Source organism: Solanum lycopersicum, chromosome 12 (genome assembly GCF_036512215.1).
Source record: "Solanum lycopersicum chromosome 12, SLM_r2.1".
In the NCBI taxonomy this organism is placed as follows: Eukaryota; Viridiplantae; Streptophyta; class Magnoliopsida; order Solanales; family Solanaceae; genus Solanum; species Solanum lycopersicum.
The window spans coordinates 25,118,174-25,190,262 of NC_090811.1; the positions used below are offsets into that span (position 1 = coordinate 25,118,174).

Sequence of the window (72,089 nt, forward strand, 5' to 3'; positions counted from 1 at the left end):
TCCGCCCTTCCCGAATGAAGGCATCGCCGCTCATAGATAGCCTATCGGTGATCAGTATAAAGTTCAATAACATTCAACTCATACATCATGGAAGTGGTATTGTAGCATGAGGACATCATATCTCATTAGATGATTTCTCATCTCATCATTAGTATTAATTATGCATTAACTTCAATAATTTCATGAAAGTGTTCATAGATACTGGTCTTTTCATTAGCTTTATACTCTCATTGGTGAGTATGTTTTGGTAACATTTACTTATACTCATTTGAGATTGCTCTCATCTTTCACATTAGTCTTTTATTATATTGTAACATCATTCATTAACTTCAACACATTTGCTTTTCATAATTACTGACCCCTTCACGTGAATGTTCATTTCATCATATGTCAATGCACTTTTTCATTTAGTGTGTTTCACACTTTTACATAACCCTTCTACGGTTACATCATTTTATCACATACATCTAATGCTCACCTACTTTTAAACGTATGCTAGACTTATGAGTCCACACATACAAGCAATGAGGCTTCATTCATAGTTTGTCTAAGTGATTCATGTTTACCGAAAATAATGTTGTACAAGACTTATGAATCTTGTACATATGCGAAGAAATTGATTTCGATCTTTAGAGGCAATATTCATTAAATATTTACTTACGTATGACTTATGTGTCAAAAAGGAATTGGGCAAGGGAACCCGATTTTGAATCCCTTGGACAACACTTAATTTTTTTTTTAATTTGATAGTTTCTTTTTTTAGATTTGGGGGACCCTAGTTTGATCCCCATCAACACCATAATATTTCCTTTGTTTTTCTCCTCTCTTTTTTCATTTAAGTCAAGGAGATTGTGGTTTCAATCCCCCACAAGCTCATTATTTTTATTTTTATTTTAACTTTTAACTTTATCACCTGTAAAAAAAGTTGTGGGTTCAATCCCCACTCTCCACATTTATTTTCGTCTTTATTTTTCTCGTAACTCTCTCATCCATTCAAGAGGTTGTTGGTTCAATCCCTACTCACCATATCTATTTTTTTCCTCGCATTTTTCTCACAAAATTTTTATGAAATTTTCATTCGGAGAGGTCATGCTTTCAATCCTCAATTACCTCACATTTTAGTAAAACAACTTTAAATTAAACTCATTCTTTTAAAAGGTGGCCGAGACAACAATTTCCTACATGCTAGAAATTTAGTCTCTTCCAATCAATTTTTGTCTTAATCTTTTGTTGATTTATTTTTATAGTTTTGATGTAATGATCTCTTGGGTTCAATACTTAGGGATTTTACTTATTTTACATTCATTTTTCATTTCATTTTCTAACAATTTGTTTGGCCGAACCCGACTTACCAAATGCTGGAAATTTGATCACTATTTTTACCTTCTTTTTATCATCATTCGTACGTCAATTATTAAGGCATTTCGTGGATCATTTGGTGCATCTTCAAGTGTATTATTTTTATGATTATATTAATCCAATAATTACCATTACATCAAGCAACATTACACAACTTCTACACTTCATTATTTACACAAGCATTCGCACATAAAATTCAACCATAAAAACATATCAATTTTTACATACTTTCAGTTGACATAATTTAACATGCTTAAAATTCCAAACACATAATCATGAAAACATTAACACGAAAATGACACTTCATACTTAAACTACCACCAAACACACTTAAAATGCACAGTTTTTCACTAATAGTTGGTGTTTTCGTCATCATCATACACTTAAAATCTATGGTGATATAAATATATTTTTGAGCATCTTAATTTATAGCAAAAGAAAGACCAAAGGAGAACTGTAACGACCTGTTTAGTCGTTTTGAGCAGAAGATTTTATTTCTGGAAAAACAGGCTAAGAAGACAGAACCCAAGACGGAACGTCATGGGCTCGACGGACCGTCGAGGGTGTCTCGTCCCAAAACACTTAGAAATTCTGAAATTTGGGTGCTGAAATCGACTCTCTGAACTTTGTAACGAAATGGCAGGACGGACCGTCACAGGTGTGACGGACCGTCACAGGCCCTTGGTGGAAATTTGGGTCTCTGAACTTTGCGACGACCTGTAGGACGGACCGTCACAGGCACGACGGCCCGTCACAGGTTGCGCAATCCCAGTCTGGGTCGGATTTCTTGATACGTTTTAAGGGACGTTTTTGAATATTCTTGCCTTAATAAGTCTAATTACTTGGGGGTTAAAAGAGGTAACCTTAAGTTAAGTAGTGGGGCATTATTGCCATCTTTTATTCTTAATTATATACTAATTAGGGTAAAAGAGTGGTTTTCATGCTTTCATAGTAAACTCTTAATAGAGAATGATATGTATTGGTAGTATTGTAAACCCTGCTATGTGCTTAATTGTATGCATACATGAACGTGATTATATAATTGTGATTATATTAAGCATGATAAAGTTATTGAATCCCAAATTTGATAAAAACCTAATCTCTTTTTAATGATGATGCCTTGGTAAGGGAGAAGGCTTGATGAACTAAAGTAATGAGATTGATGATGCCTTGGTGAGAAAGAAGGCTTGATGAATTGATGGAAGGAGATTAGGGGATCGGGTGTTACGAACCAACACGTAGCATTAGGGGATCGGGTGTCACGAACCGACAGGTAGTATTAGGGGATCGGGTGTCACGAACCGACACATAGAATTAGGGGATCGGGTGTCACGAACCGACACGTAGAATTAGGGGATCGGGTGTCACGAACCGACACGTAGAATTTGGGGATCGAGTGTCACGAACCGACACGTAGTATTAGGGGATCGGGTGTCACGAACCGACACATAGAATTAGGGGATCGGGTGTCACGAACCGACACGTAGAATTAGGGGATCGGGTGTCACAAACCGACACGTAGATTTAGGGGATCGGAGTGTCACGTACCGACATAAGAGGATTAATGAATATGAGGGATCAGAGTGTCACGTACCTACACAAGAGGATTAATGAATATGAGGGAGCGGAGTGTCACGTACCGACACAAGAGAAATAAAGATAATGAATCTCGAAAGATGTTAATATACTCAATCTAATGAACATAATTCCCAAAAGAGTATGGTATTGAGGCTTGAGTCCTCATGCGTGAACTTGACGGTAATTGTTAATGATATAGTACTTGTTGTTGCTACATGTTGAGTATCATGGATGATTTTATGATATTACTTGGTATATATTGATTTCTATTTTGAGTTGGCCGATGATATCTACTCCGTACCCGTGTTTTTTACTGACCCCTACTTTTATGTTCTCTTCTTGTTTATTTGTGGAGTGCAGCAAACGTGCCATCGTCTTCAACTCAACAATAATTCAAGCCAGTCTCACTACATCGGAAATTCAGGGTGAGCTAATGCTTCTAGCTTGGACTGGATCTTCTTCTTCAAGCCTCGATGCCTTGAACTTCTGGCATGGACTAGCTTCTTATGTAATTTTAGCTTTTAGAACACTCTTAGTTTAGTACTTTGATCATAGATGTTCTTGTGGTGATGACTTCCAGATTTTGGGGAATAATAGATGTTGAATTTTAGAAGTTAATGAATTGGTCTTTATTTAATGAGTTTAAGTCTTCCGCATTACTTTCTGTTGATATTATATTGATATGTTAAGGTTAGATTGGTTGGTTCGCTCACATAAGAGGGTAAGTGTGGGTGCCAGTCGCGGCCCGAGTTTGGGTCGTGAAAAACTTGGTATCAGAGCATTAGGTTCGTTGGTCTCATCACACAAGAACGAGTCTAGTAGAGTCTTAAGGAACAGTAGGGGGACGCCTTTACTTTTCTTTTAGAGGCTATAAGACTTTAGGAAAATTCCATTCTTTCTTTCTTTCATTCGTGATACTACTTGAATCCAATTGGTATCTAGGTGATACAAATTGGTATCTGACCATCTTCACTCTCTTTCGCAGATGGTTAGAACTAGAGCAATGACTACGCCAACACCAACACTAGCACCGGCGGGACACGGTGAGTCTGAGCAAGCCACTGGGGCTGTTGCTCGAGGAAGAGCAGCGGCAAGAGGCCGTTGTAGAGGTCGTGGGAGGACGTCCTATAGGGGAAGAGGACGAGCACCTAGCCCATCTGATACTAGGTCAGTGACTCCTCCACCGACTGAGGAAGTAATAATAGAAGGGGAGGATGGGGAAACTGAACAATTGCAGAATGAGGGATTGCCACCCCAACCTACCCCAGAGATGATCAATCAGGTTCTCGCCTATCTCAGTTGGTTGTCTGATCAAGGTCTGGCACCTCCAGTGTTTTCTGCGCCAACACCTCCGGTTTCAGAAGTGCAACATGCAGCCACTATGGCTCCTCGTATGGATGCCTCATTGGACATAGGCACATTTCCACGTCTGGCTATTTGGCCTATAATGACAAATGATCAGCATGAACTTTTCAGTAAGTTCTTGAAATTGAAACCTCCGGTCTTCAAGGGTGCTGAATCGGAGGATGCTTATGATTTTCTGGTTGACTGTCACGAGCTACTACACAAGATGGTATAGTAGAACGGTTTGGTGTGGAGTTTGTGACTTATCAGTTTCAAGGGAACGCCAAAATGTGGTGGCGATCACATATTGAGTGTCAACCAACAGAGGCACCACCTATGACTTGGGCCTCTTTCTCTAGCTTGTTTATGGAGAAGTATATCCCCCGAACTTTGAGGAATAGGAAAAAGGATGAGTTCTTGAGCCTAGAGCAAGGTAGGATGTCGGTCAATGCATATGAGGCTAAGTTTCGTGCATTATCCCGGTATGCCACCCAACTATGTTTCAGTCCACAAGAGCGGATTCGCCGTTTTGTGAAGGGGTTGAGGTCAGAGTTGCGAATTTCAACCTTACAGGTAGCGGCTACGGCAAAATCCTTCCAAGAGGTGGTAGACTTCGTGATAGAGGTGGAAGGAGTGAAGCCAGAAGACTTCACCTCGACATAGACATCAAAAAGGTTTCGAAAGGGAGGTGAGTTTAATGGTTCTTACTCTAGAGGACAAGGTTCCGGAGGTTACGCTGTTCGACCCATTCAGTCTTCACTACAGACTGTAGTTGGGGGTCCACCTCAGACCGGTGAACACTTCTCTGAGAGACCTATGCTTGACTCCAGAGAGTGTTATGGGTTTGGGGAGACTGGGAATATTAGGAGAAATTGTCCAAAACAGAGTTATAGACCCCCAATGGCTAGAGGTAGTGGTAGTCATGGTAAAGGCCGTCATTCTGGAGGACGTGGTGGTCGAGGTAGTTGTGGTCACCAAAACGGCCGAGGTGATGGGCAAACTGGAGTCACTACCTCACAACATGGTAGGGGCAACGGACAGATGAACGATAGGGCCCATTGTTACGCTTTCCCTGGGCGGTCTGAAGCGGAGGCATTTGATGCTGTCATCACAGGTAATCTTCTGGTTTGTGATTGCATGACCTCTGTATTGTTTGATCCTGGATCCACATTTTCTTATGTATCTTCCTCATTTGCTAATGGTTTAAATTTACATTGTGAATTACTTGATATGACTATTCGTGTTTCTACTCTGGTGGGTGAGTCTGTGATAGTTGAAAAGGTATATAGGTCTATTTTGGTGAAATTTGTGGGGAGCAACACTTATGTAGATTTGGTTATCTTGGAAATGGATGATTTTGATGTAATTCTGGGTATGACTTGGCTTTCTCCAAATTTTGCAATCTTGGATTGTAATGCCAAAAACCGTGACGTTAGCCAAGCCCGGGACAGATCTGTTAGTGTGGGAGGGTGACTACACTTCCGATCCGGTGCGTATCATCTCCTTTCTTCGTGGTAAGAAAATGGTTAGTAAAGGGTGTTTAGCTTTCTTGGAACATCTCAAGAATGACACTACCCAAGTACCCTCGATTGAGTCGGTTTCGGTGGTTCGTGAGTTTCTGGATGTGTTCCCTGCAGATCTTCCTGGTATGCCACCAGATAGGGATATTGATTTTTGTATTGACCATGAACCAGGTACTCGCCCCATTTCGATACCCCCTTATAGAATGGCTCCCGCGGAGTTAAGAGAGTTAAAAGCCCAACTTCAAGAGTTGTTAAACAAAGGCTTTATTAGACCAAGTGCATCTCCATGGGGTGCTCCGGTTTTGTTTGTAAAGAAGAAGGATGGGAGTTTTCGAATGTGTATTGACTACAGACAACTAAACAAGGTAACCATAAAGAACAAGTATCCTCTTCCCCGCATTGATGACTTGTTCGATCAGTTACAAGGTGCTTGTGTCTTCTCTAAGATTTACTTGAGATCCGGTTATCATCAATTAAAAATACGGGCAACGGATGTGCCAAAGACTGCTTTTCGAACGAGGTATGGGCATTACGAATTTGTAGTGATGTCTTTTGGTCTTACGAATGCCCCTGCTGCGTTCATGAGCTTGATGAACGGGATTTTTAAGCCATATTTGGACCTTTTCGTGATTGTATTTATTGATGATATATTGGTATACTCAAAGACCAAGAAGGAACATGAAGAGCATTTGAGAATGGTATTGGAAATGTTGAGGGAGAAAAAGCTTTATGCCAAGTTCTCTAAGTGTGAGTTTTTGCTAGATGCAGTGTCCTTCTTGGGGCACGTGGTTTCTAAGGATGAAGTGATGGTGGATCCTTCTAAGATTGAGACAGTGAAGAATTGGGTAAGACCAACTAACGTGTCAGAAATAAGGAGCTTTGTTGGGTTAGCTAGCTACTACCGCCGATTTGTCAAGGGATTCTCTTCTATTGCTTCCCAATTAACGAACTTGACTAAGCAGAATGTTCCATTTGTATGGTTGGATGAATGTGAGGAAAGCTTTCAGAAGCTCAAGACTTTGTTGACTACCGCACCTATCCTTACCTTACTAGTAGAGGGTAAGAACTTCATTGTTTATTGTGATGCATCCTATTCTTGTTTGGGTGCAGTACTAATGCAAGAGAAGAGTGTGATTGCTTATGCTTCAAGGCAACTAAAGGTGCATGAACATAACTATCCGACCCACGATTTGGAATTGGCTGCGGTGGTGTTTGCATTAATGCAATGGAGACACTATTTATATGGGGTTAAGTGTGAGATCTATACGGATCATCGTAGCCTACAGTATGTCTTTACTCAGAAAGATTTGAACTTGAGACAGAGGATATGGATGGAACTACTGAAGGACTACGACATCACTATTTTGTATCATCCGGGGAAGGCGAATGTTGTAGCGGATGCTTTAAGTAGAAAGGTGGGAAGCATGGGAAGTCTAGCTCACTTGCAAGCTTCTAAACGCCCTTTGGCTAGAGAGGTTCAGACTCTAGCTAATGACTTGATGAGATTAGAAGTAAATGAGAAGGGAGGATTGTTGGCTAGTGTGGAGTCAAGATCTTCTTCTCTTGACAAAATTAAGGGAAAACAGCTTGATGATGAGAAACTAAGGCGAATCCAAGATAATGTATTGCGAGGGGAGGCTAAGGAAGCACAAATCGATGAGGAAGGTGTTTGGAGAATCAATGGAAGGGTATGTGTACCCCGCGTCAATGATTTGATCAACACTATTCTGACAGAGGCTCATAGTTCAAGGTATTCTATACATCCGGGTGCAACCAAGATGTATCGTGACCTAAAACAACACTTTTGGTGGATTAGAATGAAGCGTGATATTGTTGACTTTATTGCCAAGTGTCCAAACTGTCAACAAATAAAGTATGAACACCAAAGGCTCGGAAGAACAGTTCACAGAATGCCCATTCCGGAATGGAAGTGGGAAAGAATTGCAATGGACTTTGTGGTTGGTCTTCCAAGGACAATGGGTAAGTATGACTCCATTTGGGTGATTGTTGATAGGTTATTTAAATCTGCTCATTTTATTCCGGTCAAGGTGACTTACAATGCAGAGAAGTTAGCCAAGATCTATATCTCAGAAATCGTTCGATTGCATGGGGTTCCACTATCAATCATATAAGATAGAGGTACGCAGTTTACTTCTATGTTTTGGAAAAAATTGCATGCAGAATTGGGTACTAGGTTTGACCTTAGTATTGCGTTTAATCCTTAGACCGATGGTTAGTCTGAAAGGACGATTCAAGTGTTTGAGGATATGCTTCGTGCATGTATAATAGAGTTCGGTGGCCATTGGGATAGCTTCCTACCCTTAGCGGAGTTTTCATACAATAATAGCTATCACTCAAGTATTGATATGGTCTTATTTGAAGCATTGTATGGGAGGAGATGTAGGTCTCCCATTGGTTGGTTTGATGCATTCGAGGTTAGACCTTGGGGTACTGACCTTTTGAGGGATTCGATAGAAAAAGTGAAGTCTATTCAAGAAAAGCTTCTAGCGGCGCAAAGTAGACAAAAAGAATATGCAGATCGAAAGGTTAGAGACTTAGAGTTCATAGAAGGTGAACAAGTCTTGTTGAAGGTTTCGCCAATGAAAGGGGTCATGCGATTTGGTAAGCGAGGTAAACTTAGTTCAAGGTATATTGGTCCATTTGAAGTACTTAAGCGAGTAGGGGAGGTGGCTTATGAGTTAGCCTTGCCTCCAGGGCTGTCCGGAGTGCATCCGGTATTCCATGTGTCTATGTTGAAAAGATATCATGGGGATGGAAATTACATTATCCATTGGGATTCAGTTTTGCTTGATGAGAATTTGTCTTACGAAGAGAATCCTGTTGCTATTTTAGATAGAGAAGTTCGCAAGTTGAGGTCAAGAGAGATTGCATCCATCAAGGTGCAATGGAAGAATCGACCGGTTGAAGAAGCCACTTGGGAGAAGGAGGCGGATATGCGAGAAAAATACCCATATCTGTTTACAGATTCAGGTACTCCTTTTCGCCCTTGTTTTCCTTCTTGTGATCGTTCGGGGACAAACGATGTGTAAATTGGTATCTAATGTAACGACCTGTTTAGTCGTTTTGAGCAGCAGATTTTATTTCTGGAAAAACAGGCTGAAACGACGGAACCCACGATGGAACGTCATGGGCACGACGGACCGTCGAGGGTGTCTCGTCCCAAAACACTTAGAAATTCTGAAATTTGGGTGCTGAAATTGACTCTTTGAACTTTGTAACGAAATGGCAGGACGGACCGTCACAGGTGTGACGGACCGTCACAGGCCCTTGGTGGAAATTTGGGTCTCTGAACTTTGCGACGACCTGCAGGACGGACCATCGCAGGCACGATTACCCGTCACAGGTTGCGCAATCCCAGTCTGGGTCGGATTTCATGATACGTTTTAAGGGACGTTTTTGACTATTCTTGCCTTAATTATAAAGTTAGTGGATTAATGTTAATAAGTCTAATTACTTGGGGGTTAAAAGAGGTAACCTTAAGTTAATTAGTGGGGCATTATTGCCATATTTTATTCTTAATTATATACTAATTAGGGTAAAAGAAAGAGGGTTGGAATAAGAAAAATAAGAAAAGACAAAAAGAGACAGAAAAAGAAAGTTGAACGAGAAAGAGGAGAAACGAAGAGGACACAAAGCTTTGGGAATTTGCTTGCTTGATTTCTAATCTTCGGTGGAGGTAGGTTATGGTATTCATGCTTTCATAGTAAACACTTAATAGTGAATGATATGTATTGGTAGTATTGTAAACCCTACTATGTGCTTATTTGTATGCATGCATGAACGTGATTATATAATTGTGATTATATTAAGCATGATGAAGTTATTGAATCCCAAATTTGATAAAAACCTAATCTCATTTTAATGATGATGCCTTGGTAAGGAAGAAGGCTTGATGAACTAAAGTAATGAGATTGATGATGCCTTGGTGAGAAAGAAGGCTTGATGAATTGATGGAAGGAGATTAGGGGATCGGGTGTCACGAACCGATACGTAGTATTAGGGGATCGGGTGTCACGAACCGACACGTAGTATTAGGGGATTGGGTGTCACGAACCGACACGTAGAATTAGGGGATCGGGTGTCACGAACCGACACGTTGAATTAGGGGATCGGGTGTCACGAACCGACACATAGAATCAGGGGATCGGGTGTCACGAACCGACACGTAGTATTAGGGGATCGGGTGTCACGAACCGACACGTAGAATTAGGGGATCGGGTGTCACGAACCGACACGTAGAATTAGGGGATCGGGTATCACGAACCGACACATAGATTTAGAGGATCGGAGTGTCACGTACCGACACAATAGGATTAATGAATATGAGGGATCGGAGTGTCACGTACCAACACAAGAGGATTAATGAATATGAGGGAGCAGATTGTCACGTACCGACACAAGAGAAATAAAGATAATGAATCTCGAAAGATGTTAATATACTCAATCTAATGAACATAATTCCCAAATGAGTATGGTATTGAGGCTTGAGTCCTCATGCGTGAACTTCACGGTAATTGTTAATGATATAGTACTTGTTGTTGCTACATGTTGAGTATCATGGCTGATTTTATGATATTACTTGGCATATATTGATTTCTATTTTGAGTTGGCCGATGATATCTACTCAGTACCCGTGTTTTGTACTGACCCCTACTTTTATGTTCTCTTCTTGTTTATTTGTGGAGTGCAGCAAACGTGCCATCGTCTTCAACTCAACAATAATTCAAACTAGTCTTACTACATCGGAAATTCAGGGTGAGCTAATGCTTCTAGCTTGGACTGGATCTTCTTCTTCAAGCCTCGATGCCTTGAACATCCGGCATGGACTAGCTTCTTATGTATTTTTAGCTTTTAGAATACTCTTAGTTTAGTACTTTGATCATAGATGTTCTTGTGGTGATGACTTCTAGATTTTGGGGAATAATAGATGTTGAATTTTAGAAGTTAATGAATTGGTCTTTATTTAATGAGTTTATGTCTTCCGCATTACTTTCTGTTGATATTATATTGAAATGTTAAGGTTAGATTGGTTGGTTCGCTCACATAGAAGGGTAAGTGTGGGTGCCAGTCGCGGCCCGGGTTTGGGTCGTGACAAGAACTTGTATATTTATACTAATTTATTGGAGAAGACCATCAAACAAAATGATTAGAGATGTTCTCCTTTAGTCCTTCTCCAATCAAGTATTATAATTAGAGATGTTTTCCCTTTGTCCAAAGGACAACTTCTCTATTTATACTAGTTTATTGGAGAAGACATTCAAACAATTGATAGTCATACCCTTGGTTTTTGATGATGTAGATTTTTCATGGGATGGATTTTTCGGGTAGTATAAAAATATGAGTGTGAAAAGTGTGACATTTCATCACATAGGTAAAGCTAAATTTATTCTAAATACATTTTATCCATGTGGATTCACATGCATATGTAATAGACCAATGATTGAATATATAAAATCAAAGGTATGACCATCATTTTGTTTGAATGTCTTCTCCAATCAACTAGTATAAATAGACAAGTTCTCCTATGGTCATTCCTCTGCATAAAATTAAGCCTCTAAAGAAGATATTTATATGACGAAAGATTTTGAAGTGAATGATGATGACGAAAACACAAATGATTAGCAAAAACTGCAGCAAGCATGGTGTCGATGGGAAGTTGAAAGTGAGAAATGAGGTTCTTCCATTGGGTAGATGGCTTGATATTGCTCGGTTAATATATTAGAGTCACCACAATTTCAAAGAGAGTGAGAATTTGTTGAATTTCAAGATTTGTATGAGTGGATCATTGATGGATTTCGAGAAACATGTGATGTATGTGCTCATTTGAACTTTTGTTAGTGGAAAATCGATGATTGAGATGAAATGGAAGGATTTAAATTAAATGTTTATTTTTATCGCACATTTGGGATTGTTATGTACACTGGGAATGAACTGCCAAACTCTTGGATTGATGTCGATGGAAACTATTTTATCCCCAAAATATTCATTTAGGATTCAAAATAAATGTTAGACATTCATGAGATCGAAAAAGGAAAGAGGAAGAAGGGAAGAACGGAAAATCAATTGCGCAATTCATCACGGATTTTTTTTGTCTTCGACAACTGAATTACTTCAACCAAAGTTGCATAGGATATGACAAATGAGGGAAGAGGAGAATACTATCCAAAGGTAAAGGGTTGTGTGATGTCGTCTTGTATGACTATTAGAATCACGACTACTCACTAGTGTATAATAATCGGTCCAAGGGAACAATCGTAAATGCAGATTTTTAAAGACGACATGGAGATTGTAACAAGGACAAGAGGGGAATATAAAATTGTACCTGCTTTGGATGGGACATCGTCCAAGAAACATAAATAATATGCTAACTTTTTCAAACTTGTATTTTACTATTATTAGTGAGTCATTTTAGTTTTTCTGTAAAACTTTTGTAGAAAGGTAATAATTTAGCATCATAAGACAACATAAAAACTATTTCATGTTTTATTACTTTTGCCTTTTGTTATCGTCTTTTTACACCATCTCAAAGATCTAATGCAATTATTTCTTTTTAAAATAGGTACAGGTTCAATCTGATCTCGTTGGTCACCTGGTCATTACCGGTTTGCCATGAAAGTCACGAGGGGGGAGGGGTAAATTAAATTTCCCTTTAGTCGACTTCCTACTCTGTTCAGTTTACGCACCTGAATGTTAATAAGAAAGATAAATAGTAATGATAACTTGTAGTTAGTAAATAGCACAGAGTTTTTATACTGGTTCGTATCACTGATATGGTGCCTAGTCCAGTACCCTATGGTTACAAGGGTTTTCTTAAGAGCTTTTTGAGAACATGGGTGTTACAAAATGTTACGATTTAGAGCCTGTTTGATGTGCAAACAAGAACTTCTTCTCTGACACAACATCTACCTGTCTAACCTACACTGAAATCTTTCTTTCTCTTTTCTTTACAATTGTTCACTAAAAGGTGTTCAGAGTTTTATTAAATATAAAATAATATTACAATAAAAGTTTAAGTGAAGTGCGTGTCTCATATTTAGGACTAAGACAGGTTTAAATATTTGTGAAAGATGATGCCCTGTTTCAGAAACCCAAGGGAGTTGCAAATCAAGAATCCTTAGATGATTCCATGATTTATTTGAATTGATTTTCTGAATCATTTCCATATCAGATATGTGCATGATTAAATCAATTTATTCCTTTGTTAGATGAACTCCTTGAATCTTGGATAATCTTCAATATCTCTCTTGAATCTTTGGCTGATCTTTTATCTTTGATCATCAATATCTTCCTTGAATCTTGGCTGATTAATTTACAAATATTAATTTTCCTTAATCTTAGTTGATTGATTTACAACAATATCTTTCTTGAATCTTTGGCTGATCTTTTAATCTTCTGATCTTCACTCTCTTTCTTGAATCATAACTGATTGATTTACAAATATTTATTTTCCTTAGTCTTGGGTGATTGATTTACAAATATTTATTTTGCTTCTTTAGCCTTTTGCCTTTCCTTTATGGCTTCGTTAATCCATATACTACGATTCTATTTCAGCTTTGTGTTGTTTTTCGTAATGTCGCCATGAATTACAAGCTTCTCATATTATTCCTTGTTAATTCTTGTGAGTTGTCATTAGTAATAACATCATAAGTTAATAATTTCCCCCTTTTTGATAATGACAACTACAACTAATACAAGTTTGTGTTTAACTTCCCTATTTGATGTATCATGGATTTAACGACATCCTTGTGCTCCCTGTTTCTATATGCTCACCCTTTCTATATTGTCGTGTCTATATTTCTCCCCTTTGGTATAATCAAAAAGGAAAAAAGACAAAAACAATAAACACGATAAGCCAACTCCAAAATCACCAAGAAAGTATTTCGGAGAGGTCAACATATCCCTCATGCTTGTGAAATTATGAATGTCATAAGCAATAATAAAATCAATAAGCTTAATACATAAGTACAGTAATACCAACATATTCTCGAGGGAAACAAAACCTTTTCTCAAGAAAAGATTTTGTAAAAAGAATAACTAATTGCTTTCCAGAATTAACAAATTCAAGCTGAAAATCACCGTTTTCAACAAGATCTCAGTATATTTAGATAGATTAATAATATTGGTATTATCTCAAAAATAGGTACTCCTTCAAAGTATAAATCACTGTCGACGAGTTGATGCATCATCCAAAGTAGATAAGTGCCACAACTTCCAGCCGCCAAATACTCATGAAATAAGATATTTTCTCAAAAACTAGCATGTTTCGCTGGTGCTTTTTCTGTCATTTTTATCACCTACAAAATCAACATCAGAATATCAAATTAAATCAAAATTTTCAGAAAAAAAAGGATACCATAACCCCATTTCAGAGGTTCCACTAAGATATGAGAGATAATTAAGTTTGTTTCTTGAAAGAGAATGTCTTGTGGATTTTGTAATCTGGTTTTTCCAGAATGAAGTTTTCAAGATAGATGGCGTTGTCTCTCCATTCCCTGGGAATGTTTACTTTAGATTAAATTACTCAACTCTACTTCTGCAATAGCTAACTCTTCAGTGAAATTTTTGTGGACACTTTTGGAACCTCATCTGCTGGTTTGGATGTATCAATTTGACCTTCACCTACTTCACTGTCCTTTATTACTTCTTTTACTGAACTTCCCAAGATTTTTCTTACCACAATACTCCTTCCCAAAAAAAGATCAGGAAGACTTTGATTGAGTAGCATTGTTCTTGATGTAATGATCAACTTCTCTTTTCTGCCACTCAATTTTGCTGATGTGATCTGCTCTTTTGTATGTGTAAACCATATCCATGGATAGCTTGAGATTCTATTAGATCACATGATGGTGATAGTCCCAACTCCAATTATTTCTCATTTGGCATTATTACCAAATATTATATATCATCAAGCAATCTTTTTGGTTGTTTGAAATTTCTCTCTTTCCATAGATGTGTCTGCAGCATCCACTGTCAATTACCCGCATTCCTTTCTTGTAGGTTTTTCTGGTATGCTCCTGCAAAATAAGTAGATTAATTTCTTTTTGGTACACAATTATTTTTGCGTCCTTGAGGATTAGAATTAGCAACTTAGTCTCGAAATGCATTTTCCTGAAAAAAATTCCTAAAGTTAAAAGATTTATGGCCAATGTCAGTAGAAGTATAACAAGAGAAATTAATAGCAGATTCAATAGTATGAGAAGAGGAATTAGATAAAAATCTTTTGGATCTTTTGGAACATTGATTTGAAGATTTTCTCCCATTTAAAGTAGTTCTATTATATTTGACAAAGTTATAGCTAAGAGATTTTCTGATATTGTTCAGATGCACATTTACTTTTTCTAATTCTTGTGATAGCAAATTGACTTCAATTTGACTTGCTTCGAGAAGAATCTACAATTCTTTCTGTTCTTGAGCAACTTATTGTACGCACCAATTACTTGTTGTAATTCATCATTAACTATGTCCAAAGAGCTCTGTAAGTCATTACAGTTTGAACACTTAAAAGATCATACCACACTTGTTTAACCTAGTTCCATGAAACATATGTTGGCACTTTCATCATGATCATCTTAAGATATTTCTCCTTGAATCCATGCTTCGTTATTTCTTTGATTATTTCTCCTTCTTCGTTTTGGGAAATTTTGTTTTATATGTCCTTGTTTTCCACAATAGTAGAAGCGATCATTTTTTTTAATTCATAGTTGTTGAATTATTGTTGAGGTCTCTGTCTTTTTGTCTAAGCATATTTTTACTCCTTTATTTATGAAAGTCATTCCTTCATTTTGATATTCATCGACTTCCTGTTCATTGTCAGATGTCTCATTCTTTAATGCATCAGTCTTCTTCTTGTCATCCTTATTGTACTTGTTAATCTGATTCTGCTCATAAGTCATTAAATTACCTCGAAGCTCATCATATTTCATGTTCTTTATATGTTCATCTTCATGAATAGTCGTTTTAGTTTCCCATGCTTTGGGAAGTTTTTGAACAAGCTTACTTACTTATAACGAGTTTGACTATACCCTTCCAAGAGATTTAGTTCACAAGAAAATTTTACTGAATCTTGAAAACATGGATTCAACATTTTTATTATTGGACAATTTGAACAACTCGTGTTCATTTACGAGTGAGCTAATTCGAGCTTCAATTAATTTAGTGGTTCTTTTATAGGTTACCTCTAGTTTGTCCCACATCTCATTTGAAGTTTCGCCAGATGATATTTTGTCATATTCTGCTCCGCTTACTACACAATACAACAATGTTATAGTCTAGAATTAGTTTTAATTACCTCTTGTTGTTCCTTAGTAATATCGAATGATTCCGGATCAAAAGTGTTTTAAGTGCCATCTTTTTTTGTTAATCGTCGAACAGGCTTCGGGCCTTTCTTAATTACTATCCATGCTTGATGATAAGTTTTAAAGTCAAAGATTCTAAATCTTTCTTTCTAGTAAGAATAAGGTTGTCCATTAAAAAATAATGGTCGGTGTGAAGAGTGTCCGTCATAAAGTAACGCACCAGGAACTAGATAGTGTGTCATTGAATCTTTTCTCACATGTGGTTAAACACTGAATCTGTGAGACTTGCTCTGATACCAATTGAAAGTCAAAAAGGGGGGGTGAATTAAAAATTCCCTTTAGTCGACTTTCTACTCTAGTCAGTCCACTCACCTACATGTTAGTAAAAAAGAAAACAGTAATGATAACATGCATTAAGTAAATACCATAGAGTATTTTTATACTGGTTCGGATAACCGATATAGTGCATAGTTCAGTCCCCTTGGATTAAAAGGGTTTCCTTAATATCTTATTGAGAACATGGGTGTTACAGAAAGTTATGATTTAGAGCCTGTATGATGTGAAAATAAGACCTTCTTTGACACAACCTCTACCTGCATAGCCTACACTTAGAGATTTCTTTCTCTTATCTATACAATTGTTCACTCATAGGTGTGCACAGTTTTATGAAAGATAAAAGCATATGACAATATAACTGCAAGTGAAGTGCGTGCTTCACATATAAGACTTAGACATGTTTAAATATCTATGAAAGATGATGCCCTGTTTCAAAAACCTAAGGGAGTTGTAAATCAAGAATCCTTAGATGATTCCATGATTTATTTGAATTGATTTTGTAAATCTTATCAATATCAGATATGTGCATGATTAAATCAATTTCTTCCTCCGTTAGATGAAATCCTTGAATCTTGGCTGATCATTAATATCTCTCTTGAATCTTTGGCTAATCTTTAATCTTCTGATCTTCAATCTCTTCCTTGATTATTAGCTTATTAATTTACAAATATTTCTGTTCCTTATTATTGGTTGATTGGCTTACAACAATATCTCTCTTGAATCTTTGATTTATTCGCCCTCTTTCTTGAATCTTAGCTTATTAATCTGCAGATAATTCTTTTCCTTCATGTTGGGTGATTAATATACAAATATTTCTTTCCCTTTCACAGAATTCTCTCTTTCCTATTTTTTCTTCGTTAATACGGACTACGATTCTGTTTCAACTTTTTGGTGTTTTCTATAATGTTTCCATGACTTGGATCGTCGTAGGCACGATGGGCCGTCGCAAGTTGCTTAATCCCAGTCTGGGTCGGATTTCATTATACGTTTTAAGGGACGTTTTTGACTATTCCTGCTTTAATTATAAAGTTAGTGGGTTAATGTTAATAAGTCTAATTACTTGGGGGTTAAAAGAGGTAACCTTAAGTTAATTAGTGGGTTATTATTGCCACCTTTTATTCTTAATAATATACTAATTAGGGTAAAAGAAAAAGGGTTTGAATAAAGAAAATAGAAAGAACAAGAGAAAGAGAGAGAAAAGTTGAACGAGAGAGAGGATCGAACGAGAGGAAAAAGACAAAGCTTGGGAAATTGCTTGCTTGATCACGAATCTTCGGTGGAGGTAGGTTATGGTTTTCATGCTATTCGTAGTAAACTCTTAATAGCGAATGATATGTGTTTAGTAGTATTGTAAACCCTTCTATATGCTTAATTGTATGCTTGCATGAATGATGTGATTATGTAATTATGAATAAATAAGCATGATGAAGCTATTGAATCTCAAATCTTAAACAGAAACCCTAATCTACTTTGTTAATGATGATGCCTTGGTATAAAAGAAGGCTTGATGAACGAATGTAGTGAGATTAGGGGATCGGGTGCCACGTTCCGGTACCAGGATAGTATATGAGGATTGGAGTGTCACGTTCTGACACTAGGATAGAATATGGATCGGGTCCCACGTTCCGGTACCAGGATAGTATATGAGGATAGGAGTGTCACGTTCCGACACCAGGATAGTATATGGATCGGGTGCCACGTTCAGGTACCAGGATAGAATATATGGATCGGGTGTCACGTTCCGACACCAGGATAGAATGAGGATCAGCGTGTCACATTCCGACACCAGGATAGTATATTGAGGAGCGGAGTGTCACATACCGACATGAGGGGAATAAAGATAATGAATCTTGAAAAATGTTAATATATTCAATCTAATGAACTGAATTCCCAAATGAGTATGATGAGGAGGCGTGAGTCCTCATTGATGTGCTTGGTGTTGTAACCAAGGATTATCGTAACTGTAAATGCTGCATGCTAAGGATATTAGTTGATTTTATGATATTGCTTAATATATACTATTTTCTATTTTGAGTTGGCCGATGATATCTACTCAGTACCCGTGTTCGTACTGACCCCCTACTTTTATGTTTTCTTCTTTGTTATTTGTGGAGTGCAGCAAACGTGCCATCGTCTTCAACTAAACCGCAACTCTAGCCAGACTTCGTCACACCGGATCTTCAGGGTGAGCTAATGCTTCTAGCTTGGACTGGACCTTCTCCTTCATGTCTTAATGCGTTGAATTTCCGGCATGGACTATATTTTATTTGTTTTAGCTTCTTAGAATACTCTTAGTTTAGTAATTTGATCATAGATGTTCTTGTGGTGATGACTTCCAGATTTTGGGGATAATAATAGTTATTGATTTTATTAATGAGTTTAAGTCTTCCGCATTACTTTCTGTTGATATTATATTGAAATGTTAAGGTTTAGATTGATTGGTTCGCTCACATTGGAGGGTAAGTGTGGGTGCCAGTCGCGGCCCGGATTTGGGTCGTGACAAACATGGTATCAGAGCACTAGGTTCGTTGGTCTCATCACACAAGAACGAGTCTAGTAGAGTCTTAAGGAACGGTAGAGGGACGCCTTTACTTTTCTTTGAGAGTCTATAAGACTTTAGGAAAATTCCATACTTTCATTATTTCTTTCGTGCTACTACTTGAATCCAATTGGTATCTAGGTGATACAAATTGGTTTCTGACCATCTTCACTCTCTTTCGTAGATGGTTAGAACTAGAGCAACGACTAGTGTTTTCTGCACCAGCACCAGCAGGACAGGGTGCGTCTTAGCCAGCCACTGGGGCTGTGGCTCGCGGAAGAGCAACGACAAGAGGCCGTGGTAGAGGTCGTGGGAGGACGTCCTCTAGAGGAAGAGGACGAGCACCTAACCCATCTGATACTAGGGAGGTGACTCCTCCACCGACTGAAGAAGTAGTAAGAGAAGGGGAGGATGGGGAGAATGAACAAGTGCAGAATGAGGAAATGCCACCCCAACCTACCCCAGAGATGATCAATTAGGTTCTGGCTTATCTTAGCGGGTTATATGATCAGGGCCAGACACCCCCAGTGTTTTCTGCACCAGCACCTCAGGCTCCGGAGGTACAACATGCTGCTACTATGGCTCCCCGCATGGATGTTCCATTGGAAATAAGCACATTTCCTCGTCTTACTACAGGGCCTGTAATGACAAATGATCAGCATGAACTTTTCAGTAAGTTCTTAAAATTGAAACCTCCAGTCTTCAACTGTGCTGAATCAGAGGATGCTTATGATTTTCTGGTTGACTGTCACGAGCTACTACACAAGATGGGTATAGTAGAACGGTTTGGCGTTGAGTTCGTGAGGCATCAGTTTCAAGGGAATGCCAAAATGTGGTGGCGATCACATGTTGAGTGTCAACTGACAAAGGCACCACCTATGACTTGGGCCTCATTCTCTAGCTTGTTTATGGAGAAGTATATCCCTCGGACTTTGAGGGATAGGAAAAGGGATGAGTTCTTGAGCCTAGAGCAAGGTAGGATGTCAGTTAATGCTTACGAGGCTAGGTTTCGCGCACTATCCAGATATTCCACGCAACTTTGTTTCAGTCCACAAGAGAGGATTTGCCGGTTTGTGAAGGGGTTGAGATCAGAGTTGCGGATTTCGGCCTTACAGGTAACGGCTACAGCAAAATCCTTCCAAGAAGTGGTAGACTTCGTGAAAGAGGTGGAAGGAGTGAAGCCCGATAACTTCACCTCGACATCGACATCAAAAAGGTTTTGAAAGGGAGGTGAGTTTAATGGTTCTTACTCTAGAGGACAAGGTTCCGGAGGTTACTCAGTCCGACCAATTCAGTCTTCACTACAGACTGTAGTTGGGGGTCCACCTCAGACCGGTCAACACTTCTCTGAGAGACCTATGCATGAACCCACAGAGTTCTATGGATGTGGGGAGATTGGACATATTAAGAGATATTGTCCAGAACAGCGTTAGAGACCTCCAAATGTTAGAAGTAGAGGTGGTCATGGTAGAGGCCGTTATTCTGGAGGACGTGGTGGTCGAGGTAATGGTGGTCACCAGAACGGCCGAGGTGATGGGCAACCTGGAGCCACTACATCACAACATGGTAGGGGCAACGGACAGACGAGTGAGAGGGCCCATTGCTACGCTTTCCCTGGGCGGTCTGAAGCGGAGGCATCTGATGCTGTCATCACAGGTAATCTTCTGGCTTGTGATTGCATGGCTTCTGTATTGTTTGATCCTGGATCCACATTTTCTTATGTATCTTCCTCATTTGCTAATGGTCTAAATTTACATTGTGAATTACTTGATATGCCTATTCGTGTTTCTACTCCGGTGGGTGAGTCTGTGGTAGTTGAAAAGGTATATAGGTCTTGTTTGGTGAACTTTGTGGGGAGCAATACTTATGTAGATTTGATTATCATAGAAAAGGATGATTTTGATGTAATTCAGGGTATGACTTGGCTTTCTCCACAATTTCCGATCTTGGATTGTAACGCTAAAACGGTGACGTTAGCCAAGCCTGGGACAGATCCGTTAGTTTGGGAGGGTGATTACACTTCCAATCCGGTGCGTATAATCTCCTTTCTTCGTGCTAAGAAAATGGTTAGTAAAGGGTGTTTAGCTTTCTTGGCACATCTCAAGGATGACACTACCCAAGTACCTTCGATTGAGTGAGTTTCGGTGGTCCGTGAGTTTCTAGATGTGTTCCCTGCAGATCTTCCTGGTATGCCACCAGATAGGGATATTGATTTCTGTATTGACCATGAACCGGGTACTCGCCCCATTTCTATACCCCCTTATAGAACGGCTCCCGCGGAGTTAAGAGAGTTAAAAGCCCAACTTCAAGAGTTGTTAAACAAACGCTTTATTAGACCATGTGCATCTCCTTAGGGTGCTCCAGTTTTGCTTGTAAAGAAGAAGGATGGGAGTTTTCGAATGTGTATAGACTACAGACAACTAAACAAGGTAACCATAAAGAACAAGTATCCTCTTCCCCGCATTGATGACTTGTTCGATCAGTTACAAGGTGCTTGTGTCTTCTCTAAGATTGACTTGAGATCCGGGTATCATCAATTGAAAATACGGGCAACGGATGTGCCAAAGACTACTTTTCGAACGAGGTATGGGCATTACGAATTTGTAGTGATGTCTTTTGGTCTTACGAATGCCCCTGCTGCGTTCATGAGCTTGATGAACGGGATTTTTAAGCCATATTTGGACCTCTTCGTGATCGTATTTATTGATGATATATTGGTATACTCAAAGAGCAAGAAGGAACATGAAGAGCATTTGAGAATGGTATTGAAAATGTTGAGGGAGAAAAAGCTTTATGCCAAGTTCTCTAAGTGTGAGTTTTGGCTAGATGCAATGTCCTTCTTGGGGCACGTGGTTTCTAAAGAAAGAGTGATGGTGGATCCTTCTAAGATTGAGACAGTAAAGAATTAGGTAAGACCTACTAATATGTCAGAAATAAGGAGCTTTATTGGGTTAGCTAGCTACTACCGCCAATTTGTCAAGGGATTCTCTTCTATTGCTTCCATACTGACGAACTTGACTAAGCAAAATGTTCCATTTGTATGGTCAGATGAGTGTGAGGAAAGCTTTCAGAAGCTCAAGACTTTGTTGACTACCGCACCCATTCTCACCTTGCCAGTGGAAGGTAAGAATTTCATTGTCTATTGTGATGCATCTTATTCGGGTTTGGGTGCAGTGCTAATGCAAGAGAAGAATGTGATTGCTTATGTTTCAAGACAATTAAAAGTGCATGAACGTAACTATCCCACTCATGATTTGGAATTGGCCGCGGCAGTGTTTGCATTAAAGCAATGGAGACACTATTTATATAGGGTTAAGTGTGAGATTTATACGGATCATCGTAGCCTACAGTATGTCTTTACTCAGAAAGATTTGAACTTGAGACAGAGGAGATTGATGGAACTATTGAAGGACTACGACATCACTATTTTGTATCATCCGGGGAAGGCGAATGTTGTAGCGGATGCTTTAAGTAGAAAGGCGGGAAGCATGGGAAGTCTAGCTCACTTGCAAGCTTCTAGACGCCCATTGGCTAGAGAGGTTCAGAGTCTGGATAACGACCTTATGAGATTAGAAGTAATTTAGAAGGGAGGATTGTTGGCTAGTGTGGAGTCAAGATCTTCTTTTCTTGACAAAATTAAGGGAAAATAGTTTGATGATGAGAAACTAAGGCGAATCCAAGATAAAGTTTTGCGAGGGGAGGCTAAGGAAGCACAAATCGATGAGGAAGGTGTTTTGAGAATCAAGGGAAGGGTATGTGTACCCCGCGTCGATGATTTGATCAATACTATTCTGACAGAGGCTCATAGTTCAAGGTATTCTATACATCCGGGTGCAACAAAGATGTATCCTGACCTAAAGAAACATATTTGGTGGAGTAGAATGAAGCGTGATAATGTTGACTTTATTGCCAAGTGTCCGAACTGTCAACAAGTAAAGTATGAACACCAAAGGCCCGGAGGAACACTTCAGAGAATGCCCATTCCGGAATGGAAGTGGGAAAGAATTGCAATGGACTTTGTGGTTGGTCTTCCTAGGACAATGGGTAAGTATGACTCTATTTGGGTGATTGTTGATAGGTTAACTAAATTTGCTCATTTCATTCCGGTAAAGGTGACTTACAATGCAAAGAAGTTAGCCAAGATCTATATCTCAGAAATCGTTTGATTGCATGGGGTTCCACTATCCATCATATCAGATATAGGTACGCAGTTTACTTCTAAGTTTTGGAAAACATTGCATGCGCAATTGGGTACTAGGTTGGACCTTAGTACTGCGTTCCATCCTCAGACCGATGGTCAGTCCGAAAGGACGATTCAAGTGTTGGAGAATATGCTTCGTGCATGTGTGATAGAGTTTGGTGGTCATTGGGATAGCTTCCTACCCTTAGCGGAGTTTTCATACAATAATAGCTATCACCAATGTATTGATATGGCCCCATTTGAAGCATTGTATGGGAGAAGATGTAGGTCTCCCATTGGTTGGTTTGATGCATTCGAGGTTAGACCTAGGGGTACTGACCTTTTGAGGGATTCGATAGAGAAAGTGAAGTCTATTCAAGAAAAGCTTCTAGCGGCGCAAAGTAGACAAAAAGAATATGCAGATCAAAAGGTTAGAGACTTAGAGTTCATGGAAGGTGAACAAGTCTTGTTGAAGGTTTCGCCAATAAAAGGGGTGATGCGATTTGGTAAGCGAGGTAAACTTAGCCCAAGGTATATTGGTCCATTTCAAGTACTTAAGCGAGTAGGGGATGTGGCTTATGAGTTAGCCTTGCCTCCAGGGCTGTCCGATGTGCATCCGGTATTCCATGTGTCTATGTTGAAAAGATATCATGGGGATGGAAATTACATTATCCGTTGGGATTCAGTTGTGCTTGATGAGAACTTGTCTTATGAGGAGGAGCCTGTTGCTATTTTAGATAGAGAAGTTCGCAAGTTGAGGTCAAGAGAGATTGCATCCATCAAGGTGCAATGGAAGAATCGACCGGTTGAAGAAGCCACTTGGGAGAAGGAGGCAGATATGCAAAAAAGATACCCACATCTGTTTACAGATTAAGGTACTCCTTTTTGCTCTTGTTTTTCCTTCTTGTGATCGTTCGGGGACGAACGATGGGTAAATTGGTATCTATTGTAACGACCTGTGTAGTCGTTTTGAGTAGCAGACTTCAATTCTGGAAAAACTGGCAGAAGCGACGGACCCCACGACGGACCGTTGTAGGGTCTCATTTCAAAACACTTAGAAAATCTGAAATTGAGTACTGAAAATCGACTCTCTGAACTTCGTAACGGAATGGCAGGACGGACCGTCACAGATTCTTCAGTGGAAATTGAGTCTCTGACCCTTGCGACGACCTACAGGACGGACCGTCGCAGGCACGATGGGCCGTCGCAGGTTGCGCAATCCCAGTCTGGGTCGGATTTCTTTATACATTTTAAGGGACATTTTTGACTATTCCTGCTTTAATTATAAAGTTAGTGGGTTAATGTTAATAAGTCTAATTACTTGGGGTTAAAAGAGGTAACCTTAAGTTAATTAGTGGGTTATTATTGCCACCTTTTATTCTTAATTATATACTAATTAGGGTAAAAGAAAAAGGGTTTGAATAAAGAAAATAGAAAGAAAAAGAGAAAGAGAGAGAAAAGTTGAACGAGAGAGAGGATCGAATGAGAGGAAAAACACAAAGCTTGGGAAATTGCTTGCTTGATCACGAATCTTTGGTGGAGGTAGGTTATGGTTTTCATGCTATTCGTAGTAAACTCTTAATAGCGAATGATATGTATTAGTAGTATTGTAAACCCTTCTATATGCTTAATTGTATGCTTGCATGAATGATGTGATTATGTAATTATGAATAAATAAGCATGATGAAGCTATTGAATCTCAAATCCTGAACAGAAACCCTAATCTACTTTGTTAATGATGATGCCTTGGTATAAAAGAAGGCTCGATGAACGAAAGTAGTGAGATTAGGGGATCGGGTGCCACGTTCCGGTACCAGGATAGTATATGAGGATCGGAGTGTCACGTTCCGACACCAGGATAGAATATGGATCGGGTGCCATGTTCCGGTAACAGGATAGTATATGAGGATCGGAGTGTCACGTTCCGACACCAGGATAGTATATGGATCGGGTGCCACGTTCTGGTACCAGGATAGAATATATGGATCGGGTGTCACGTTCCGACACCAAGATAGAATGAGGATCAGTGTGTCACGTTCCGACACCAGGATAGTTTATTGAGGAGCGGAGTGTCACGTACCGACACGAGGGGAATAAAGATAATGAATCTTGAAAAATGTTAATATATTCAATCTAATGAACTGAATTCCCAAATGAGTATGATGAGGAGGCATGAGTCCTCATTGATGTGCTTGGTGTTGTAACCAAGAATTATGGTAACTATAAATGCTGCGTGCTAAGGATATTAGTTGATTTTATGATATTGCTTAATATATACTGTTTTCTATTTTTAGTTGGCCGATGATATCTACTCAGTACCCGTGTTCGTACTGACCCCCTACTTTTATGTTTTCTTCTTTGTTATTTGTGGAGTGCAGCAAACGTGCCATCGTCTTAAACTCAACCACAACTCTAGCCAGTCTTCGTCACACCAGATCTTTAGGGTGAGCTAATACTTCTAGCTTGGACTGGATCTTCTCCTTCATGTCTTGATGCCTTGAATTTCCGGCATGGACTAGCTTTTATTTGTTTTAGCTTCTTAGAATACTCTTAGTTTAGTAATTTGATCATAGATGTTCTTGTGGTGATGACTTCCAGATTATGGGGATAATAATAGTTATTGATTTTATTAATGAGTTTAAGTCTTCCGCATTACTTTCTATTGAAATTATATTGAAATGTTAAGGTTTAGATTGATTGGTTCGCTCACATTGGAGGGTAAGTGTGGGTGCCAGTCGCGGCCCGAATTTGGGTCGTGACAGTTAGGGTATTTATAGTAATTTTACTTTTCAAGTTAGGGAATTCATGTTCTTAAAGTAGTACTAGTTTTGACGCACGTGTGTTGCACGTGACTATCGAACTATGTACTACACTTTTTTTTAAAAAAATAGTGTGAATGTTATTATGTAAATAAATAAATTAAACAATTATAAGATGAATGATAAAGCAAAAGTTCTAATGAATTGTAAATGTAAACTTTATTATTTATACTGAATGTTACCCATAGTGCATTACTTAGTTATTATTGTTTGACTAGAGTTCTTATGTAAATATAATATAATCTAATATAATATAAATATTAAAGATATACTAAATTTATGTTTTTATTTGTAGTATTATATTAATTTAGCATTTATCTTATAAGGGATTGTTTCGATCCTTGAGAAATATCACAACTCATAGAAAAAAACACAACATTTTGGAAAAATCGCAACCATTCAATGTCAAATGGTGTCTTCTCACAACATAATATATTAAATAACTTCCAACTGATTGGAATATTTATAACTCTATGGAAATTTAACAACCCTTCAATGTTAAAATGTGTATGCTTTTAATATAATATTAGTTCTCCGTACGTTCTTTACACGTTAGTTCCACGAATATACATAAATATATATATATATATATATATATTGCTCCAGTTTTTTGACTAATTACAGAAATACTTTAAAGGGAACGAACTTTAATAATGAACAAAACACTTTACAGGAAATCTTCCCAACCTTTATTAATTATAAAATCGATACAGGAAAAGGCTTCAAAAATTTTACTAAGGCCAAAATCAATCTCCTAACCCTTAGACGAAATCTCCGTGCAAATAAAATTTCAGCACAAGGTAGTTACATCGAGCAGTTACATACGGCAATTACAAATGACAATTGTCCAACACATGTCACTCTACAATTCAACCTAAGTTTCCAACAACCATAATTTCTAACAGATGGAATTTATTTTGAATTATATTCTATTCTAACCAAAAATACTAAAATACTTAGAATATTTCAAGATAATTTCAAAACACAGAATATTTAAACTAGTTTTGAACACTTAGTTTTATTTAAGAAACTCATGTAAATGTATTTACCTTTCCATCGTCAAGTCCCACAACCTTGCCTTGTCAAGAAAACACAATGCCTTGCCTTGACGATGATTTCTGTCAACACGTAAGCCTTGCACGTCCAATTTTCCTTGCAAAGACCCATGCACCTTGAAACTTTGTTGCACTAGTTTTCCCAATGCATGCCAAGAATAATGACTGAATCCTTGTCATGCATGCACGTAGTTAGATCAAGTATTTTACGGGTCTAACAGACCACTTGTACCAATTGAACTCGATTTCTTCATCAAGACTGTTTTGGGATAGTCATCAATTTGAGGATCGAACTTTCATAAGTCCTTTGCTTTCACCCAAACTGCATTAGATGCACTCTTGCCTTTCCAATTAATCAAGAATTTTATATTTGTATTCTTCTTACTTTTGACTTGAACCCGATGATCAAGGATCTTCTTAGTTTAAGCATCAAAATTATGTAGGTACTAATGGAGGATCCCTCTTAGATTTGTACCTGTTCGGATCATCTGCATCTGAGGGTTTTAAGAAACTCACATGGAATCTTTAACCTTTCTGGCTATTTGAATCTATAAGCAACTTAGCCCACCCGTTTAACCACTTTGAATGGACCATCATAATTAGGAATCAAACCCCAATATCTAGTATTAGTTGCAATATGTTTCCAGATATGGGGAGTAATTTTTAAGCAACACTTTGTCACCAACATTAAACTCAGCTGAGGGATGATGTTGGTCAGCGTACTTCTTCATGCGGCGCTAAGACTTGCGCAGACTGTTGTGCCTCAGATAACATTTCAAGTCTGTCCCTCGCAACCTTGCGCAATGTTGGACACTTTCTGTGAGTTTTAAACTTAGAAAAATCCAATGGTGTCATAGATTGTTTGCTAAGAACAATTTTAAATAGTCTTATTTCTTTTGTAGATGACTTATGAAGATTGTTACAATAATGCACAGTGTCTAACAATGTAGGCCAATTTCGTTGACTTGTTGTCACATAGTGCCTCGAGTACTCTTCTAATAAATTATTAGTTCTTTTTTTTTGTCCGTACGTTTGTGGATTATTTGCAATAGAGAATATTAACTCAGTCCCCATCATATTGAACAAAGTTGTTCAATACATGCAAGTGAACCTTGCATCCCATTCATTCACAATGTCAGTCGGAACACCAAAGTTAAACATATTTATAAAACAAATCAGCAACAATCTCATATGAACATCATTAGGGTGAAACAATGAAAACATAATAATTTCAAAACATGTATACCACTACCATTATGGATGATTTGTCATCTACTTTAGGTAATCCATAAACGAAATACCATACTTACCGAAAACCAAGACCTTTCTGGAATAGGCAAGGGCTACAATAACTCAGCTTCCTTCTAAAGTTCAATCTTGTCTACTTGACAAACATGACAAGTTTTTACATATGTCTCTATGTCATCTTCCATCTTTGGCAATAAATAAACATGAAACATTAAAGCTAACATCCTTACAACAACCGGATGTCCAGCCTAGTAGAATCATGCGCTTCCTTCATAAAGTCTTTGCGCAGTCTACCCTGATTTATGATGACGATTCTCCCCTCTTTAAGTTAGAGTAGATCGTTCTTGATGCAATACTGTGTCATTGGGCCATCTTGCACTGAATCATTTGAAACACACAACCTCATTCTATCAAAGTAATCAATTTAAAATTTCAAAATTGAATAGGCCTTCAACAAGTACCTCTTTGTGACTCAATGCATTAGCAAGTTTGTTATGTTTCTCGGACTTCTGTTCCACATAAAGTCGTATCCCGCAATAAATTGCTACCATTGTGCCTGTGTAGGACTCAAATTTTTGCGCATTTTAAAAAATTTATTAGCAACATTGTTAGTTCGTAAAAAAATCAAGTTCCGAACAAATAGACTCTCCAGTTTCGTAGGCAATTTTAAACATCAACCATTTCTTTCTTGTGAGTTGAATACATTTGTAAGATCCCCAAAATGAGTTACGGTGTCTAGAGACTAACATGGTTGTCTTAAGATTCTGATATCCTAAAATGGGTTCTAAGGTTTTAAGGAGGCACTAAAGTTTGAGGTTAATTGGAAGACAAACGTCAAGGAATGACCAAGACGTATGACTACTAGTCACCTATGTGTCTCATGTGTCCAGACATGCTTATATTTGTATTTCATGATCTTATGATGTCTTAAAATGATTTATAATTATGGTAACAGGCATTTTATCGTGTTTTATTAAGTTTGGAGTTCAAACGTCCAAGACGTTCAAAACATAGCCCCTGAGGCATGCGTGTATGTGTCTTTAATGTGCCTAGCCTATTTGAAGGTGTTGCTTGTGTTTATTATGGCTCAAACTGACGTGAAAGCTCTTCAACATGTTACGGTTCATATTTACGTGGGATAAGACCGGGTACGACTTCCCAAGGGCCCCGCAAAAGGGCCCACAAGAAGGACCCAAGACTTGTCGAGACACTGCCTTGTCAATCGACTGAACCAAACGACACCTCGTTTGTTGACAAACGACCCGTAAATGGGGGTGTCTTCTATGTTAACTTAGCTTAAATTAGGCTCAACCAAAGAAAAGCCAAAGTACCCAATCAACGAAGCCACAGATGGTCCGCTAGTGGACCTACTGGGTGTCGATTGTGTTCGTTGGTGCAGGTTGTTAAAAGCTCTTGGCGACTGTTTCATTGAAGGGGTGAATGGGAATTTCACCCCACATCCTAAACTTATCCTAAAAGGTTTATTTGGTTTTTTTGTGGGTGCATTGAATGGTTAAAAAACGTGATCAACCCCACTCCCAATACAATTCAGCAGACTAGACTTTTTCCCTCCAAATATTCTCTCTATAACCTCTATTGAAGGTAAATCTCAAAAACAGCTTGGAGCTTTGATTACTATGATTTTTAATTTGTTTTAGCCGTTTTCTTCTATATTAAGTTATGGTTATACTTTATCTCTTAGTAACCTTTCACTTGGAGAGTGAATCTGAAAGTTTTCAAAGAAAAAATATGATCAAATCTTCTTCTTCAATCTAGACACGGGTTCTTTCTCAAAACATTTTCAAAGTCTTAATCATGATGAATTTATGTTGATGTATTGGTTTTAATGTAAATTTCAATCCAGTTGTAGTATGAACCCATGTCCCTTCCCAAAATTGATTAGACCTTGCATGGACATGTGATCATGACTTTTTAACGGTTAAATTGTGATTCTATTACGTTGAATTGCTGATGTCTACTGTTATTTAAGTATATTGATGATGAATTGTATATGAATGATCCAATTGTATCAATGTATGAATATTTGAACATGACTAGATTAGATATCTATATGTTTACTGTAATGTTGCCATTATAATGTATAAAATTAGAATTTATTTATGATAGGATGCTTCTAGATACTGACTTATATTGAGGTTATTAATGAATTTTCTATATGAACCCAAGGTGGATTAATTCATCATTGTTTGAATAGGATAAACCTATGTAAATTTATCGTCCATGAATTCCTAATATGATGAATACTTACAATGATTTTAAGTTTATTACTAGTTTTAGTAGGATCTCGTTTAGGCTATGATTTCTTTAGATACTGCCCTATATGTACATTATTGACGTTTTTCGATTAATAGTCAAGACTAGGGAAATTGGTTAATGATCTATGCCCATCTATTCTCTAGAACAATAGTAATTTTTTGCACTAGTTGTATTATGATCTTGTAATAACTTGTACATGGTTTCTTTCACGATTCATATACATTTAGATACTTTTATATACATGTACTTTTGATAATAAGATTTTCTTAATAAATGTTGATCAAAAGGGTTTGAATTCGTAAGGTCTACTCTTCCTCTCTACTTTATTGTTTTATTGTAATTGATGAAGCCTTATAATACATTGTGTGGTATGGTACACTTATGATGGCAGTGTTTACTTTATTGTCATTATATATGTCATGTGTCCTTGAAGGAAAATTGATGAATATATGAATGTGCGGTTATGAGGATCACCTTATGTGTACTTTGTGCCTAGTCTTCTACTCTAGTTGTGAATCTAGGTTATGTTACTATTGTTATGATCATGAGAATGATTACGTTAGGGTTATGTGCAGGTGCTGCCATTAATTAAATATTAAGGAATGCTGACCTATACCTATGTACCCCTATGTTAATGCATGAATAGAAAATGTTAGGAGACTTAAGTGTAATAGGAAGCTTGGCTTGTCTCCTATGCTATTGTGTGTTGTGTCGTGTATGATTGAAAGTTTAATGTGGTCTCTAGATCTTGGCTGCCTTAATATGTTGTTAATAGACATTATGTGATCATATTGACCAATGTACACACACCCTCACTCTACATGCATGCTTAAATGTAGTATAGGATCATAGTGTCTAATGAAAGGTTGTTCTCATATTCACTAGTGTCTACTACTATGCATATTAAGCTTATGTCTATGAAAGTATGTTATGTATTTCCTTAACTAGGATTACTTGATAGGTGTACTAGTATGGATAAGGGTATGGGACCTTATCTATGCATTGTACATGTGTATCTTGAAAGAATAGTTCCTAGGTTTGGTCCGTTATGTACATGGATATGAATGCATGAGTATGTTATGAACTTGTCTTATATGTTGTAATGTGAAGTATGTGGTATGATGAAGTATTATTATACCTATTGTCTAAATGTGTTTATATGAAAGCAAGTCTCATATATTTACATTTGTACACTTATGAATGAACGAAGTAAACTATCAATATGTGTGGTCTAAGGTGTTATGTGAATGTTTTGCTCACATTAATGTACACATACACATGTATGATGATCTAGTCAATAGAGGTGCTCTTGAAAGTTGTTCTCATGTGTATCCTAAACTAGATAGATGCTTACATATGCTATGTTCATGTGAAAGCTTTTCACACATGATATAGGTTGATGAAGGGACTTGTCATCTATAACCTATGAGCTAATCATATGGGGAGTGAATATCTTAAATCCTATGTTTATAAAGTAATGTAATTAAAGGCTTTTAATAAAGGGTAGTTATCTTAGCAACGAGGGAACTTGAAGAAGAGAGGTGTCCTCTCCTATTGTAGGAATGTAGGTCACCATATAACTCATGGGGTTGATAGCCTCATGACCCAAAAAGGGTGTTAGAATGATGTTTCCATGATGACTCCAAGTTCTGTAACTATGTTTCCCCATAGTATCTAGCAAGTGTTATCACCTAATATGCTAGCATGATACTTATATATTACCTTGGCAAGTAACATACCCTCTTTTGGTGTGAGGGGATGATACAAAATTACATGTTTGGCTCACAAGGTCTTACTGTCGGTTAAGGGTGTAGTTTCCCTAAAGTAAAATGGACATTGGAAGTAAAGTAAGGGTGAAAATTTTGTCTAGATCTTAGGAGATTTATTCCAGACTTACATAAATTCGTGAAACCTTTTCCTGTTTTTATTTTATAATTAATAAAGGTTGGGAAGAGTTCTTTTAAAGTATTTGTTCATTGTTAATGTTTGTTGCGTTTAAAGTATTTCGGTTGTTAGTAAGTTGGAATCATACCTCAGCATTCTTGTCCCATACTGGGAGCACCTCCTACAAGTAACATGGCGTACTTGACCTATTGGATGTGTTATACAAGACCATAGTTATCCTTCATCGCATTGTCATAGGTAATTTAGCGGAAAATTTAAAACTTTCTTAGAACATCATATGCTAGAACATTACTTCATATATATAAATATATTTATATATATATATATATATATATATATATTTATATATAATATCATCATACATAATTAAAGGCTCTTGTCTCTTTTACCATCCTAGACTCAAAATCATAAGAGTACATTAAGGACACGACCCTTAAAACATAAAACATAAGTACATATTGAATAGACTTTATAGTAAAGACATGACTTATGAATCCATGGACTTAAGGATTCCTTTCCTTGACCTTGGGAATTATATAACAAGCTCTTCACCATTAAAGACATCCTTTAAGCATCCATAACCTACATTTTGTGTAAAAGATATAGAACAAAGGATTTAGTACAAGAATGCACTATGTATGGCAACCACGCAGAAATTTGCATTAAAAGGGACTTTTTTCTTAAAATCATACTTCATGCCTTTTTATGAAATCTTCATAAAACCTTTATACAATAGAACTTATATCATTCACGTACATCATATATACATATTCAAAAAACAAACGTCATATAAAATCACACATAGTATTTTAGCCACATTTGTAAGCATCTTACAAGAAGCTTCTCACACTTTATAGTAAGCTTTTACTCTTCACAGTGAACTTATTCTTTTAACTCTTCAACCTCCCAAGTAACCCTCTAGTAATCCTTGGTGTGATGCATCACAAAAGGTAACAAGTAAAACCATACCTACAACCTACAATGTGAATATACACCTTAACATTTTGAAGACCTTCGATTCATGTTTCAGCAAAAACGAACTCATAAAACAAATCTAAACATGCAAGACACACTTAAGACACATGAACGTCTCAAATGCTAACTTTTGAACCTCTTAGACGTTCTTGGACATTTTACCTATAAACCTCATAAAACTCAACAAACACACTAAAAACATCAATATTACTCATTTTAAGACATCATAGGCTCATTACACACACATAAGTACATAAAAACCCATAATGCCCCTTAAGTGACTAGTCGTCGAACGTCTTGGTCTCCCTTTGACGTTGGACTTTCAAATGATTTCAAATCATCCAAGCATACTTTAAAACACTTAATTAACATTTAAAAAATATTATTGGAACAAGATAGTCTCTATAAACCCTAACACGTTTTGGGGGTCATAAAATTCTTACCTCAAGCATTTAGGTCAGTGAGACTATTACAACAAGCAGTAAATAGATCAACAATACACATGTTCTTTAATCTATATTATATCAAAATCATCACATGAGAGAAATTTTGAGCGAAAACATTTATGTGATAAGAGCGTAGCTTTATTTAATTCATCAAAAATATACACCAAGAATGTACAATATATTGATGTTTCCGAAATGAGACACATCCACCTTGAAGTGACTTGAGAGAGAGGATGTTTTGCAACCTTCTTGGTCATGTGTTTTGAGAATCTATTGTTTATGAACAAACACTGATTATTTTTTCTCTTTTGCAGAAGAACTACTTGTTATACTTTGGAACCCACTTTAAACATAATTCCTAGTAGTTGTCAAAAGGAATAACAAGAAACCTTCCTGACAAAGGAGGAAAAGTGGTCTTGCTAAAGGAATAGCGAGGACCAGGTCCCTTGCACACCATTTCCATTTTACTTTCGGATCTGACAGATTTAGCATGAGAACCAAGTCTCCATTCTTTCTCTTCTTGATTATTTTCAGATTGAAACTTCATATGCCCTTCTTTATCTCTTTTACGTTTCTTGCAATTCCCTTTTAGATGACCATTATGCTCAAAATGAGTGCACAAAAGATTATTTGCTACAGACACATATTTATTGTGAAAATTATGAGGGGGTTCTATCGGTTTGCATCTCAGCCCCTTCTTTTCATTGAAACACTGACTAGATAAGTTAGAGTTAATTTTAGAGGAATCCATCCACTTTAAAGAGTGATTTAACTATTCCCTTACCTTGGTCAGATCTCTTCTTAATTGACTATTTATTTCAAGAAAGGCGACCAACTTAGACTCGGAAGTCTTAAGTTTTTGTTCCAGTTCCTCCTCAAAGACACTAAGCTTTCGCTTTTCACCCTTACAAGTACCAGGTTTCTCATTGGGTTCCAAACTACTAGTCTCTAGGATAACTATCTTAACATTCAATTTAGATTTTTCATTTATAAGAGTTGAATTATCATCGTCATACAAACTAAATTATTCATTCAACTTTATGTTTTCAGTTGTTCGTTCATCAATAGAGTCAATAAGAAGGGAAGCAAGTTTCCTCAAATTTATAATGGGAAGAGTATCTAGATCGTCTTTAGGTAAAAAGAGTTACCTCATTTAGATCATCTTCATTATAAGATTCGATAATTAATGAAAAATTTGAGTTGAAGACATTTTCATCATCTTCAACGGCAACTCATTAATACATCCTCATGGTTTTCATCATCTTCTTCTGACTCCCTTGAGAAATCGCCTAGATAGCAAATGCTTTCTTCTCAACATAGTCATCTACAACTTTTGTTACTTTCCACTCAAGTACCAGGTCCCTCAATCTATTTTTTTCACCTCCAAGTCTTGGAAACTCATTGGTTTCAACCTCATGCATGGGGCAATCTCATATGAAATGCCTTGACTTTCCACAATTATGACATAGGTAGTTAGCATTTGCCGCCTTGTTTCAGTTTAATGCCTTCTAAAAACTTCTATGTTTCCTCACAAATTTTTGAAATCTTCTTAAGAGGTATGTCATTTCATAATATTCATTAGAAGTTCTACCTAATGTTGGCTTGGAAGCTAGAGAGTTGTTCTTCACCTCCTTCTTTGATGCTTCTTTATTTCTGTTCAGTGGAGCATTCATTCTTCTAGTGGAATCTCTCTTGGTGTAAGCAAACTAGAGAGTACCCGCTCTGATACCACTTGTTCGAATGTATTCATCCACTAATATAGATTGTACCAGTTCCTGAATACAGTGCAATAAGGTAGTAAAGAACAAATGTAGAAACGTAAAGATTGACAAGCAACTTTACCTGGAAACCTCCTTGCTCAAGGGAAGAAAACCACGACCTGTTCTCAACAGAATTTTTCGAACCATTTTCACTAATATTCTAAAAGCAAAAGTAAATACACCCTATTACTTAGATGAGCAAGAACAGATGCAACACTGCCTACTAAGCTATCACCCCTAGATAACTTAGACTTCAACTAGCCAGATGCCACACTGCTCACTATACTAACCCAACTAATTTATATAGACTTTTACAGCAAGACACGAAGTTACTCCTAACTATATTCTTACAATATTCAAACCAGGTTTGTAATGTTTTTAACAAACAATGAAACAAATCCTACAAGTTAAGATCAATACAAACATTCAAGAACAACAGGTACGAAAAGCACTTCTTCTCTTGATGAGATCCTTGTTGTATGTATTGTGCTTGAGTTCATCCTTGAAGATGGACTTCTCTTTTAAGCTCTTGGATTTTTAGTTTGCTAAATCTTAAATTTGAGTTTGTTTGAATGAGATAATATAAATCACCACAAATTCGTTAAGACAATCCCATGGCTGAACACGGCAATACAAAAAAGTTGTGCACCTACCCATCAAAGGTGGCAACTTTTCTGACAATTATCTCCTCACCTTTTCATATTGCAGTCTGACGAGGACCAAGTCCCTCGCAAACTTCTTTGTGATCTCTAGAAAATGCTTCTTGTTAACCACATCCTTCGGATGAATGAATTTAATTGTTGTTTGTCAAGTTGACGAAGTCAACCATAAAGAGTTATGGAATATTAGACAAACAACTGCACCCAGTCTGATAGGTGTAGTACGTTGACGCCTCACCAACCTCTGAGATGAAAACATTACAAATGTTCCCAATAAAGGATCTAGACGATAGAACTTAACCAAGAGTTAGGTTCCTTTGTTTGTGAGACATAGAAATAGACAAACTCATCCGCTTTTGTTATTGGTGTAGGACACTGCACTTTTCATGTACCACCGGACATGACAGCTTTATAAATGTACATCATTTGAATCTGGGCGAAATACTCTCCTAGGGACTAGATCCTTGCATTTGTGAGGATCATCAAAAAACTTATAGCATAACATTTTCCCTTTTTTTGATGATAATACACAAATATGCCTCACATTAAGATTATCATTCATCTCACTGTCAGTAGTTTGAATAACAAGGATCTGGTTCCTTGTTAGATTGATAAGTTTGTTAAATCATCAAAACTTCATATCATGTTTAAACTAACATCTCAAATAATTTCCGAACTAACACAAACCTCTCTATATCGATAACTTTACTGCTACGATGGCTATAATTATATACGCTAAAGTTAAAGTTAAAACAAATGTATCACAACCACTATTGGATTCCATAGAAATAGTGATGCCTACAAGATCCTTCCGGTAGGAATAAGAATATGATTGGCGTCCGAAGTTTTGCAGTGAATCAATGTAAGTTGGTATTGTAGTGAAGCATGTTGGAATTAGGTTGACTAAGGGAAATATTTGTAAAATCAATAAGAACCTCAGTTTATGGAAGTTAAGAAGAAGAAAAGCAAAAAGAAAAGACAATAAGCTCCACAACCAAGATACGACTGAAAGGCTAGAGGGGAAAATGTACTGACGAGGCTTGTTGCTAGAAAACTAGATAGGGAGGAAGGGAAATGGGGTAATTCTTATCATGCAATCTCAGTACAATCAATTACTCCAAATTATGTGCAATTGTAAGCAGGATTACAAATCACAAATAGTTATAACATTCTCCAAAAAGCTGGAGACCCTAGGGGCACTGACAACCCTCAATGATCATCTTGACATTCAACATAAGAGGTCTTAATTGCCACCCCTTAAATAAGAAAGAGCTGAGACTTTTTTTGAAGAATAAGGTAGGTGTTTGGGGGATTTGTTGAAACTAGAGTAAAAGTTCACAAAGTTGGGAATATTCTGCAGAAGATGGTTCCTAATTAGAATAATTGTTTAAACTATCTTGTGGATTATAATGCTAGAGTCTAGTTACTATGGAGAGATCATATTAGAGTACAAGTATTTATTGTTCATGAGAAATTCATCCCTCGTCAAATTTCAGAAACAACTAGTCACTTCTCAGACTACTTCACTATATTAAGGAACTATGTTGCACATAATCTTCATATTTGCAGGTTAACCCATCTTGACGCTACAATGATGTGTGTACGGGTGTGGGGTGGATTTTGTTGATCTAATCCAGACACTTTGATCGAAGCCAAGAAAAGATTTAGAGAAGAAAAAATAAGTTTTCGGCGACGTAAATAGGACAAAGCTTGAAAAAGTACAATGAAGTGAAGAAAGAAGAAAATCAATTCTCAACGAACTGATGAGGATAAAGCTTGAAAAAGTATAGAGAAGTTATGAAAGAAGAGATAATAAGTTTCCGGCTTGAAAATACAGAGAAGAGAAGAAATAATGTTTTTTCTGTAAAAAGCAAAGGAAATACAGCAAAATCTACGAGGTTTATAACAACCCGTATACAAAACAGACAAAAAATTAGCTTTTCAAAAATCAACAGGTGCAGTCAATGATAACTATAGATAGATCGTACCCTTACTTATGGCCCGTACTGCACATCCATTATTTGAGATTGAAACTCTCCCATGACGCTTCCCAGAAAAATTTACTCAGTATCGATCCACGGACAAACCTATGGTCCGTAAGTAAGAGTACGGTTTGTAGTCTGTGTCTGTTGATCAGCACCCCATTTAGCTAGCCTCTGACATGAACCACGATTGACCAGTACAATTCGTAGATGGACCTACAGACCGTAGGTCTGGATTTAGGTGAAAATAACCAGACAGTTAGGAAAAAATATTGTTGGGTAAACATAAAATGATCATAACTCTAAACGCAAAATGAATTAGGTGTCTCATGACCTATAAAAAAATATATAATTAAATTAGATTTCCATATCCACCGAGATTGCTTAAATCAGACCTCCGAGTAAACTGTTATACCCATTTTAGTAATGTCGTGTCAAACAGTCCCAACCAACATACCAAAATGATGAATCGTTGATTGAAAGATGTCTCATTTGTCCAGGTCATCATTTGGCCTGATAAAAATTAACTTAGGGATATTTTGGTCTTTTCCCACTTTGTTTAAACCCTAAGATATATTGTTACCCTAAATCATCAGATTTTAGTCAGTTTAAGCCTAGAAACATAACTAAAACTTACCTAAGTCAAATCATTAAATCAGAACTTAGAAATTAGAAGCAAGAAAGGAGAAAAAGGTCAAGAACCCTAGTTCAAGAATGCAACAAAGTTCCATCAGTTCAAGAACCAAAATCTAAACATTTCTCTATGGGTTTTATCACCGTTATGTGAGATTTTATTAGTGGGTTCCTTTCACCCATTAAATCACTAGTTTTTAGTCAGTTCTTGAGTATTTTATTGTGAGTACACCTAGGGTTTCTAGAGTTATAGCAGATCATCATAAATTAGTTAAATATATGTTCCAAATTATATTGTAAAGTTGTTATTCAGTTTATTGCATGAATTTCAGAACCCTAGGTATATATTTATTTATTTCTTAATTACACATTCTAGCTTAGACATTTCAGTTACTTTCGTTATACGTGCCTTAGTTATTAATGTATCTTTATCAGATTAATTGTTCCATTCTTCTTTTGCATGTTCAGATTTGATGTATCCAGTATTCACAGAAATTTAATCATAATGTCTTAATCACTTTATTAATTGGGAGTAGAATAATATCAAGTTGTACTAAGGCTCATTATAACCAATTAGTCCCAAAACTACTATCCAAGTAAGTTGTAAGTCCTTATGTGGGCATCAGTTTAGTGATCATGTCAACATGCCTTTATACCTCTTGCAAGTAGGTCCTCTTGATAGAGCTTATACATCGGACTCCACATTTAGCTCATGTGGTTTATTATAGGTTATTAGTATATTCCAAAGATTAGTCAGATTCCACTGCATTAACCATTTATCAGTATATCCAGTATTTACTTTTAGCATGTTATAAATTTGTCATTGAATCTATTTATCTCACCATTCTGAATCTATATCATGTAACATACTTGATTTTTTGCTTGTTTAGTTATGTGCTATTTCGACTTCACTCTATCCTACATGCTCAATACCTTTCAAGTACTGACACATACGTGGACTACATCTTCTCGTGATGTAGTTTGAGGTTCTCAACATCAAGATCACGCTTTGATCGATTTCCGATATCCAGTTTAGAAGATTCAGTGGTGAGTCCTCATTCTCCAAGGACAATAGTCTTGTGTTTATTTTTAGTATTTAGTCCTTTAGTTTCAGTTTTAGCTAGACATAGCTGGGGCTTTTCCACGCATTTCTAGTCAGCTTAAGGTCTATTCTCAGACATTGTTAGTTTCACCTTAGTATTGAGTTAATATTTTCTTTGTATTAAACTTATCTATTTTCATATATCTTATTTTTAGCATATGGATATTTCCTATATATTCCTGTAAAGTTTGTCTTAACATTCACATCGGTTTATTATCTTTGTATTTCTCATAATAATACCAGCAGGGTTAGCTTTGGATAACTTGTCGTCGTAGGTCTCATGTTCCGTGTCTCCTAGCTAAAAAGGGATGTGATCAGAGCAAAAGATTTAAGTGTTCTAGGATGTCGAAAAAGCCACACTAAGTAGAGTCTTTTTCATGGGTGTGAAATGCACTACATCTAATGAGTGAAAGTCTATGAAATGTTCTAGGAAAATTTCACTTTTTTGTTACTCTTATCGTGCGTAAGGTATGATCTTATTCCAATCTAACTTAACATTTTATGCCTCAGATCATGTCTTCTAGTAGAGCTAACGCTAGGAATGTGAATGCCACAAATTTAATCGTAGCTCCTATAGTCTAGATCAAAAAGTCTCCAATACTCTATTCTGGAGTTTCATTTAGATGCTGGCTTATAGTGTTGCCAACAAGAACAATCAGCGGGTTTAAGCTCGCATGAATGTAAATGATGGATCAATAAAATCCAGGGTCCATGAATTTGTTTGGATGAATCTTTCTGAGTTCTTACAATCGCAAACTAGTGAGGATCATTAGAATTTCTTTGATGTGATCAAGAGAATATTTTAGGTAATGCAAGTAACTAGGAGTAATCGGGTTGAGTTGTCATCATACAAGATGAAAGATTTTGTTCATATTTGGTAAATTCAGTGGAAGTATAACAGAGGTACTGATGTTGCTCCTATTACTTGAAGTTACTTTAGTGAGACCTTTCTGGACAAGTTCTTCCCAATAGAGTTGACAAAATCAAAGGCTCAGGAATTCATGAACTTAAGGAAGGGAAACATGACGATCCAAGTGTATGGGATCAAGTTTAACCAAATCTTGAGGTATGTTCCACACATGATTGCTGACTCCAAGGATCTGATGAATAAGTTCTTGTATGGAGTGTTCGATTAGCTTAAAACATAGTGAAAAAATGTTATGTTACTAGGAGATAGGAACATCTCTAGGCTTATGACTCATGCTAAGCAGGTTGAGGGTGATAATATTAGGGAACATGCCAAGGAGAATAAGAAGGATAGGATTGGGAACTATGACTATTCTCAACAGAAATCGGGTAGTAGAGATCTCTCAAAGAGTCAGCAGAAATTTTTAACCCCAGACCCTTTATTTTCTAGTGTTCACTACTCCAAGAACATGCACAAGTAGAAGGTTAGGGAACATGGGTCTAAGTCTCTGGGAAGTGTTTCAGGCACAAAGACTTACCCCACTTTCCCTAAGTGTTTTAGGTGCGGTCAGTCAAGTCACAAATTGAGAGATTGTTCTTCTAGACAAGTTCAAGGAGGTTGTAATGGTAAAGCTCAGTCTACAACTTCAGCAGCATCGTCAAGTCGCCTGATTAAGCCGGTTAACTTATCTGGTACAAGTGGCGATCAACATCAAAGCATGGTTTATGATCTTCAGGCTCTCCAAGATAAGGAAGGCTCTCCTGATGTACTTACTGGTATGTTACGAGTCTTTGTCCTTGATGTTTATGCATTATTAGATCTAGGGGCTACTCTTTCTTTTCTATCTCTTCACATAGCATTCCAATTTGTTGTCAGTCCCAAAACTCTCTCAAAAACTTTCTCAGTCTCTACTCCAGTTGGTTACCCAGTTATAGCTAGATGGGTATACAAAAATTTCCTTGCAACAGTCTCTCAGAAAGTCACCTAAGCAGATTTTGTAGAGTTAGAAATGGTAGACTTTGATGTCATTGGCATGGATTGGTTACATTCATGTTTTTCCTCAGTCGATTGTAGAACTAGGATTTTTCATTTTTAGTTTCCAGACGAAATAATCTTTTAGTGGAAAGGTTGTAGGTTAGCGTCTATGTGTGGATTCATTTCTTACCTTAAAGATAGAAAAATAATCTCTAGGGGTTATCTCTACTATCTAGTTCGTGTGAAAGATTCTAGATCTAAAAACCCAACTCTTGAGTCAGTTCCAGTAGTCTGTGAGTTTTGAGAAGATCTTCCAAAAGTCAGATACCCAGTCAATTTTTATTCCTTCTTACCAAATGGCTTTAGCAGAACTTTTAGGATTTCAAATAATAGTTGAAAGACCTTCTAGATAAGGCACACTTATTATTTCACCATGGGGTGGACCAATATTGTTCGTAAAGAATAAAAATGGTTCTCTTAGAATGTGCATTCACTATAGACAGTTGAACAAGGGCACAATAAAGAATAAGTATCTTATCCCCATGATGAATGACTTGTTTGACCAACTTCAAGGTGCTACTCATTTCTCAAAGATAGACAGCAGATTGGGTTATCATGAGCTTAGAGTAAGAGATAGTGATATTAAAAAAACAGCCTTCAGAACTCAGTATGGTCATTATGAATTTGTAGTTTTGTCGTTTTGACTAACCAATTCTCTTGCAGCTTTCATGGATTTGATAAACAGAGTGTTCAAGTAGTACTTGGACTTTTTCGTTATTATCTTTATTGATGACATCCTCATTTACTCTAGGAATGAGGAATAATATGTGAGTCATTCGAGAAGTGTTCTAGAGAATCTCAAGGACCAGTCATTCCCTATGTTTAGCAAATATGTCTTTTGGTTGCGATCCGTTGCTTTCCTTGGTTACATAGTATTATTCATAGCTTGTTACTTCCATCGATTATATGTTAACCTCCTTTTTTTTCAAACAAACTATGAAATCTAATGGAATTTTTCATATCAAAAGTTTCTTAGGTGTAGCGGTATATTACAGAAGGTTTCTGGAAGGATTCTCCTTCATAGCCTCACCATTGACTATGTTAACTCAGAAGATGATCAAGTTTCAATGGTCAGATAATTGTTAGAAAAATAATGCAGAATTGAAAACTAGATTGACTACAACTACTGTCTTTACTCTAACAGAAGGTTCATATGGTTATGTCATCTATTATGATGCATCCAGAGTTGTCCTAGGTTGTTTGTTGATGTAGTGATATAAGGTTATAGGTTATGCCTCTAGACAAAAGCTAATCCGGCTACATTCGAGCATACCAAAACCACCACGTTTGAGTCCATCCCATGTTCTAGCACTGCTCCAAGCCCTCCCGCTCAACTACTTCTTCTACACTTGTCCCGCTTTCTAAGGTCGAGAAATTAGAGCCCCAAATGGTCACACTTCTGCATCACATCTAGCCTTGGATGCGGAGGTCCATTGTTGAGGCCGAGGAGAGGATAGAGAGGTAGATGGCACAGCGTACTGAGTGGCAGACATGGAGGTCCACCAGCACTTGGAAATATTAAAGTTGTGGGTTCTCACCCGGCCAACCCCTACATTGGATTTGATGACTCTCTAGGATGCTGTGGAGAGTCTTAGAGAAGACTTCCATACCATACATGAGGCTCTGGTTCCTGAGTTTGAGGTTACTTCTACAGAGCTGCTGAGGACACGTTGTTGGTTGCCCTGTTCTCCACTAATTATGTGGCACCACCTCCCCCATGAGAATGTTCTAAGAGGCGCCGAGTTAGAGATGAGGATGAGTCTCAGGCATGGAATAAAGAGTGCAATGAGTTGTAGGCTGTGAGGAGAGCCTCACTGATAGATAAGGAGGCCCGCCAGTTGAGGGTTCTAGAAGTGGCTGAGAGGAGAACTTCTGATGGTGCTATTATTGCTTAGGACACCACTGACGGTGTTTTTATTATAGAGGGAGCGCGTTGCGTGGAATTGGACCCGTCAACATGTTGATCGTCGATGCTTTTCGCCAAAGTTTTGGTTCACCTATCACCCTATTGTATATACTTTTGTGCATTGGGGACAATTGCATGTCTTTTTGTTAGGGGTGGGGTAAATGGAAAGTTAGTGTTAGGGTGAAGTCAGAGTATCCTAACTCACAGTCCTTTCTTGGGGTTTTCTTGCTTGTCTTCTTTTTCCCAAAGAGATCTGTTATTTTGTTGTTGAACCGGCATGTTGGTATCTTTTGTACAAAATATAGAAATGGACTCTGAATCATGATTTCCAAACAACATGATAGCCTGATTTAAAAAAAATGGTGCATGACTAGGCATAGTAACTGATGAATCTGTGGCTCTAAGCATGACATAGAGATACGCAACAACATGATCTAAAACTCAAACTAGGTGTCTGATAATATGGTAGAGTAATGATATGTCAAGTGATTCTAAAAAAAATTGAATAGTCCACCATAGGAACTGATCTAGAACTTGCCTAGTTAGTTCTAAAAAAAGTAAGATGTGATAGACAATTTGGAAAGGATCATAGGCCCTTGATAAAGATAAGCCAATCTAAAGCCTAGATAACAGAAAATTGAATGAAATTAGTCCCTTATTTATCCAAATGATTTCATCTTAAAATAGATTATTTTCACCCCAACTGATATTTTCTGGGAACAATGTCTTGGTCATTATCCCTCCTTGGACATGTGCACTTTAGCTTATGCCAAAAGCAGATGTCGAGGGTGGCTATTGCAGAAAACAACCTTGTCGTTGACCTGACCCAACCCTGGGTATTGTGTACCTTGACTCATATCAAAACCATGAGTTGAGGGTGGCTAGTTGAGGAATACTATGGAAAGTAGGGTTGAAAGAATAAAGATGGAGAAAGAACAAAAGAAAAGTGACTAAAGAAAAGTAGAAAGAAAAGTGAAATTTTTTTAAAATTTTTAAATATAAGTAAGAAAAGAGAAGAGTCATATACAAAAAAGTAGAGAGAAGGGAGAATAGCAAAGTGAAATAATAAAAGAAAATTAAGAAATAAAGAAGAATAAAACGATGAAAAGGTAGGACGCTTAGCCGTTATATAAAGGAGGGAAATAAGTAACTAAATTACATCCAAATGAACCCTACCTGACACTGATCTTATTGTGGAAGCTAAGAATGTCCTATCGTTAACCTAAGAGTCTATTATGGTGAACTTGAAGTAGTGAAAATAAAGGCAAGCCTCTGGCAATAAGTATAGATAAGGTGTGAAGTTTTTCTGAGAGCGAGTGTTGAAAAATAATCCTTATACTCAAACTAAAATCATCATGTGAATAATGACTATGTTGTTTTGAAGTGAGGACACTAGTTACAATACCGGTAAAATAGTACGTTAGTGAGGGATCAAAGAGGATAGGTGTCGGTGTGTGGTGAGTCTATGTCAAGGTTTGATCCGCATAAGTGATCCTAATAGTGATATCATTGATAAACATAAAGAAAATAATCGGGATTGATAGGCGGTTGATTGCGAAATAAAAAATAAAGATATTCTTCTACAAAGATTTTGTGGTGAGTCATAGTACGTCGCTTGAGGACAAATAACAAATTTATGTTGAGGGTGTTGATGTACCATGGTTTCACGGTACTTTAAATTCTTTTTTCCTTAAGTTTAGTGTGTGTTTAAGGACATTTTTTTAATTAGTTTAAATGTATGTTTCTCTTAGTTTGCAGGAAATCTATCTAGGATGAAAATGAGGGAAAATTATGTTGAAATTGCAAAAGAGACGACCTACGGAGCCATCGACGGTCCGTCGCCCCTCGATGGTCCGTAGGTGGCAACAATCGTATGAAGAAAATGCTGCTAAGGAAAGATCGGGAATTCTTACAATGTTTTGGTCTACAAAGGCTCTCGACAGACCGTCGAGGCCATGCGAACCGTCCTACACATCCGTCATCGTTAACAGAAAGTAGCTCTATTACTCAACTTGAAAAGCTTCTAAGTGTGCAGAAACGGGAGCCATCGATAGAACGTCGTGCTCTCGATGGACCGTCATCATTGATTGTCGATGGTAATAGTGAGTTGTAGAAGAAAGTATTTTAAAAAAACCTAAGTGTGGAACGACGGGGGCCCCGACGGTCCGTCCTTGCCTCGATGGTCCGTTGGTCCAGTCTTCAACTCAGATGCCTTTTTTGGGCAGATTTTCCGTACATATATTAGCTTTTTACGTTAGGACTTCTTTAATAAAAATACTGGTAAAATCCTCGATTTTGAGGTTAGACTCTTGGGTATTTTTCAGTCTTATTATTTTAGTTGTTGAATATTTGATTTTGTGGAAATTATACTTTTTTTGGAAATAGTTTGTTGCAAGAGTAATGATTAATTCAAGTAATTTTCTGGATTTTCATCAATCTCATCAAAGTAAGTACATGGATTCTTATCAAACTAAAACAAAATATATGATTATTAACATGGGTAACTAAATTCATAGCTAGGGTTGTGGGAACCATGGGTAAATAACAAGGTAAAGACTAGCTAAAATAATAATCCTATAATATGTCTTGCATGTATTTATAATTCTTTCGTTTAGAAGTATTTTTAACGAGTGCACGCATTAGAACTCGCATTGTTGCTACTTGCAGGACCAAGGAGGTAAATAATAATAAAAGAGCTATCAAGGTAGATTTAGTATACACTATCAAATAGGCTAGTGTCTATTGGTGCGAAGTAAAAAGTAATCCATGGATGAATTGTGATGCTTAATATGAGGTAAAGATAAGGTTTAGTAAAGTATACACATGTAGTTGGATAAAGGTGCGTAGTGAAATTTCCTAGTTGCCGGACCAAGGAATTAGGGATACATAATTACATTTCATGCAAGATACGAGGAATGGATTGTTATAGCTAGAATTACCGTGTTATGAACTTGTGGGGAAAACTTAAGCGCTATTTACTTTCATTACTTGATAAAAATCAAATCTTTGAACTTGTCACTTGTTTAGTTAGTCATAGCTTATTACATTCTTTACTTAAAAACCCCTCTATTTTACTTATTTTCGGAAAGGACTTGACTAAATACAAGTAAAAGTAGGTTAAACTTAAGATTAAATCATTTTTTCTCGTGGGATAGAACCCAACCTCATAGTTGGATTCTTTACTCAATACGACCGCTTTTACTTCTTTTCGAGATGTAAATTTTAGCATATCAATTATGCCTAATTTAACTAAGTGTATATGTTAAGCATGCTTGTTAGTGAAGTGATGAATGAAGATCAAGGCATGTATAGAAGTTTAATGTAAATGAAATGATGCTTATGTGCAAGGTGTGCTCTCATGTACACACACACTCACACTTGTATGAATGAATGATTGAAGCTAAGTTAAGTCAAAAACTGGAGTTTTGGGGTGAACACTCTTTGTGAGTTGAGATGATGTGTTTAGTAGAAACCTCACTAAATCTAAGAGCTTTCTATGATAGGTTGGAGTATGAATGCCCTTCGTGGGTTAAGATGGGGTGTTCACTTGGGTGTTCATTAGTTATGCTTAACATGTAGTTATAATATTGAGAATCCATGGAGAATTGTGCCTAGCACTGAGAGGATATGAAGAAGAGGTGGTTACACTTCGTTAATTGAGATGTTTTATTCCAATGTACCTTTTGAGATGAGTACTCTTCATTAGTAGTGAATGAGTTACTTAGTAGAAATCTTCTTATCCCTTAACTATGCGCCTGCATAGGCATAGAAATTCGGCAAGCTATGTAAACTCTAAGAGAATGACCTTACTCTAGGGAAGTGAGGATCCCTCATCCGATAGGGTTTAATGTCGAGATTTTTTATCTAGCTCTCACGGTCTAGGTCGGTTAAGTGAACCCCCACAAAAGTAATGAAAATGCTAAGTCTTCTAAACGAGTAAACTACTAAGGGTAGGAATGGGAATGGAACGCTATCTATCCATTGCACTAAGTAGACCTTCTGAAAGGGGAGTCTTGGTTTTAATCCATTAAAAGTATTGTACGGTATGGGGCACTATCTACTAATTGCACTAAGTAGGCATTCTGAAGGGAAGTCATGGTGGGTTGGTTGAGTGTCCTTCTAATGTGTTGTTATTGAGTGGAGGATTGTTTTCCCAAGGTTAGTAAGCTGAAAGGGGGTAGTCTTGAGGATATATTTCGTGTGTATTCAAGGAGGTGTATGTGCATTTTCTTCATGTCATACGTTGGTGAGTCTTGGGATAACCTTAGTTAGGGAAACTCCTACAGAAATGAGTTCACTCCCTCTTTGCTTGGCCTTGGAAGTTCACTCCTTTTTGATAGTTTACTATAAGTTGGTACTTCTTGTCAAAATTACGAAATTCTTTCTTAAGTGTTAAATTATGTTTCTTAAGTAGTTTTTCTTATAAAATTCATGAATTATTTACTTAATTGGCATGAAAGTCTATTTATTCTAAAATGTTCCTTTTACATGTTTTTGCATATGTCATACTTAATATATTATTTGTACTAACCCCATACTTTTCCATACTCTATTAGTATATGTTAGAGGCTTTTTTGAAGCTTTAAAGGCGAAGCTTGGGAAATCTACTCTCTCATGATTTGGTATATCCACATATATTTGAGGACATATCTATGGGATAAATTGCTTCAACAGGCCTCAGTAAATATCAACCCCTGGTGTGCAGTGGGAGATTAAAATGTTATATCTGATGTGGAGGAAAAGCTAGGAGGTCTTCCTTACAATATGAGGAAGAGTATGGACTTCATTGCTATCATTGAAACCTGTGGTCTTGTAGACATAGGTTTCAGTGGTCACAGATTTACTTGATCTAATAAGAGGGGCATTAACCACATAATTTAGAAGAGACTCGACAAAGTGTAACGACCTATTTAGTCGTTCTGAGCAGCAGACTTTATTTCTGGAAAAACAGGCTGAGGCGACAGACCCCACGACGGACCGTCACAGGGTCTCGTTTCAAAACACTTAGAAACTCTGAAATTGGGTACTGAAAGTCGACTCTCTGAACTTCGTGATGGAATGGCAGGACGGACCGTCACAGCCGTGACGGACCATCACAGAGTCTTCAGTGGAAATCCAGTCTCTGAACCTTGCGACGACCTGCAGGACGGACCGTCGCAGGCACGATGGGCCGTCGCAGGTTGCGTAATCCCAGTCTGGGTCGGATTTCTTTATACGTTTTAAGGGACATTTTTTACTATTCCTGCTTTAATTATAAAGTTAGTGGGTTAATGTTAACAAGTCTAATTACTTGGGGTTAAAAGAGGTAACCTTAAGTTAATTAGTGGGTTATTATTGCCAATCTTTTAATCTTAATTATATACTAATTAGGGTATAAGAAAGAGGGTTGGAATAAAGAAAATAGAAAGAACAAAGAGAGAGAGAGGATTGATCGAGAGAGGAGAAACGAAGAGAAAAACACAAAGCTTTGGGAATTTGCTTGTTTGAACACTAATCTTCGGTGGAGGTAGGTTATGGTTTCTCTTATGATATTCGTAGTAAACTCTTAATAGCGAATGATATGTATTGATAATATTGTAAACCCTGCTATGTGCTTAATTGTATGCTTGCATGAATGTAATTATATAATTGTGATTATATATGCATGATGAAGTTATTGAATCCCAAATCTTGCAAAACTCTAATCTCTTTGTTAATGATGAGGCCTTGGTATAAAAGAAGGCGTGAGGAACTAAATAATGAGATTGATGATGCCTTGGTAAGAAAGAAGGCTTGATGAATTGATAGAAGGAGATTAGGGGATCGGGTGTCACGAACCGACACGTAGATTTAAGGGATGGGGTGTCACGAACCGACACGTAGATTTAGGGGATCGGGTGTCACGAACCGACACGTAGATTTAGAGGATCGGGTGTCACGAACCGACACGTAGATTTAGGGGATCGGGTGTCACAAACCGACACGTAGATTTAGGGGATCGGGTGTCATGAACCGACACGTAGAATTAGGGGATCGGGTGTCACGAACCGACATGTAGATTTAGGCGATTGGGTGTCACGAACCGACACATAGATTTAGGGGATCGGGTGTCACGAACCGACACATAGATTTAGGGGATCGGAGTGTCACGTTCCGACACATAGTAGTAGGGGATCGGAGTGTCACGTACCGACACAAGAGGATTGATAAATATGAGGGACCGGTGTGTCACGTACCGACACAAGAGAAATAAAGATAATGAATCTTGAAAGATGTTAATATACTCAATCGAATGAACATAATTCCCAAATGAGTATGGTATTGAGGATTGAGTCCTCATGTGTGAACTTGACGGTAATTGTTAATGATATAGTACTTGATGTTGCTACATGTTGAGTATCATAGTTGATTTTATGATATTACTTGGTATATATTGTTTTCTATTTTGAGTTGGCCGATGATATCTAGTCAGTACCCGTGTTTTGTACTGACCCCTACTTTTATGTTTTCTTCTTGTTTATTTGTGGAGTGCAGCAAACGTGCCGTCATCTTCGACTCAACAGTAACTCTAGCCAGTCTTCATTACTCTGGATATCAGGGTGAGCTAATGCTTCTAGCTTTGATAGGATCTTCCTCTTCATGTCTTGATGCCTTGAATTTCCGGCATGAACTAGCTTTTATGTATTTTTAGCTTCTTAGAAACTCTTAGATTTAGTAATTTGAAGTAGATGTTCTTGTGATGATGACTTCCAGATTTTGGGGATAATAATAGTTATTGGTTTTTATTAATGAGTTTAAGTCTTCCGCATTACTTTATGTTGATATTACATTGAAATGTTAAGGTATAGATTGGTTGGTTCACTCACATAGGAGGTAAGTGTGGGTGCCAGTCGCGGCCCGATTTTGGGTCGTGACAAACTTGGTATCAGATCATTAGGTTCGTTGGTCTCATCACACAAGAACGAGTCTAGTAGAGTCTTAAGGAACGGTAGGGGGGACGCCTTTACTTTTCTTTGAGAGGCTATAAGACTTTAGGAAAATTCCATTCCTTCTTTCTTTCTTTCGTGCTATTACTTGGATCCAATTGGTATCTAGGTGATAGAAATTGGTATCTGACCATCTTCACTCTATTTCGCAGATGGTTAGAACTAGAGCAACGACTGCGCCAACATCAACATCGGCAAGATAAGAAGCGTCTGAGCCAGCCACAGGGGCTATAGCTTGAGGAAGAGCAACGGCAAGAGGCCGTGGTAGAGGTCGTGGGAGGACGTCCTCTAGAGGAAGAGGACGAGCACCTAGCCCATCTAATACTAGGGCAGTGACTCCTCCACCGACTGAAGAAGTAGTAAGAGAGGGTGAGGAAGGGGTAACAGAACAAGTGCAAAATGAGGAATTGCCACCCCAACCTACCCCAGAGATGATCAATCAGGTTCTCGCTTATCTTAGTGGGTTGTCTGATCAGGGTCAGGCAGCTCTAGTGTTTTCTGCACCAACACCTCCAGTTTCAGAGGTACAACATGCAGCAACTATGTCTCCTAGTATGGATGCCTCATTGGACATAGGCACACGTTTCCACGTCTTACTACTGGGCCTATAATGACAAATGATCAGCATGAACTTTTCAGTAAGTTCTTGTAATTGAAACCTCCAGTCTTCAAGGGTGCTGATTTTGAGGATACTTACGATTTTCTGGATGACTGTCATGAGCTACTACACAAGATAGGTATAGTAGAACGGTTTGGTGTTGAGTTCGTGAGTTATCAGTTTCAAGGGAACGCCAAAATGTGGTGGTGGTCACATGTTGAGTGTCAACCAACAGAGGCAACACCTATGACTTGGGCCTCATTCTCTAACTTATTTATGGATAAGTATATCCCCCGGACTTTGAGGGAGAGGAAAAGGGATGAGTTCTTGAGCCTAGAGCAAGGTAGGATGTCAGTCAATGCTTATGAGGCTAAGTTTCGTGCACTATCCAGATATGCCACCCAACTTTGTTTCAGTCCACAAGAGCGGATTCATCGTTTTGTGAAGGGGTTGAGGTCAGAGTTGCGGATTTCAGCCTTACAGGTAGCGGCTAAGGCAAAATCCTTCCAAGAAGTGGTAGATTTCGTGGTAGTGGTGGAAGGAGTGAAGCCAGATGAATTCACCATGGCATCGACATCAAAGAGGTTTCGAAAGGGAGGTGAGTTTAATAGTTCTTAATCTGGAGGACAGGATTCCGGAGGTTACTTAGTTCGACCCATTCAGTCTTCACTACAGACTGTAGTTGGGGGTCCACCTCAGACCGGTCAACACTTTGCTAAGAGACCTATGCTTGACTCTAGAGAGTGTTATGGTTGTGGGGAGACTGGACATATTAGGAGAAATTGTCCAAAACAGAGTTATAGACCCCCAATGGCTAGAGGTAGAGGTGGTCATGGAAGAGGTCGTTATTCTTGAGGACGTGGTGGTTGAGGTAATGGTGGTCACCAAAACGGCCGGGGTGATGGGCCAACTGGAGCCATTACATCACAACATGGTAGAGGCAACGAACAAACAAACGAAAGGGCCCATTGTTATGCTTTCCTTGGGAGATCGGAGGCGGAGACATCTGATACTGTCATCACAGGTAATCTTCTAGTTTGTGATTGCATGGCTTCTGTATTGTTTGATCCTGGATCCACATTTTCTTATGTATCTTCCTCATTTGCTAATGGTCTAAATTTACATTGTGAATTACTTGATATGCCTATTCGTGTTTCTACTCCGGTGGGTGAGTCTGTGGTAGTTGAAAAAGTATATAGGTCTTGTTTGGTTAACTTTGTGGGGAGCAACACTTATGTAGATTTGGTTATCTTAGAAATGGATGATTTTGATGTAATTCTGGGTATGACTTGGCTTTCTCCGAATTTTGCGATCTTCGATTGTAATGCTAAAACTGTGACGTTAGCCAAGCCAAGGACAGATCCGTTAGTGTGGGGTGACTACACTTCCAATCCGGTGCGTATCATCTCCTTTCTTTGTGCTATGAAAATGGTTAGTAAAGGGTGTTTAGCTTTCTTGGCACATCTCAAGGATGATACTACCCAAGTACCTTCGATTGAGTCGGTTCCAGTAGTCCGTGAGTTTCTGGATGTGTTCCCTGCAGATCTTCCTGGTATGCCACCAGATAGGGATATTGACTTCTGTATTGATCTTGAACCGGGTACTCGCCCCATTTCTATACCCCCTTATAGAATGGCTCCCGCGGAGTTAAGAGAGTTAAAAGCCCAACTTCAAGAGTTGTTGAGCAAAGGCTTCATTAGACCAAGTGCATCTCCTTGGGGTGCTCCAGTTTTGTTTGTAAAGAAGAAGGATGGGTGTTTTCGGATGTGCATAGACTACCGGCAGTTGAACAAGGTAACCATAAAGAACAAGTATCCTCTTTCTCGCATTGATGACTTGTTCGATCAGTTACAAGGTGCTTGTGTCTTCTCTAAGATTGACTTGAGATCCGGTTATCATCAATTGAAAATACGGCCAACGGATGTGCCAAAGACTGCTTTTAGAACCAGGTATGGGCATTACGAATTTGTAGTGATGTCTTTTTGTCTTACGAATGCCCCTGCTGGGTTCATGAGTTTGATTAACGGGATTTTTAAGCCATATTTGGATCTCTTTGTGATCGTATTTATTGACGATATACTGATATACTCTAAAAGTAAGGAGGAACATGAGGAGCATTTGAGAATGGTATTGGAAATGTTGAGGGAGAAAAAGTTTTATGCCAAGTTCTCTAAGTGTGAGTTTTTGCTAGATGCAGTGTCCGTCTTGGGGCACGTGGTTTCTAAGGATGGAGTGATGGTGGATCCTTCTAAGATTGAGACAGTGAAGAATTGAGTAAGACCTACTAATGTGTCAGAAATAAGGAGCTTTGTTGGGTTAGCTAGCTACTACTGCAGATTTTTCAAGGGATTCTCTTCTATTGCTTCCCAACTGACGAACTTGACTAAGCAAAATGTTCCATTTGTATGGTCGGATGAGTGTAAGGAAAGCTTTCAGAAGCTCAAGACTTTGTTGACTACTGCACCAACTCTCACCTTGCCAGTGGAAGGTAAGAATTTCATTGTCTATTGTGATGCATCCTATTCGGGTTTGGGTGCAGTGCTAATGCAAGAGAAGAATGTGATTGCTTATGCTTCAAGACAATTAAAAGTGCATGAACTTAACTATCCAACTCATGATTTAGAATTGGCCGCGGTAGTGTTTGCATTAATGCAATGGAGACACTATTTATATGGGGTTAAGTGTGAGGTCTACACAGATCATCGTAGCCAACAGTATGTCTTTACTCAGAAAGATTTGAACTTGAGACAGAGGAGATGGATGGAACTACTGAAGGACTACGATATCACTATCTTGTATCATCCGGGGAAGGCGAATGTTGTAGCAGACGCCTTAAGTAGAAAGGCGGGAAGCATGGGAAGTCTAGCTCACTTGCAAGCTTCTAGACGCCCATTGGCTAGAGAAGTTCAGATTCTGGCTAACGACCTTATGAGATTAGAAGTAAATGAGAAGGGAGGATTTTTAGCTTGTGTGTAGGCAAGATATTCCTTCCTTTACAAGATTAAGGGAAAGCAGTTTAATGATGAGAAATTGATCCGGATCTGAGATAAAGTGTTGCAAGGAGAGGCTAAAGAAGCGACAATCGATGAGGAAGGTGTTTTGAGGATTAAGGGAAGGGTATGTGTACCCCGCGTCGATGATTTAATCAACACTATTCTTACATAGGCTCATAGTTCAAGGTACTCGATACATCTGGGTGCAACCAAGATGTACCGTTACCTAAAGCAACATTTTTGGTGGAGTAGAATGAAGCGTGATATTGTGGATTTTATTGCCAAATGTCCAAACTGTCAACAAGTAAAGTATGAACACCAAAGGCCTGGAGGATCACTTCAGAGAATGCCCATTCCTGAATGGATGTGGGAAAGGATTGCAATTGATTTCGTGGTTGGTCTTCCAAAGACAATGGGTAAGTATGACTTTATTTGGGTAATTGTTGATAGGTTAACTAAGTCTTCTAACTTCATTCCGGTCAAGGTGACTTACAATGCAGAGAAGTTAGCCAAACTTTACATCTCGGAAGTGGTGCGATTGCATGGGGTTCCACTCTCCATTATATCAGATAGAGGTACGCAGTTTACTTCTATGTTTTGGAAAACATTGCATGCGGAATTGGATACTAGGTTGGACCTTATTACTGCGTTCCATCCTCAGACCGATGGTCAGTCTGAGCGAACAATTCAAGTGTTGGAGGATATGCTTCGTGCATATGTGATAGAATTTGGTGGTCATTGGGATAGCTTCTTACCCTTAGCAGAGTTCTCCTACAACAATATCTATCACTCAAGCATTGATATGGCCCCATTTGAGGCACTATATGGGAGAAGATGTAGGTCTCCCATTGGGTGGTTTGATGCATTTGAAGTTAGACCTTGGGGTACTGAACTTCAGAGAGAATCGTTAGATAAAGTGAAATCTATTCAAGAAAAGCTGTTAGCGGCTCAAAGTAGACAGAAAGAGTATGCAGATCGAAAGGTTAGAGACTTGGAGTTCATGGAGGGTGAACAAGTCTTGTTGAAGGTTTCACCCATGAAAGGGGTGATGCGTTTTGGTAAAAGGGGTAAATTAAGCCCAAGGTATATTGGTCCCTTCGAGGTTCTGAAGCGCATAGGGAAGGTGGCTTATGAGTTAGCCTTGCCTCCAGGGTTGTCCGGAGTACATCCGGTGTTTCATGTGTCTATGTTGAAAAGGTACCATGGGGATGGAAACTACATTATCCGTTTATACGTTTTAAGGGACGTTTTTTACTATTCCTGCTTTAATTATAAAGTTAGTGGGTTAATGTTAACAAGTCTAATTACTTGGGGGTTAAAAGAGGTAACCTTAAGTTAATTAGTGGGTTATTATTGCCATCTTTTAATCTTAATTATATACTAATTAGGGTAAAAGAAAGAGGGTTGGAATAAAGAAAATAGAAAGAACAAAGAGAGAGAGAGGATTGATCGAGAGAGGAGAAACGAAGAGGAAAACACAAAGCTTTGGGAATTTGCTTGCTTGATCACTAATCTTCGGTGGAGGTAGGTTATGGTTTCTCTTACGATATTCGTAGTAAACTCTTAATAGCGAATGATATGGTATTGATAATATTGTAAAACCTGCTATCTTCTTAATTGTATGCTTGCATGAATGTAATTATATAATTGTGATTATATAAGCATGATGAAGTTATTGAATCCCAAATCTTGCAAAACTCTAATATCTTTGTTAATGATGAGGCCTTGGTATAAAAGAAGGCGTGATGAACTAAATAATGAGATTGATGATGCCTTGGTAAGAAAAAAGGCTTGATGAATTGATACAAGGAGATTAGGGGATCGGGTGTCACGAACCGACACGTAGATTTAAGGGATCGGGTGTCATGAACTGACACGTAGATTTAGGGGATCGGGTATCACGAACCGACACGTAGATTTAGGGGATCGGGTGTCACGAACCGACAAGTAGAATTAGGGGATCAGGTGTCAAGAACCGACACATAGATTTAGGGGATCGGGTGTCACGAACCGACACGTAGATTTAGGGGATCTGGTTTCACGAACTGACATGTAGATTTAGGGGATCAGAGTGTCACGTTCCGACACATAGTAGTAGGGGATCGGAGTGTCACGTACCGACACAAGAGGATTAATGAATATGAGGAAGCGGAGTGTCACGTACCGACACAAGAGAAATAAAGATAATGAATCTTGAAAGATGTTAATATACTCAATCGAATGAACATAATTCCCAAATGAGTGTGGTATTGAGGCTTGAGTCCTCATGTGTGAAGTTGATGGTAATTGTTAATGATATAGTACTTGTTGTTGCTACATGTTGAGTATCATAGTTGATTTTATGATATTACTTGGTATATATTGTTTTCTATTTTGACTTGGCCGATGATATCTACTCAGTACCCGTGTTTTGTACTGACCCCTACTTTTATGTTTTCTTCTTGTTTATTTGTGGAGTGCAGCAAACGTGCCGTCATCTTCGACTCAACAGTAACTCTAGCCAGTCTTCATTACTCCGGATATCAGGGTGAGCTAATGCTTCTAGCTTGGACTGGATCTTCCTCTTCATGTCTTGATGCCTTGAAGTTCTTGCATGGACTAGCTTTTATGTATTTTTAGCTTCTTAGAAACTCTTAGATTTAGTAATTTGAAGTAGATAATCTTGTGATGATGACTTCCAGATTTTGGGGATAATAATAGTTATTGGTTTTCATTAATGAGTTTAAGTCTTACGCATTACTTTATGTTGATATTACATTGAAATGTTAAGGTATAGATTGGTTGGTTTGCTCAGATAGGAGGGTAAGTGTGGGTGCCAGTCGCGGCCCGGTTTTTTGTCGTGACACAAAGCATTGGTGAATGATTCATGGTTAGAAAAGATGCCACAAACCACCATAACTCATTTATCAACTACGGGGTCAGATCACTGTCCTTTGCTTTTGGAAATGGTATCCACAGAAGCAGACCACATTAAGTATTTCAGATTCCTTAATTTTTGGGTTGACAATCCCAACTTTATGCTTACTGTTAAAAATTGCTGGGATAGACAGGTAGAAGGTAATGCTATGTGGAAGTTTCACCAGAAAATGAAAAGATTAGCTATTACTCTCAGTGGTTGGTCTAGAAATGAATTTGGGGATATTTTTCAAAAGGTTAGGATGTATGAGGAACAAGTGCATGAAGCCGAAGAAAAATACATCCTAGACCAAATTGATTCAAATAGAAGCACTCTCCATGAACTCAATGCTCAATATATTAAGTTTCTTAAGCTTGAGGACAACATCTTGAAACAGAAAACTCAGCTTCAATGGTTTAAAGATGGTGACACCAATTCTAAGTATTTTCACTCCATTATAGGGGGGGAGGAGGAAACTCTTTATTCACAAAATTGTTAATGAAAATGGGGATTGGGTACAAGGTGAAAACAACATTGGCCAAGAGGCTTGTGAGCATTTCAAGAAAATTTTCATTGGAGAAAATAAGTACATCAATGAGCACAATCTGGAATGCATTCCTAGCATGGTCAATCATAATCAAAACACTCAGCTTACAAAATTACCAAATATCAAGGGGCTTAAAGAGGTAGTATTTTCCATGAATACTAACTCTGCAGCAGGTCCTGATGGTATGAATGGGTATTTCTTTCAAAAGTGCTGGAACATCATCAAGGAATATTTGATGGAAGTACTTCATGCTCTCTTCAATGGAAAAATTATTCCAAAGTACTTCTCTCACTCATGCATTGTATTGCTCCCTAAAGTGAATAATCCAAACAAATTTACGGAGTTTAGGCCAATCAGTCTGAGCAACTTTACTAGTAAGATTATATCGAAACTAGTAAGTAAAAGACTTAGCCGTATCCTTCCGTCTTTGATCTCTAACAATCAGTCTGGCTTTGTAAAAGGGAGAATTATCAATGAAAATATCATGCTTGCTCAGGAAATCATCCACCAAATTAAGAAACCCAACATTGGAAGTAATGTGATTATTAAATTAGATATGGCAAAAGCTTATGACTGGGTATCCTGGTCATATATTTGCCTAGTTCTAAGGAAAATGGGATTTAATGAGGTGTTTATTGACATGATTTGGAGGATTATGGCCAACAATTGGTACATTGTCATTGTCAATGGTAAAAGGTGTGGTTTCTTCCAATCTACTAGAGGTCTCAAACAGGGTGATCCGCTCTCTCCGGCCCTATTTATTTTAGGTGTGGAGGTACTATAAAGATCTCTCAACAGGTTACACAATAATCCGGAGTATCAAGGCTTCATCATGGAAAAAATAGGGCCTCAAGTGAATCATCTAAGTTTTGCAGATGACATAATTCTCTTTACTTCAGGAATACGCAAAACATTGAAACTCCTTATGAATACTTTGAAGGAGTACGAGAAGATTTCAGGGCAACTTATCAATGGAGATAAAAGCCACTTTATGCTACACCCTAGTGCTTTCAATAGCACTAGGGATAGGATTAAAAGGCGGAGAGGCTTTAAACAGAAATAGGGCCCCATCACTTGTCTAGGTTGCCCTTTATTTGTTGGCAGACCTAGGAATGTTTATTTTGCAGATCTTATTAACAAAGTCGTTTCCAGAATTACAGGTTGGCAAACTAAGCAACTTAGCTATGGAGGAAAGGCAGTACTCTCGAAGCATGTTCTTCAGGCCTTGCCAATACACCTACTATCTGCAGTAACTCCCCCAAATACTCTCATCAAACAGATCCAAATGCTTATTGCAGACTTCTTCTGTGGAAGGAAAAACAATAAGAAAAAATACCATTGGTCCTCTTGGAAAAATTTGAGCTACCCTTATGAGGAAGGGGGGATAGGGATGAGGAACTTACAAGATGTTTGTAAATCATTCCAATTCAAGCAATGGTGGATATTCATAAACAAGCAAACCTTATGGGGAGATTTCTTGAAAGATAAATATTGTCAAAGATCAAATCCGGTGAGTGAAAAATGGGACACTGGAGAGTCTTTAAATTGGAAACATATGCTAGCTACTAGACAACAGATGGAGCAGCACATTCAATGGAGACTTCAAGCACGGAATTGTTCTTTTTTGTGGGACAATTGGCTTGGCATAGGGCCATTAGCTCACCACACCAGTAGCAGCAACAAGCTCAACTATATCACAGTGGCAGCATTCTAGGAGAATGGAGAATGGAATCGGAAAAAATTAGTGGAGTATGCACCAGCCAACCAACTAAATAGCATACTAGCCATAAAGATCCCTCACCAACAGAACTTACTAGATCAACCTGCTTGGACTCTCAACAGCCATGGTAGTTTCAGTTGTGTGACCGCTTGGGAGCAAATCAGTGAGAAAAAGTCTAAGAATAAGTTCAATTCCTTTTTATGGAACAAATCCATTCCTTTTAAATCTTCTTTTCTTTTATGGAGAACTTTAAAAGGTAAACTTCCTACAAATTATAAGTTAACTAACTTTGGCATTGAGCCATCACCTTGTTATTGTTGTTTTGGCAGAATAGGCATGGACAGCATCGACCACACCTTTAATTCAGGACCATTTGCAGCTCCAGTGTGGAGATTTTACGTAGCTACTGCAGGACTACAACCTGAGAAATCAACATTGCAGGAGAGGGTGAAACAATGTTGGACAGCAAAGCCACGAAATTCAGGCCATAACCTGCTGCTGCAAGCCACGCCAGTCTTCATTTGCTGGAACTTATGGAAGAACAGGTGCGCATGTAAATACGTAGGCAAATTCACTAATATCAGCCGCATCAAATATGCAATCTACAAGGATACATACATGATGCTGAAAATGCCTTCCCCCATATTATATCGCCTGCAAGCTGGACAACATTAATCCAAACAAGTGAACAGTGTAAACATATCATCAAAGTGTGCATGGTAGCATAAATAGACCTCCAGATCATTGGATCAAGATCAATACAGATGGAAGCGCCCTCACTAACCCAGGGAGGACTGGGGCTGGAGGTATTCTCAGGGACAAAGAAGGAAAATTGGTGATGGCATTCTCAACATCTCTTGGAGAAGGATCGAACAACAAAGCTGAAACTGAGGCTGCTCTGCTTGGACTGTCTTGGGCACTGGAACTAGGTTACCAAAATATACAAATTGAGTTGGACTCTCAGTTGGTGGTACATTGGATCACCAAGAAAACAGTCCCTCAATGGACAGTTGCCAATCAAATAGAGGAAATTCAGCAGCTTATCTTGCAAACTCAGAATTTCAGATGCTCTCATATCTTCAGAGAAGCAAACAGTGTAGCAGACTCCCTCGCAAAACACAGTCACATCACAACAGCCCTCCAAGTCTATTTCAACACAAATTAACTACCCAAAAAAGCACAAGCATACTAACAAATGGACCTGCAGAACATACCAACCTTTAGAAGAAAGAAGACTAAGAAGATTTTTGAACCTCCATGAAGCTTGTACCTATTCAATTTGGCTTTATTCAAGCAATATAGCTACTTTGAATAGGATATAGAGTGGTTAGTTTTTTATATGAACTTCTCTTGTAAAGGGAGAGTCTTCCTAATTTATGCTTCCTAGATACTTTGTATCGAGAGGGGTCCTCTCCTTAGGCTATTAGTATTTTGGTTTCATCTTTGAAATGTAAGGGGAGGAGTTGAATTTCAATAGGAAAGTCGACTCCAAACCACTTTAGGATTGGAGGTTAGGTTTTATGCCCCCCTCCTTGTATTTTGTTTTGTTTTGTATTAACGTTAAGGACTGGGGGTGTCGCTAAGCCCGTACCTCTCCAAGGGTTATTAAACTAAAAAAAACACTAATACATGTTTCTCTTCAAGACTTCTCTCAAATTCCACCAACACCGTTAGCAAATAGACAAAATATATGTAATTAGTACATTAGAATCCACTAAGTATGACATAATGCATTAAATCATGATAAAAGGACATTTGTATAAAACATGCTATTTTTCAGTAAAACTTTATAAGACAAGTATGAGAGTCACTTACAAGTCAATATCAACACATATAAGTCACATATCACCATATAGCATATCATCGCATCAAATCACATAAATATAAGACTCTCCTACCAAAGGTCCTCCTACATCTCAGTTGAGTGAGAGATGAAGTGGACGGCCATACAACACCTTCACACACACCTAAGAGATCCTTAAGTATTCCTAAGGTAAGATTATTCACTATATTCAAGAAAAGACCTACCTAACGTTACTCTAAAACTCACCTAAGTAAGAAATGAAGAGACTACCTATACTCCCTCAAGCCTACCTAAGGAATACTCAAATCTACTCTAGACAATTACTTTCTTATTCAGATGCATTCAACATAAGTCACTATGTTCATTAAGTCATTAAATAGACATTCAACAATTAAGGACTTTCATATAATACCTTGGAGAAGACCTAGGGAGCCTACATATAGACATATTCAAAGCATAATTGTGCAATGTCTAGAAAGAGTCCCATTCATCTTCCTAAAATTTATAGTACCCATCCAACACTAGCATGTATCCACATGATGATAATAGAAAATAACCGACATAGACCATACTAGCTAGGCATGGATTTCAGAGTCTTCCCTACTCTAATGGAGGGTGTTCTACTTGCTAGTGGTATAACTAGGAAACATACCATGTAGGCACATGGTTAAGGAATATCAAGGGTTTCCTTGTACTCTAGTATCCATCTCAACTAGATCTACCCCCCAAGTATAGTTTTCAAATCCTAGGAGCACCCTTAGATGTAACAGACGTCTTCTTCTTCTTTGAGGATTAAAACTAGCCTATTAGCTTACATTATTACATTCATAGGCCAAAATGCAAAAATTTTAAAAACTTTTCATTACATCTAGATTGAGGTTTATATAGATCTCTACATACACATAATATATATATCGAGTATACATAGACCCTTCGTATAGGAAAATTACTTAGTCTTCTACTTTTATTGCACATATATATATAAAATATCACATACTCTCAAATGGATGTCTCATCTCATAACCATCTAACAAGAGTATATCAAATTGGGCCTTGCCCATACATTAATATACCAAAACCATATATAGGCTAACAATGTTTAGTAATTAAATGAAAAGGAAAGAACATAAGAGTCTTAAAACTAAAACAACTTCATAGATTGATAGTGGCATTTCCCTCGGAATGTGAGGACCTACCCAACTTGGATGAATAAGATTTCCAAGCCTTCCTTCAATGTCGTCTCAAATACCTTCAACTACCGGAACCTAAAATGTTGGGGGAAAGGGAGAAAATGAGGTTAGTACACCACTTGTACTAAGTATGAGACCACATGCACACATATTATCAAAACATTTTAAAAAGGGACCTTTCATGAAAACATGTTATTTTATATTTTAGAAAGCCTTCTGCACATTCAAGAATACCATACATATCAATAAGACATATTCATTAAGTATAAAGCATGTTCATCATAAGACCTACAATACTTAGTCTAGTAAAGTCAACATGCATATCACATAATTGGACACATAGTCAAAGATACTCTATCATCAAGTTATAATAGCAACAAGCATAGATAAGAGTTCATTACAACATAATCAAAGCAAAACAATTACCCATAAACTCCTATTCAGTTAACAAGTACAATGACCAAGCAAAGCCCCATAACCTTACTCAATCAAGTAACCTAACAAGAATCATGACTAACATCCAACTTCACATAACATGTCATTAAGAGTACATATCATCATATTTTAACAATGAAGACTAACACATATTTATAAGTTACACCAATCATCATGTAGTATCATCAATGTGAAAGATCATCATATACATAGCATGTACAATTATAATCATATACATATATAAAAACAACCTTCTAAAGTTTCCTTCAAGGAAAAGTAAGTCAAGGCATAGGTATATTCCCATACACCTACCTAGGCTTAGTCAAAACCCTTAAGTCCCTTTAGTTGGTTTGTAATTCATTATTTTTTTTGTTTAAGGAAAACTTGCCTTAATTGACATAGACCAGAAGAGCTAAGTGTGGTATCCGGTGTTGTAAAACCTTACACCGATGGAAGATCGTCTACCGGCCAAAGTAAAACAAAACATAAATGTAGCTTTCTAGGTGGATCCAATAGCTAGTCTTCCAATGGGGGAAATATAGTTATAGAACTAAGAGATATGTATAATTATCATCATCATAGATCAATATAATTGCATGAGTAGTGTCCTTTCAATACAATTCATGAAATGCGGTTAGAACATTTACATATCACTTCATAATAAGGAACATTGGTAAATCATCACCATCCTTATAACAGTTTACATCATAGCCAACCCATCACAAAGCATAGTCAATATATTTTAATTCAACATCTTACCAACCCTATCAATCTTAAAACAAGATATACTTCAATGAAATATCATCACTTAATTAAAATTTACCACAATTGAAGAAATGAATAGAGATTTCAAGACTTACCAAGTCTCCTTCATAATCCAACATCAAGGTCTTACCATCAACACTTAACTCAAACAAGTAAGGGTATAACATCATCATAAATCAATAACAAACATGACAACAAACCTAATTGAATTGCTACATCACAATCCATTTCTAGTTCATACCTTAAGAAAATATACTTAGGTCAAATTCATAACATACTTCATAACCTCGATCAAATTCTCAAGAACTAGCATTATAGGACTATAATTCATCCTAATCTATTCATAATTACTACAGTAACATCATACAATCATAATTAAACCAATAACCAATTCAATTGAACCAATATAACACAATTCATATCGAGATCACAACCTAGGGTTAAGGGGAATAGGTCAACTTCTACAAACTAGACCAATCCATCAAGTCATAACATAATTAAGTTATAATACACATTAATATATTCATAATATCAAAAATAACTCATAAAAAAGAAAGCCTTATCATCAATTTCGTATTGGATGAAAACGCACTTGAAAACTCAACTTTTAAAATCAATTTGGTGGAACCCTATGAGGAAAGAGGTCTCAAAAGTAAAAGAAATATCGCACCTTACTAATTGATGAGGATTGATGGATAAATTACACCATTTGCATCCCCTGAACCCACCCCTATCTTGGTCTTCAATGGAGTTTTTCAACTAGAGAGCAAAAGAGGAAAGATAGGAAGAGAGTTTTGAGTTTGGGAATTATGAGAGCTTAGGTTAGAACTAATTATTTGAGGGGATTTATATAGGTGGTAACATGACTTCATTAGGCCTCCCTTAACCCCAAATTGCCATCCTAATTAATATAACTAATTAAATGAATTCATTCAAAACGTGCAGCAACAGACAACCTCAGAGATGACACCACGATCGAAGGATCGCGTCTCAATCGACTGGGACTTTGCACCTCTGTCCTGCACATCCGTCGATGAGTCCAGAGACTTGTGAAAAACCTGACATTGCAAAAATTCTAATTTTCCATTGATGATGCAATCAACGCCCCGTCGATTGCACCATGATCCCTCTGTGGCATCTGTTGTTGACACTATCATTTGACATCTTTTAGTCACTTTTGCGAGGGTCCTCCTCAAGGGCCCTTAGTTGGTCCTTCGGGAGTCGTGCCAAGATGTTTCAACTATGAATTAAATCCAATACATGCTAGACACTCTTCCACAATTTTTCATCATTTTCCGACTCCTAAAAGCTAGTCAAATAGGCTAAGACACGCTAATACCTCATTGAACTAGTTTCTGGAAGTCATGCACGTTCTTAGAAGTTTTGTTTTCTAGATTTCCTTAATGATTATATTCACTAAAATAGACCTTCAAACAATGTCTAAAACTTTTGTCACCTATGTTAGTCTCTAGAATACGTCTTAGATTTTCGAAGTGTTACATTATCCCCCCCCCCAGGAACATTAGTCGCATAATAACACTAAAATCTTTTGAAAGAAAGAAATAGAGTCAAGACTAGAAGCTCAACCAATCAACAATAGATACAATATGACTTAAAAAATCAATCATATCATTTAAACGAGGCAATTAAAAACTTCAGTTACCACACATAAGGATCGAAATCACATTATGAGGAATTTCCTTCTCACAACAACAACATGAACTCAACATATATTATATGAGTCAATTATGTCAAATTTCAACTTACCAGCATGATACATATCATTTCATAAAGATTCACCATATAAAAATGCACATTATACCTCAAAATAAGTCAAAGAGCAACACCTTGAAGTCAAAAGTAATTTAACTGTAACTTACTGTAACGAAAGAAAAAATGCATATATTTGCCAACCTTCACAAAAAATCAAGAAACTTCAATTTTTGGCATTATTTTCATTATTAAGAGGAATGACTAAATTTATTTATTAAATACATGAGGGTGACGAGACTTCATGTCGGCCTCGGCCTCCCATGTTGCACCCTCAACTAGGTGATTCTTTCATAACACCTTTACGGAAGGCACCTCTTGGTTTCTGAATTTCTTTACTTGCCTATCAATGAATTGAACTGGAACCTTCTCATAATAGAGGTTATCCTTCAAAACAATACCCTCAATAGGAAGTGTCACATCCGCGGATCACTCGTAGAGGCAACATGACATAATTGACCTCTCGGAGGTCTTATACAATCCCATTGTTATCATTCGTCGCATTTGTCATAGTAAATTTAGCGGAAAATTTAAAACATTATTAGCACTTCATATGCTATATAAACTATACTTCATACATACAAAAAATATCATAAATACATATTTAGACTCTAGTCTCTTTTGCCAACTTAGACTCAACATTATAATAATACATAGGGACACGACCCTTACAACCTAAAACATAGTAAACTATTACATGACTTTACAGTAAGTAAGAGTTAGGACATCCTTTTACTTAAGGATTTCTTTCCTTGATCTTGCGAATCACATATCGAGCTCCTCACCATTAAATAAATCCTTTAAGCATCCATAAACTACACTTTGTGTAAAAAGTAGAGATGAATCGTATTAGTACAAGAATGCACTAAGTATGACAACCATGCAAAAACATTCATTTAAAAGGGACATTTTCTTGGAATCATATATCATGCCTTTTTGAGTAAATCTTCATTAAACCTTTATATAATAACATTTATATCATTTACATACCCATATAGACATATTCAAAGGCCAAACATCATAAAAAACACATATAAAATATAATTCATTTTTTAGTGAAGTTACACTAAGAACTTTTCTTTACAATGAGTATTTTCCTTTCACAATGAATTTCTTTCCTTTTACTCATTAACCTCCCAAGTAACTCTCTAGTGATACATGGTGCAATCACCTTAAGGTCACAAGAAAGCATATATACAACCTACATAAGCCAACACATATAATCTTATAATCATAATATATCAAAGACACATTTAAGTCAAGGCACTACTGGCTTTACAGTAAGCTATATCAATTCGCACATATATTGACTTCACTTCATATAAATTATAACAAGATCTTTTTCATGACCCCAATCTTACTCTACTAGTTTAATGGACATATGAAGTCTCATAACCGCATATTTACTTAGTAAACCCTTCATGAGACCACAAACCTTATCAATCAATTCATACATCAACATGTGAAGTGAACACAACCTCATTCATCTCAACAAACTTTATCATATAGTCGTTAGGACTCACATAGTGCGTATAGGAATAATACCACATTACATAGGCTCATACAATGCACATCTTCATGACAAATATACAAATATACCAAGTCATTCATAAAGACATAATCATAATCATACACTTTTGAACACTTTCCTAGAACATTCTAAGGATCTACTTGTGCAATGTATAGATGGGTTATTTACTTCCACCTATTCTAAGTAACCTCTTTTAAGTCATCCTAGTTAGGGTCCTAGTCATTTACTTCCATTGTCTATTTTACTTTAGAGAAACTATTGCATTGACCTTCACTAAGACCAATGGTGCTAAACATGGAATTTTGTGTTGTAGAGCCTTACACCGATTGAAGGTGTTTTCTATCCAAGGAAGAATATTAACACATTCTAGCATTTTAGTTGATATCACATTTCTAGATCCGACGTGGCAACAACAGTTTATGGAACTTAGGGGCATCATGGTAACATCACTCTTACACCCTTTTTGGGTAATGAGGCTATACACTTCGTGAGTAATATGGTGAATCCTACCTTCCCTCCTTGGGAAGGTGACACCCCCTCATCCACAAGTACACTAGATTCTAAGCTAAGTTCCCTTTTATTGAAAATCCATTCTTACATTACTTTTGTAAAATTAAGCTTTAGTAGATTGACTCGTTATATGCTTAGATCATAGGTAATATATGAGTGTTAATCCACCTAAATCATGTAAGAAACCCTTACACATGGTCAAAGCATATATCATTAGCACTATCTAGTTTAGGATACACTTGAGCATATGTAAGACCCCCAAAATGAGTTAGGGTGTCTAGGACCTAGCATGTTTGTATTAAGGTCATGAGGTACTAAAATTAATTATAATATGGTATTGAGTTAGTGAGTGAAGCTTGAGGTGATTTGGAAGTCAAACATCAAGGACGTCTAAGACGTTCGATGACTAGTCACCTATGTGCCTCATGTGTCTATATATTTTTATATATTATATTTCATGAGATTATGAAGTATTAAAATGACGCTTAATTATGTTTATAGGTATTATATGGAGTTTCATGAAGTTTGGAGGTCAAACGTCCAAGAACGTCAAAGACGTTCAAAAGTTAGCCCTTATGACGCTCAATGTTTGTCTTGATGGGGCCTAGCCTGTTCGGACGTTTTACGTGTATTTGTTTTGGGTGAAACTCATGTGAAATATCTAAAACATTTTAAGGGTTGTATTAATGTTGTAAATTTCCGGGTACGACTTCTAAAGGGCCAAAAAAATATCTCACACGAAGGATACAAGGCTATCAAGACAAGGCCTTGACAATCTCAATCGACGCCCAGTTGGTTGATCAACGGACCTTTGGTGGGATCTCTTCAATGTACACTTTTGCTGGTCAATAATCACTCAAACAAAAGGCCAAGTTCCAGTCTAAGGAATCCACAGACATCGCGTCGATGGACCTACTGGCCGTCAATGGTGATCCGTCAATGCAGGCTGGTAACTGTTGCCTGCGCGCTGCTTACTTAAGGTGTGAATGGAAAATTTAGGCCACGTACTAACCTTACTCTAATTGACTTATTACCTAATTTTGTGTTTATATAAGTATTCTAAAACGTTACCAACCCATTCCCAAAATCATTCACTCAAATCGAACCTTCCCTTCAAAACAAATTCCCTCTAGAAACATCAATTGTTTTTGAAGCCAAAGAACAGCTTGTAGATTGGATTATCATGGGTTCTTCACCATGTTTTAAAGGTTTTCATGTACATAAAGGTATGGCGATCCTTCATCTCTAAGAAACCTTTACTTGGAGAGTTCTTCTCAATGTTTTAAAAAAAAGTTTCTTGATCAAAGTTCTTCTTCTTCAATCTAGCCATGAGTTCTTTCTAGAAACATTTTTAATGGTTAAATCATTATTAATTGATTTCAATGTATTGGTTTAACTTTATTTTAATTCCAATTGGATGATGAACCCATGTTCCTTCCCTAAATCAGTTTAGTCCTTGCATGGGCTTTGTGATCATGGACTGTTAATGGTTGAACCGCAATTTTCATACATTGAATTGTCTATATCTACTTTTGTTTACATGAATTGATGATTACTTGATGCTTACGGATCGATGTGGATCAATGTTTGAAGATTTGAACATGTCTAATACATGATTTTATGTAATCACTGTAATGTGGACGTTTTCATGATTTAATGTTGAATTCGATTGTGTAGGGATGGTTTTATCTACTGCCTTACATGGATGTTATTGATAAATTTTAAATAAGTTATTCATGTTGATCAATGACGATTAGCCTAATGTTTTAATGATATAATGTTGAACATGTCTAACTTGGTTTTATCTACTGCCTTACTTATAGATTATGTTGTCCTTAACTACTGCCTTATATTGATGAAATAAATGAGTTGTTGGTATGAATTTTTTATGATCAAAGAAAAGGAGTCTTGTCATGAATAGATCTAGGTTCTTCTATCCTACAATTTGAATGTTGTAATGAACATTATATGATCTTAATTCTAGGGTAGATGAAGCATGATTTAGATTTAATTTAAATTTATTTATATACTTCCCTATATTTATATTAGTGATACATCATAATCGATCAGCAATACTAGGGAAGTTACTTGATGATCTATAACTCTCCACTTTCTACAAGATATGTGATATAGTGCGCTAGTGGTATCATCATCTTCTGACGACTTGTACATGGTTTCATTTTTTATCTAAGTACATGTAGCTACTGATCTATAATTTATTAGTGATGATAAAGGTGTATTGATCAATGATGATAAAAGATTGATGAATTGGTAAGAATGGCTCATCCCTCTACTTTTCTATATTTATGTAGTTGATGAAGCCTTATATGACATTGTGTTGTATGGTAAACTTATGGTTGCGGTATTTAATTTATTATCATTATATATGTTTTCACCATGTCCTTGCAAGCAAATTTATGATTATTGAAGGAGTGGTTATGATGATTACCTTATGTGTAACTTGTGCCTAGTCTTCTTCTCTAGTTGTGAATCAAGGTTATTTTACTATTGTTATGAGCATGCCAATGTCTATGTTAAGGTTATATGTACTTGATACATATGATGAGGTCTTGTCATACTATCTGTGATGTATGCTTAGATAGGTACATAAAGACTAAAGATGATTGTAAGAATGTTGTAAGTCTTAAATAAATAAGTCTTATGCTATGGTGACCATTCTCTGATGTTGTGTGATGTGTCATTCACTAGAATGACTTGATAGATGTACTAGCATAGGAAAGGGTATGGGAATTTGACTATGCATTGCATATGTCACCTTCATGGTATAGCCCCTAGGTTTGTCTTCTAAAGACATGCATATGATTGTATAAACATGTTATGAACACACCTTATATGCTATTATGTTAAGTATATGATATTATGAAGTATGAATGTGCATAGTGTCTTGGAGTGTTGATATGAAAGGATTTCTCATATAGGTACACATATAGACTTATACATTTATATATGAAGATGTGCGACATTATGTGATATGTTAAAGGTTTGCTAACATATATGAATACACACACACATGAATGATGATCTAGTCAATACAAGAACCTTCAAAGGTGTGCTCAAGTGTATCCTTAACTAGATAATGGTAATACATTCACTATGTCAATGTGAAAGGATATTTTCCCATTATTTAGGTTGATGAACTTTCATCTATTACCTATGAGCTAAGCATATGAGGGGATGAATCTCCTAAGGCTATATTTTATAAACTAATGTTAATGAAGGCTTTTATTATAGGGAAATCAGCTTAGCACTGAGTGAGGTAGACATTGGACGGTGGTGGATTCCCATAAATGAAGGTTCTCCCTTAATCCTACAAGGGGTATTGACTCCCCAAAGAGGGATACTCTTCCGATGGATTCCGATGAGAGGAAGCTCCAATTACAATGTGGTATGTAGATGGAGAATACCTTTCTCTTATTTCCATAACTATGCTTGCCACAAAGGATCTAGCAAGTGATATCACCTAATGTGCTAGTATTATATTCATGTCTTAACTTTTAAAGTAAGATGCCCTCTTTTTGGTGTGAAGGTACAACACCAAATTTCATGTTTAGCACCCATGGTCTTAGTGTCGAGTAAGGCTATAGTTTCCCTAAAATAAAATGGACATTGGAAGTAAATAAATAGGATTCTAACTAGGAGGATTTTTGGGAGTTTACTTAGGATAGGTGGAAGTAATGAACCCATAGAGAAATTGAAAAAGTATCTCCTTAGGAAGTCCTAGGAAGGTGATCTAATGTGTATGTCTTCATGCGTTGCAAGATAGTATTTGTCTATTTTTCATGAAAATACGCATTGTATGAGTCTGTGTAATGTTTTCTTATTCTTATATGCTCTATGTGAGTCTTAATGATTATATGATGAAGAGCGTTGATATGAATGGAGTTGTCGTGATGTGTTATGTTGATGTATGAAATGTTCAGATCTATGGTCTGATGTTGGGTTTACTCAGAATGTATGGGGTTATGGGGCTTCATATGTTCATTGCACTAGTAGAAAAAAATTGCAATCATCAGCAAGGTCTAATAATGATGTATGTGAAGTGAAGTCATTATATGTGTAAGTTGATGTAGCTTATTGTTGATGTTCCTAAGGTTTTGACTTATATGTGCAAGTTAATGTAGCTTACTGTTGATGTTCCAAAGGTTTTGACTTAAATGATATGTGTTGGTTTAGGTAGGTTTTATTTATGCTTTATTTGTGAATTTTAATGTGATGCATTACACCAAGTATCACTAGAGGGTTATTTGGGTGGTTAATGAATAAAAGAGAAGATAGTTCATTGTTAAAGAAAATTAGCTCACCGTAAGGTGACTTGAAAATGTCATTAATTCTATATGTGATATCATGAATTTTTTTGGACCTTTGATATGTTTATATGAAGTATGTGAATGATATAAATTTCATTGTCTAAAAGTTTTATAAAGATTTACTCAAAAAAAGCATGAAGTATGATTTAAAGA

General features: G+C 37.3%; 1 protein-coding gene across 1 annotated transcript; it reads left to right on the plus strand.

Moving 5' to 3' along the window:
• Positions 1-41,229: 41,229 nt before the first annotated feature.
• LOC138340271 (uncharacterized) lies at positions 41,230-41,931 on the plus strand. Its single transcript, XM_069291983.1, has 2 exons — positions 41,230-41,420; positions 41,505-41,931. The coding sequence occupies exons 1-2, from the start codon at positions 41,230-41,232 to the stop codon at positions 41,929-41,931; spliced, it is 618 nt and encodes a 205-aa protein (XP_069148084.1).
• Positions 41,932-72,089: the final 30,158 nt, after the last annotated feature.

Coding starts and splice junctions, on each gene's coding strand:
- LOC138340271 (XM_069291983.1), top strand. CDS start 41,230: ATGACTCATGCTAAGCAGGTTGAGGGTGATAATATTAGGGAACATGCC. Junction 41,421..41,504: donor TACTCCAAGAACATGCACAA/GTAGAAGGTTAG, acceptor TAAGTGTTTTAG/GTGCGGTCAGTCAAGTCACA.